This window comes from Microchirus variegatus, assembly GCF_963457635.1.
Source record: "Microchirus variegatus genome assembly, chromosome: 9".
In the NCBI taxonomy this organism is placed as follows: domain Eukaryota; kingdom Metazoa; phylum Chordata; class Actinopteri; order Pleuronectiformes; family Soleidae; genus Microchirus; species Microchirus variegatus.
The window spans coordinates 7,412,256-7,484,344 of NC_139810.1; the positions used below are offsets into that span (position 1 = coordinate 7,412,256).

Consider the following 72,089-nt stretch of genomic DNA (forward strand, 5'->3'; position numbering starts at 1 on the left):
CTATTCTCATACAAAGCTTGACATCTCGTCAAGACAAACAGCCAAAAGAAACAAGCTGCTGGATGTCCTTTGTTGTGTTGTTGTCTGTTTTGTTGTTGTCTGTTGTGTTGTTGTCCGTTGTGTTGTTGTCTGTTGTGTCGCGTTGGATGTCATTGTTTGTTGTTGGCGCACGGTACATTGCATACTATGTATCTTTCTGACCCAGCCATTGGGCACAGATTATACCGCCTATAAAACCGAACTGTGCCATGATGGAAGCATGGCTAAAGTACAACATCCTTTCTGGTATAAAAGGCCACTCTAGTTCCCTAATACGCTTGAGAAATCAAAGAAGTCCTGTTTCTCCAATCTCTGATGACACATTCTTGCCTTCTCTGAGTTCTGTAACAGTATGATACAGCAGTTGAGATGGAATAGCCTTTATTGCCAGTCGAACACTTTGCCTGTACTGGAATGAGGCTACAGGATATGAAAAAGTCACATCATATCATCAAAAAAAGAAATATCTGAATGAAATTAAGACAGACAGATTAATTCAAAATAAAATATACAATATTGTATGTCACACAATAGAAATAGAAAGACAAGAGAAAATAAAGAGTCACCACAGAGGAAAATGTAATAGTAACATTTGAGGTGAATAACAAGAAACATAATACTATACTACATTCATTTGCAGCAATCCTTTGGGGAGCTATAATTATCTCTCCACAGGCTTCCAGCACTTTCAAAATGATTTTAGCAGGAGATGTTGATCCATGTCCTCAGGCACAAAAAAAATCTTCACACAACCTAAAATTGTTTGGGCAGATGATAAAATGGCTACGCAAGATGTAGGGATTATTCTGTTAGCAGGGGCACATTTTCTTGGGTTATGTCTTTCAGAAAGAAAGAAAGGAAGATTTCCACTCAATTTCACCTTTTGGATACAGTGGGAAATGCTGCGATGGTAATATACGCGACAGTATGAAGAGGAACAAATAATAACAGCAGCATTTTTACACAAAATCCACATGAGACAAGTATATGAAATGCCATTTGTTTTTCAACCTTTATGTTATTAAAACTAAAAGAGCACCTTTGCTGTAATCCATCAATCAATTACGTACGATGTCCTGGTCGTTTGCCAAAAATGTCCCTTGGTCAACTCATGTCGTTCATTTAATAACTGGTTCCTGGAAAATTAATATTTCAATCGATGCATTCAAAGTACAAGAAAAAAACATAGCGTAATTTTAATTTGAAATGATAGCTACAAATGTTGATTTGACAGATATTGATTGTCTAATGAAATTATGCACACAGGGCCAGTCAATGAGAAAAGTGTCCATGGATAATTTATGTGTTCCACTGGGAGGAGCGCACTTAGAGAAATCAGTTATATGTTTGCATTTCCCCTTGAATTCTGCCTGAAATGGTGACACAGTTGAGAAGATGAGAGGAAAGAGGACATATTAGACTGCATATCAGTGCATCACTAATCCTGTCAAAAGGATTAATAGCCAAGAAGCTGATCTGTTTCATGTTTGAGCACAGCCACCAACTGTTTTCCTCTGCTGCTGCTGCGTAATGTGGGCGCACAACGTAGCAATCTCCGTATTTGTGGGCGTTCACACTGCAAACATTTGTTATTCGCTTTTAAATGATGGTTTGGTGTTTAATGTGTATATGCACAATGGTGTAATTAAGAGACAATAGTAAAAGGATGTTATTAATCTTTTGGTAAATCACTTGGTGGCCATCGATAGAAATGCATTCAGGAGTAGCCCTATAGCAATGGTTTCAACTCACTTCTTGGAATATGACAGGATTTTCAGCCAGTTTCAGTGACCATAAAAACTACAGAGTGAGTATTGATTGTAATAATCCTGGTCCTCGTATTAGATTGTTCATAAGTGTATGGTTTTCCAGCTTTCGACCTTCATCTAAAAGCATCACTTCTGACATTTATTTCCATCTCTGTGACTTAAAGGTCGAAGGATGGAGGACATGCCCTCATTCGCCATTTTATTAGGTACACCTGACTACTTCCATCTATCCATCTTCTACCAATTTATCCTCCACATGAGGGTTAGGGGTAGGGGTAGGCGAATCCCAGCTGACATGGTCTGAAAGGCACATCCTGGACAGTCCATCACAGGGCCACAAAGAGACAAACAGTAAATTTAGAGTGTCGAATCTGCCTAATCCCCAAATCTGCATGTTCTTGGAGAACCTGGAGAAAACCCACGCACACACGGGGCGGACATGCAAACTCCATGCAGAAAGGCACTTGTTCCGACCGGGTCTTCTTTTTGAAGTAAATATCTAATCCCCAATCACATGGCATCAACTCAATTTAGGCATGTACAGTAGACGTGGTCAAGACGACCTGCTCAATTTCAAACCTGCTCATGTGCTGGGATTTTGACACACGAGTTCACAGAGAATGGTCCAAACAAGAGAGAATATTCTGTGAGCAGCACTTCTCTGGGAGAAAATGCCTGTGGTCAAAGAAGAATTACCAGATTGGTTCAGAATGATAAAAAAAACAACAGTAAATAACGTCAAATAGCCACTCATAACAACCAACACTACTAGAAGTGATTGGTGAACTACATTTCTACACATTTCTACACTAGTTTGGCAGTCAAGATCAAGAGGCCCGTGAACCCTGAAAGATCCCACGTTTTGACCTTTTATGGACAAAAATCTCCAGCTCAGCTTGTTCTCAAATGGTCAAAGGCTGAACTCTAAGAATCAAATCAAAGCAGCAAAATTGTCTTTATTTGTTATTTTATTTTGGCTATAGTTATGTTTTTCAGTATCAGCTGTTCATCACAACTGAATTAAACCAAACCACCCTCTCTCTGCTACCACACGGACATATACTGCCATCTAGTGGCTACATTTTTCATACCACTCTGCTTGACTTCTTCAAAAATCTGCCCTGAGCGTTTTCCACTGCAGAGGGCCCCCTTGTCAAAGTTATTGTAATATTACTTCACCTCCCTTTTTTTCCTCTGCCACACTATCTTTTATATTAGAAAGTATCAAACCCAACACATTGTGTAATCTGATTTGATTCAAACACTAAAGGTTTCTAATAAGTGGATGTGATTTGACTGTTTAAAAAAAAAAAAAAGAGTAATCATCTTAGTTTCTAGCCCCAAGCAACCAGAACAGATGGCATTTCATGACCAATCACCATTTCAGAATCTATTGCCCAATCAGTTTTACATTTATATGAGAAGTAGTCTGCTTTTGCAGCAGTTCAACAGATGGCTTCAAACGTTTGCTCGGGGACACTTACTGTATGTTAAGACTCCGTGGTTCCTGTTCCTCACTCGAGACTGAGAATAGATTTAAAAAAAATAAATAAATAGAACAGGAGATGCTGTGCAGACGTTAGGACACGTGATGTGATTGATGACAGCAAAGGTGTGGTGTTTAATGACGTATATTAGCTAAGAGGTACAGTCCTTCTTTTTGATGGTTATGGATTTTGTGGATTTACCGGATATATGTACGCGCTTGTGTGTGTGTGTATACATGAGTTTAATTACAAATAAAACGTGAATTTTTAAGATAAGTATGTTGCTCTATGATGAGGGGTTTGTTTATTTGCTGTTGATGATTGATTGATTGATTGATTGATTGATAGCCCACAAGCTAACTAGCAAGATAGATAGATAGATAGATAGATAGATAGATAGATAGATAGATAGATAGATAGATAGATAGATAGATAGATAGATAGATAGATAGATAGATAGATAGATAGATAGATAGATAGATAGATAGATAGATGCAGAGATAGCAGTTTAATCAGTTTTGTATAATAAATGTCTGCAGAAACAATGAAAAGTAGAAGTATGAAGTTGCATGAAATTGTAACTATAAAGCCTAAGAACAATATTTGAGTATTTCTCCTCTATCTTACGCCTTAGCCTAAACGCTGATTTGTTTGAAATGCATAAAACATTTGGTTCAAACTTTGTTGGATTTTGTTCATATTCACACATAACGCATGTTAAATGAATGTCACATGACGAACATCACTTCCTCTTTGACAAATGTTTTGCAAATCAAAAAGCCAGAAACTCATTTGAAATGATTAACCAATATTTACTGGGTTTATTATGCATCGTTATTAGACAGACATTCACCATTATTCCTGTTTAAAGTACAATGTCGTGTTATTTGTCCCATTCCTATCCCACCCAGTTTCCTCTGTACCACGCGGTGATGCGTTCAGCATAAAAGGGAAGGAAGTTTGAGTCAAAGCCCCCCCGAGTCCTGTTTATTCAGAAATAAAGGAGTCGTTTGTGTATTGAAATAGAAATAAAGGAAGACGACGGACAACAACAGAAACACTTAACGACCTCATTCGAATGTGGCTTGATTTCATTAAATGGTCCTTTCCCTTTGGTTTCATAGAACATCTAATCTGACATCAAACCAGGTCTGTGAGGACACAACACCTCCCCCCATCTGGAAAATTACAACTTTTTTCCAGGAGTGTGGAAGTATACAGTCGTAACCTGCTACATATCAGTTGTGTGCTACATCCATTAAACTTTAATCTGTCATGAAACAAGCATAATCTCTTTATAGCGCACAAGTGCTGAGCGATGCACCGTGAAGTCCCTCTGTCCCCCAATGATAAGTAATAAAAGGATTTATTAAATTCACTGAGCTAATAAGCCACATCTTCTGTGGCTTTTTTTTCAAAGTTCTTTAAGGCTTTTCATACAAAAGTATAATGACATCTTTTAGCTGTGGCATTAGAGGACTACTGCAGGAGCGGAGATCATTCACATGCCTTCACGGAGAACAGATTATTAAGCACAAAAATACTGTTGGTAAAAATCGCAGATTAAAAGCCCAACTTCGTCTATCCTTGACATAGCACTCGTGCATTCACATTGTGTGCTATGCATTCATTTTAGCATGCATTGCACTTTGGCTTACATGCAAAGAAAAAGAAAAAAAAACAGAAGTACCTGACATAAAAAAAAGACATGGTAAAGAAAAGCTCAATCTCAACTTAGCTTTACAAATAAATATCGCAACAACAACTTATCCCGTTAACAGAGTCGCTAACGAAAAAATACAGTGCTGTTTAAAGCTGCAGTGCGTAACTTGTGATGCTATTACTCTGCCTCTTTTTGGTCTTTGTGAACAGAAACTATGATTTGAATGCTGCGTCAAGCAAAACTATCAGACCTGCCGGAGAGTTTGTGTGTATACAGGGTCAAAAAGAGCGAGAGACTGTTTCGTTAAGAGAGTCTTAACGAAACAGTTTGACCGATCAATTGTGTGAAGTTTTTTTTTGATGGTTTAAATCTAAGGGACTTTTTTTCCGTTTAAAAGTTACGCACTACAGTCAAATATGATTCACAGGTCAGTGCAAACACTTTACACCGACTTTCTCCTCAAACGAGGAAAGTCCCGGAAGCTGTGCCCCGGAGAGAGTGTGCTTCCTGGGGAAGAGAGTCCGGTGTTGTTCCTTGAACCCGGCGAGCAGCCCTGGATGCTATAAGAGACTGAGTTGTAGTAAACAGAATTGATATGACAGCTGTGGTGTTCACTGTGCGACATGAGAGGACTGTCACAGATCCCTAAGCGGTAGCAGACGCAGGAGCAGAGGGAGCTGAGGCTCGACACTGGCCGGCCCCTTCCCGCCTTGATCTGAAAATGCAGCCTGTGTCTGCAGGGGCTTCTTCTTCTCCTTCTTTGCTCCTGATCGTCCGCTGGGGAAGCGATGAGATTTGTGCGGCTGGTGCCTTCCTCCATCGGGAGGAAGAGTGTGCTGTGGCTGCGACTGTGCACCACGTTGCCCCTGTTCCTCTGCCTGTGGCCGCCTCTGCTTTGGTCGCCCACGACACGAAGAGTCGCCGCCTCCTCCAAAAGGCCCCTGTCCCTCTTCAGCGACGCCCTCTCTTGAGCGTCCCTCCGCTCGTCTTCAGTGTTCATGGTGAGGAAGCGAAGCACCACCAAATTCAGGAAGGCCCCGATGACGGTGAGCCCCACCAGGATGTACATGAAACTGAACACCACGTAGGGCGTCTTCTCCTGGAGGTCCTCCTTCTTCTGCAGGGCCACAAAGTCCCCAAAGCCGATGGTGGTGAGCGTGATGAAGCAGTAGTAGTACGCGTGGAAGAAGCTCCAGCCCTCGAAGTGGGCGAAAGCTGCAGCTCCCACGCACAGCGTTCCAATGCAGGACAGGAAGCCCACCAGGACCATGTTCTCCATGGACACTTCAGTGCATCGAAAGCCGACGCACTGCTTGGTCTTGTGGAGAAGGTAGCGGACGAATGTGTTCATCCTTTCTCCCAGGCTCTGGAACATGACCAAAGTGAGGGGGATGCCCAGCACTGCATAGAACATGCAGAAGACCTTTCCTGCATCTGTGCCTGGTGCTGCGTGTCCATAACCTCAATGCAGAGACATGGGCATTAGAGACATACTGTGGCTTTATATTATATGGTAAAACAAGGTTTTTTTTGTTTAGCTTTAATAAAAACATTTAAAAAAGACATATACATGTTGCAATCATGATGTAAATAAAGAAAACTGAGTAAAAAGAGATAAGAAAAACAAAGATGGGTGATTTAAATGAACTTACCAATGGTCGTGATGACTGTTATGGCAAAGTAAAACGAGCCAGCGAATTTCCACTGCCTCCCGGCGCGATGGGGCTCCGCTTGCAGCACCACTCGCTCGATTTCGCGGTAGTCGTCCTCGGAGAAGCGGTACTTCTTCTTCATCTCGTTGCGCTTCTGCTCCAGGACGCGCCTGCGGGAGCTCTCCGTCTCCGACTCCAGCGCGTCAAACACCGCGGCGCCGACCAGCAGGTAGGAGAACATGCAGAGGATGAGCGACAGCGTCCGCACGTTTTGCTTCTTCATCGTCGGCGGCGGCACGAAAGTCGCGGATGAAGCAGGTTATTACTGGCACAGTTACAGGTGGCAATGTTCTTCAGCGGCGCGCCGACTCCACATCCTATCGCTGCAGCCTGTTGCTTGACACGCAGGAGAGTGGAGTGCGGGAGAATGGCACCTCCTGCGTGGAGATCTATCTCGTCAGCTTGAAAAGTGTTGTTAATGTGAAAACGCACATATTTGTTGTTGTGCGGTGCGCAGTGAGAGCGACAGATGCTCTGGACGCGGTCATCTGTTAAATGAAGTGGCCTCAGCGTGTCCGATGCCTCCTCGCATGCGCAAAACAGTCGCCAGTGTAAAAAAGAGAAAATGCGCCTAATGTAATTTATGAAGCCAATATGACACTGATAGTGATCCGTCTTCTCACATCTGTTAACTACAAGTGGAGTCCAGATTGGACCTGGTGGACGATAATCTGTGCGGAGGGGGGATTAACCAGGGAACTGGTAACTGCGCATCCAAGGTGAGCTAAAGCCTGGGTTTTATAGGCGCAATGTAAGAGTGCAGTTATTAATATTTCATCAAGTTTTTCCTTCATACAGACTCACCATTACAAGGCTTTCTCATCTCCCAAAAGTCTACGTTTTTTCTTTTATGTGGGCGTTTTTACCCAAGGCACAAACATGTAGCACATTGAAATATTGGATAGACATAAAAGTAAAATCTTCTTTAAAAAAAAATAAAAAATAAAAAATCAATAAAACCACATAATATCAACCTGATGTCAAAAACATTAACATTTACTCAACATTTCCAAGTTTATTCCTTAAAATACGGATCACATGCAAATGAGGTAAAGACAAATGTAGCTGATTTATTTTGAATATTAATGTTATTCCATATTAACGCAGAAATGTCAAAATGTCAGTGATTTACAAAAAGTATGAGGAAAAAAATATTATGTAAACACTGAAAACTTCACAAAAACAGACAAATATACAGTAGACTAGGTCTTCAACTAACAATTTTTTTGTTTGCTTGTTGTACGGAGCAAAGCAACCAGAAAATAGTCACATTTAAGAAGCTGTTGATGAATAATCATTGTATGTATATATAAATATATATATATATATATATATGTATATATATATATATATATAATTATAAGCACAAGCAATGAAGACTACAACTAAGAATAAGACTATACAGTATATGACTATAATACTATGAATAAGGCTATTAATTATAGGATGACTACTTAATTACCAATTAACCGACAACGAAAATAGTTGATGAATAATCGTATGTGTATATATATGTATATATATATATATACATATATATATATATATGTTTATATATTTCTTTAAATTGTAAGCACAAGCAATGAAGACTACATCTAAGAAGAAGACTATACAGTATATGACAATAATACTATGAATAAGGCTATTAATTACAGGAAGACCATTATAATAAGAGTATCTAGGGTTAGGATAAGTGTATATATGCAATAGAAGAATAAGAGTAAGACATATTTATTAACAGCAACATAAATGCACATTTAAACACTGATCTGCCTCTGTGCTCATGTATAACTTCAGTGTCAGTCAGTTTGAAAACATGCCAACAATCATGGATCTTCAGTGCATACATTTCACATTAGGGAGCTGAAAGCCTGCGTCTACGCCGGCTAAATAAAATGGCATTACGACACTATGCTTCTGGAAAACTACTGTAGGTGATGCCGGTTGCCATGGTTACTTATACCAGACTGTCAGTGAGGTTGAAGCTAATATGTTAAGCGTAATGATGCAGTGGATCATGTTGTCACCGCATGGAAGCATGTGAGCAGGTATCATTATTTAGGCTGGGATTTATTTTCTTCTGTGTTTTGTTTTTGTTTCCCCTTTCGTCCCACATGTAAAGGAAGAAGAAGACGGCACTTCCCACAGTTGTGTCAGATACAGTGTGTTTGGCATCCAGCCTGTGTCACAGTGGGTATTAGCTGCACCAGCAGGCCAGGTGGACTACACTGCATGTGTGTGTGTGTGTGTTGTCACAGTCACCTCAGTAAAAACAGAGCAACCTATTCTTGGTAGTCCTGCTTTGTGTGTGTGTGTGTGTGTGTGTGTGTGTGTGTGTGTGTGTGTGTGTGTGTGTGTGTGTGTGTGTGTGTGTGTGTGTGTGTGTGTGTGTGTGTGTGTGTGTGTGTGTGTGTGTGTGTGTGTGTGTGTGTCAAGTGGCTAAAATCGGCACACACACACACATATTCCATGTTGTGATTCGAACCAGCTCTCCGTAAATCAAATTACATCACAGCTGATAAGAGAGAGGAACCTGGAGTCTTAATAGCCGCCCATCAATCCGCACAGCTTGTGCTCCTCGCGTCCTTTTCAAAGCCCGAGGAACAAAATGAGTGGGCTCATCAGTCGCATCAGGGTCTGGGCTCGCGATTAACTATTTTAACTCAAAGAGACGCCTCGCTGATTCTGTTTTGATCTCCTTCTTCTCTCTGCAGGTATATTTCATTAACACACACACACACAATCAATCTCTCTTTCACACACACACACCTGAAAAGAAGAAAATAAATACAGCTGATTCTCACATGCTCTTTAACCAACTTCATTATTATCTTTGCGAGGGTTGCTGAGCGTTAGCTGGGCGGTTAGTAATCATTCCCTTGGAGGATTATCTTTGGCAATACAGTACAATTAAAATAATTTCCAAAACAAAAATCCTCAGTGGCAATGCTGAGAATGATGCAGATGGCCAGAGAACCATTTTGAAGATCACGCAGAGAAAAGAGGACCCTGTGCCTGAAGACGCCTGATGTCTCCACTAAATAAAACACACCTGCCAATGTTCAGAAAAAAGAAAAGAAAAATAGAAATGTGGCGAAATCCTACAGGGGTGGAATAAAAAAAATCAAGCTCCTCTGGAAAAAGCCAAAGTTTTAGAAAGGGGGGTCTTTATCGAGGCACAGCAGCTGTGCTTTGACAAGGATAGGAGAAAATTACAGACGGGGACAATACAGGAATGCAAGATTAGGAAGCAGCTTGATATAGAGGATTTGTGCACAGACACAATAACGTGTCGTGAAAAGAAGTCGGCGGAAAAAAAGAGGGCCGGCACTGTCAAGACACCAGTACGTGGACAGTTGTGAATTTAACTGCTTTAGTGGAGATTAATGATGTGCTGGATTCATTTGAATGCACAGATTCAATTATTTATGTCGTTTAATGTGTCAGATTTTACTCTTTTTTTGGCTGTGGAGTTATTCACGTCGCATTTCTTTGTGTAGCCTCTCTTATAAATGTGTGGATTGGAGTGTAAGAGTGGACCAATTATGGGACGCAGCCGTGAATTTAAATTGCAGCCGTACAGTGATACTCCACAAAAACCTAAGCCGCAGTTCAGCCTCCGCTGAGCAGATGTACGAGAGGAATATGATCGGAATAATACTGAGCTCCTGCTACAGTACAGTACATGACGATATTAATAATAGAAAAATATGAAATGGGAGGAGAATAGGGATGAAAAAAAAGGTAAGAAAATAAGCCCTTTCTAAATATGATTAACTGTAATAATATAATCATTTTTCTTCTTATACATGTTCTAATAAAGGCATTTTGTGGTGTTTCCAGTGTCATTAATAGATTAAAATCTTCATCTCAATTACAGATTGGACCAAATCTTGAAACTGGAAGACTTGGGGCAAAATTCCAATTCCTATTTTAACTCTCAAGCTCAACCCTTAATCTTAACTGGCCCTCAAAACCAAGTGTTGAGGGTTATTTTGTCACTGTGGGGGGCAGAATCACGCGAAAGCTGCGTCCAGTCTGTCAACTCCAAAAAAGTAGAAGAACACATTTACGTCACGATTATTTATTACAATCCGTTTGTCGGTCAAGTTATTAGGTTGTCAGTTAGTTATAAGATGATACTCATACAAATACCACAACCACGGACATATTCAGCTGACAGTTACCGCACACCACGGCTTATTGAAAAACAAACGATCGCACGGTGTGCGCATCGGCCGGCTATTGACAAAAGATCGTAAAATTTAAATAAATGTTATGCGACAATGACGTCAGTAATCCATAATATGGGACTAAACTAAGATAATACAATGGTTTTCATCATTTTTATATCTCTATTAACAAAGAAAATACTGAATTTGTAGTGTACTCGTTTCGCTGCTTTCCACGCCATCTTTGTTATGTGAAAACACGCAATGCATTCTGGGTAGCCCTTGCTCCTTGAGATTGAGGGTTAAGCAAGGAATTGGAATTCACCCTTGAACAACAACAAGCTGGGCCTTCATGTGGAAAACAGACAATAGGATGTGATCTAAAGCTCATTTGAAACCTAACTTTGATACGACTGCACATTCAAATCTACAAAAACCTGTTGCAGAGTAAACTGTTGAGCAGAATTCCCCTCGGACGACCCTGAACTCCACCCGCCCTCGCCCCCTAAAGTCACTAAATTCCTGCCCCGAGCCTCACAGTCAGTCCGGCTTCATGTAAATATTATTGTATCTGTCGCGAATATTCCCATGTGTATCAATTTCACTGAGAATAAAGCGCTAGTGAATCCATTTTATGGAGCCGTGGCACTAAATAGCAACAGCAAATACTGGATGCCTGCAGAGCCCTCTGGTTTCCACAGTAACCAGGACCAAAAATAGAATTCCACACCAGCGGCCATTCAACGCCGAATCCCCTGTGATAACACACAGTTCTATTTATACATTCTAATGGTGAAATACTCTCATGTATAAATGCATTTGTCTGGCTGCTGTCAAAAGGAGGACATCACGGTCCAATTATATGTTCGCACCTCTGAACTCGTCTTCTTTGTGCTGCCGCTTCTTACAGCGAGGAAAACCAAATCAAACTTATGATCCCGGAGATATGAAATGTAACAAACTAATGAGACTTGGATAAATTGGAGTGTGTGTGTGTGTGTGTGCGTGCGTGCGTGCGTGCGTGTGCGTGTGTGTGTGGAGGCTCAATGAATCAGAAAATGAAAGCATGTAAGTTGGTGTCTGAATGGAAAACACTTTGTTATTTGATGAAAATGTACAAAGTGTGTTGTGTTCACAGTCGACACTGCACCAAATACAACTCAGTTTGATATTAATCAGCAGCCAAATACAGACAGGCAGGCATTCGGCCGTCTATAATTAGATGACATGAATACCAACTTTTACCAAAGTGTCAATCAACTCCACTTCATGTGCAACTATTTTAAATAGAGTCATCGCTCAATTATAAGTCAGTTAATACTCATCAGTTAGATGATCAGTAATCATAATCTGTGATGATGTCAATCGTGGTTGTGAAAGCAAAAAGTAAAGGGGGAAAAAAAACAATTTAAATCCATCAAAAGCGTTGACAACTTTAAGACAATTATTAAATTGTATAAGATTTGTTCATTAAGGGAAATTTTAGTTACTTCATTTAGTTTGTTCTCGAAAACAAGGTAATACAATGTTAAAAAGAACAGTTACAGGTAAGGATGAACATTAATAAAAACAATAAAAGATAAGATAAAAAAGGTCAAATGACACATAGACAACAAAAACAGTAAGTTAAAAACAATGCACAGAAACGTGTGTATATCTGTGATAAGTTTGTAAGATAAAACGTAATTATACATACAATAATACATAATAATGTATGACAATAAAATCATCTATGTGACATCTCAATGTTTCCAACAATGGGAATTGTGAGTATTTGCATTTGACCTGAAGAGAATCTGCAGTGATAAAATCCATACACAGGAATTAGTCCAAGGAAGATTGTCATGGTGAATATCTAAAATGTTAATTTTGACGAGGAAGAATTAAATTACAGATATCTGTATTACATACCCAGATTAAATCTTAAAATGAACATTTCTCAGTTTCAATATAATTGTCTAAAAGCCACCTCAAATGATATGGGGTATGGAAGCCTGTTTGCACCACTTGAAAAATAAAAATATATATAATCTCATAATTATGAGACTCTTAAGTTATAATTCTGACTTACTATGTTATAAAATTACAAATATGAGATATAAAGTCATTATTATGCCTCATAACAATGACTTAGCATCTCATAAGTATGACTTAGCATCTCACAATTATGACTTAGTATCTCATAATGACTTAGTATCTCATAACAACGACTTAGCATCTCATAACAATGACTTAGCATCTCACAATTATGACTTAGTATCTCATAACAATGACTTAGCATCTCATAACAATGATTTAGCATCTCACAATTATGACTTAGTATCTCATAATAATTACTTGGTATCTCATAACAATGACTTAGCATCTCATAATTATGACTTAGTATATCATAACAATGACTTAGCATCTCACAATTATGACAGTATCTCATAACAATGACTTAGCATCTCATAACAATGACTTAGCATCTCACAATTATGACTTAGTATCTCATAATAATTACTTGGTATCTCATAACAATGACTTAGCATCTCATAATTATGACTTAGTATATCATAACAATGACTTAGCATCTCACAATTATGACAGTATCTCATAACAACGACTTAGCATCTCATAACAATGACTTAGCATCTCACAATTATGACTTAGTATCTCATAACAATGACTTAGCATCTCATAACAATGATTTAGCATCTCACAATTATGACTTAGTATCTCATAATAATTACTTGGTATCTCATAACAATGACTTAGCATCTCATAATTATGACTTAGTATATCATAACAATGACTTAGCATCTCACAATTATGACAGTATCTCATAACAACGACTTAGCATCTCATAACAATGACTTAGCATCTCACAATTATGACTTAGTATCTCATAACAATGACTTAGCATCTCATAACAATGATTTAGCATCTCACAATTATGACTTAGTATCTCATAATAATTACTTGGTATCTCATAACAATGACTTAGCATCTCATAATTATGACTTAGTATCTCATAACAATGACTAAGCATCTCACAATTATGACAGTATCTCATAACAATGACTTAGCATCTCACAATTATGACTTAGTGTCTCATAATAATGACTTATCTCATAACAAAGACTTAGCATCTCATAATTATGACTTAGTATATCATAACAATGACTTAGCATCTCACAATTATGACTTAGTATCTCATAATAATGACTTAGTATATCATAACAATGACTTAGCATCTCACAATTATGACTTAGTATCTCATAACAATGACTTAGCATCTCATTATAATGACTTAGCATCTCATAATAATGACTGAGCATCTCACAATTATGACTTAGTGTCTCATAATAATAACTTGTTATCTCATAACAATGGCTTAGCACCTCATAATTATGACTTAGTATATCATAAAAATGACTTAGCATCTCACAATTATGACTTAGTATCTCATAATAATGACTTAGCAAGTGGTGGTGGAAATGGGCTTTCATGGTGAGGCTATTTTGGCTGCTATCAGTCGTCTAAACGGGTCGATTTTGATCCGTATTTTATTCTAAGTGTTAAAGACAATTTTCCATTTTGAGTAAAGGCCTATGGTAAAGGCAAGCGTATCAAGTGGGGTGATCTTAGAAAAATACTACACTTAGTGAGATACCTGAAGGCAGCATGAGCCACTCAGAGGGAGGAACCTGAAAGCAGCATCGGCACTGCAGCCGCCGCTGTCTGACGATGGTAGACTGGGAGAGACGGATGGTCAGGGCCGCCCCCGTCTAACCTGAACATGCCTGTGTGACCTGCTTCATGTCCGTTTCTAGTCCGGGACCGGGTGAAACGCGTGTTTGGCTTCAGCTCGTCACGTCACGGTGACTTTATTCAAAGAATGGAGGACGACTGGGTTTGTGAGTACGACTCGACTTGGGACACGGAGAGTGATGGAGACGACCCGGCTGGAGAGAGCCAAACCCGGCGGTCTAGTCAAGACAAAAACAAATCTGGGTGGACTTTGGTACGTGCTTTTCAATGTCACTCGGCGAAACTGTGGCTTGTTTAACATGGTACACAGACGTCGAACGTGTGTCTCGCAGCTTTTGCACCACTATGGTCGGTTGTATTCGTGCCATGACTGGGAAGCTAACGCTAGCTTTACCTATTTCAGGCTTGCTAACTACCCTAGCTAGCCGCTGACATTAGCTTACTTTTTAGGGACTATAAGTCGCTGGTTATGTGTATATCTATAACCGCTATACAGCGACAAAAACTAACAATTCCAACAATTCAAGTTGGAATATAAAAATGGTAAAAAAAAAATGTTACCTACGTAATTTTCCTGTAGAATGTAATTGGTTAGCTTGGCCTTATATGTCAACTATGTTATGTTTTTTTTTACTGTCACCTGAGTCATTGCATGCTGTGACATTAATGATGGTACGACTCGTTATATTTGCTGTTAAACAGGATTCTTTGATTTGGCATTCATATGTTGTGTAACGGTAAATTAATCATTGATGCATTCTACTTTCACTTTTACATGACAGTGGCATCACACACCCAGAAACATGAGGGCAGCAAAGGACATGCAGAACTACAGAAGAGGATACCCAGTAAGTACAAGCTAGATGAAATACAAACGTGTTGTTTTTATGTGCATTTAAAAAATAATATAAACAGCATTTAAAAAAATAATAATAATCTTAAAATATTGCACTAAGAATCGTGCTTGAAGTAGGTGAAAATCTTAGAAAAATTAAATGCAAATACTTTCTGTGGAAACTGATAGAGTGAACTGATGCCTTATCCACATAGAAATAATCTTTGTTTTGTTCTTAAAACGTTTACTATAAGCATGGCATCGTTGTAAGGAATGTATTCATACACAGAAATCCTGCAAAATGACTCTTTGTGCTGTAGTATCTATGTCAAACCTATATGTGGCGCTGTAATGCTGCCACAGAAATGCACCAAAATCAGAGAAGACTATGTGCGTACAGCTTGTATGCTGTGTACAAACTTAAAATTAAAAAATAAGATTGGGGCAAATAGAGCAAGAAAGAGGTGGGAGAGAGTGTGACGTCATCCAGATATTGCGTATTGGTTGTACCGTATACATTTCCACTTTGGTACCCACTTCCTGAAAGTAGGGTTTTAGGGCTCTCACATCACCAGTTCCATGTGGGTAAAAAGCCAATATGATAAAAAGCTTTTGGGCCCTGTAGCGTCACTCACACGTTCACATTTCACTGCATCTAAATATGTTGGAAATTGTGGACTGATAAGGAAACCTCAACAGTCCCTGACTTGGTGCTTGACGCAGATATTGCTTTAAAAATAGATGGTAAGCAACTATGAAACCCTATGGCACACTTTCTGATCCTCCTTCATGTTCTTCTATTTATGTCACTGTGTTGCGCCATCTTATTCTTCCAAGGTGACCCACTTTGTGCCACCTTCTGCTTATCTCAGTGAACTAAGTCCAATGTTTGCTTAACAGCTGTGGGTGGAAACGCACAGAGATCACTTTTCATTTGACTTTACTGAATTTTTTTGAACATTCAGCGAAAAATCTGTAAGTCATTTTAATGTAAACCTAGTTATAGTTTGTTGAAATGAAGTGCTGTAATTCTCTTTCCGTTTGTTTTTGTGACAGAATCTTACAGATGAAGAGTGCTCGGAAGACAAAATGAACAATTTGCAGTTTTATCTCAATAAATTTCCCTCTGCTCCTGATGGTAACACATTTCTATTGGCAACATCTCTCAATATACTTTCAGAGTTTTTTTGAATGTTGTGGATGTAATGTTCCTTGTTCTTCCTCGTTTGTGGCACAGACATCTACATCGAGTCGTTTCTGAAGGATTGGAAGAGCGACTACAAACGACTAGAAAGAGTTCACTCCTATATTCAGTGGTACGTCGTGTTTACCCCTTCAATCTTACAATCTAAAGCAGAAACGTTGGTGTCTTCATATGTGTGTCATCCAGGTGACCTTGCAGTCTGAGTACTTATAATAAATACATTACACAAACTCTGTCATAAGTCTATACTGAATAAACAAACAGCTCCAGCGATACCACAAAGACAAATATTGAATTTTTCTTTATGAAGTTTAATTTTCAGTGTCTTACTCTCAGGCTGAATCCCAATTCCACTCCTTCCCCCTTCCCCCTACCCCTTGGTCGGAGATCCCCATGGCCCTCAAAACAGAGATGAGGGTGCTAGGGGTACGAACGTTCCCCTAAGAAATGAAACACACCTCCTTTACGTCATCACGTCATCTGGATTTGACGCTCGCGTACTGCTACATCAACAAGCCGATGCGATAGACTTGTTGATGTTACAATGTAATGTCTGTTGCCTGGGCTATTTTTCTGTTTTTACGACTGTCAGCTGCTAACCAATGACATCGGAGGTGACGCTGACGTGAGGAGTGTTCCCAAACACAGTTACAGCAACTGCAGACCCGCTGCATTACCATAGCCACACACACACGGTGCAGAGGGAGAAAGCCGCTCGCAGACAGAGCCGAGTAGAGTGGGGACGGAATCTCCTGTTCTGTCCTGAAGACGTAACTGTGCACTCCGGCGCAATTTGTTAATGTTAAAAAAAAATAGCGATAGCAGCTAGCTAACCACTTATGAAAGGAACACCGGGATATTAGCATCGGCTACGACTAGCTAGTAATTCAAAACAAACTTGACTAGTGATTCAGAAACACCGTTGACAATTGAATAAGACCGCAATAGTATCATTACACCTGACTGTCGTAATTAAAATGCTGAAAATACATTTGTGCAAGTCTTTACAGGCCGGCTTTCAAACTTCGCTGACAGGGGACGCACGGAAGCTGGGAAATTCCTCAAAGCCCTCCGTTTCAAGGGCTACGTAGCCCTACGGCTTGGCCCTAGCCCTTAACCCTAATGAGAAATGAGACAGCCCTACCCCTCACATGAACGCGCAAAAACAAGGGGTAGGGGGAAGGCGGAGGGGGAAGGGGTGGATTTTGGGATTCAGCCTCAGTGTCTTTCCCTCTCATTGTCTATTGGTGTAAAAATGACAGCTGAACAGATAGTCCACCTCTGTATTCCAACCTTGTTCCGATTGCAGTGATTATAGTTCTGGTGTTTTTTCCAAATATGTTGAAATTAAGCTTCGACAACACTGCTGTTTCCTTCTAATTTTCCATTCTTACACATCACTGAACTTTCCAAATGAGAAAGTGTGATGAAGTGAACTTGTAATTTCAGTGATGTCCTGAGGGATGGCGTACCGTTGTACTGTTTTGTGTGTTGCATCTAATCCGTTCACTGTAAAGATGGAAAGATGTTGTGCGTGTCTGTGATTAGTCTCGGATGAAGGTCCTAGAAATTATGTTTATGTTGGAATCATGAATAGTTAAAGCCACCTTGATTTGATTTGATTAAGGGTGCAGTTTCATTAGATGTTGGTTGATTTTTTTTTTTTTGTTGTGTTTCTCTCTCTCTCTTCAATCCTCTGCCACTTGAAGGCTGTTTCCACTGCGAGAACCGGGGGTTAATTACATGGCTTCAGAACTCACCAAGAAGGAAATTGAGGTAAGGCTATATTAGGAAACGGCGGGTCTCAAAGGAATGTCTGGGCAGGATTTCACCGTCAGTGATAACTTGGAATAATGTTGGCTCAACATAAAACAACACATCAAATTAATTTGACTATTTGATGATCAAGAATTAAACCAGTTAACCGACGACATCTAATTTCCCGTGACCTCGCATACAGTGTAGTTATGATTCATACCAGCAGAGGGTGGACAATCCACCAAATGACTAATTCATTTAGCAGTGTAAGAAGTCAAAATGCCAGAGGAGTGAAACAAGTTGGAAGTGGCTTCTGAGCTGCGAAATTGCTGCGACTCAGGGAGAGTGCGTCTACAACCTCGATGCTACTGCATCTGGTATCTGTGTTATCAGACGGTGTAGAAGGTGACACAAGCGGCTTTTTCAAACTAGACCAGGGGTCACCAACCTTTTTGAGACAGAGAGCTACCTTAAGGGTAAAAAATAATATGGAGGGCTACCACGTTAACATTTTATGCACCATTTTTTTTTGTTTACCATTTAAAGGGACACTGTGTAGTATTTATGGGTTTATATTTATCGCCCTCTCCCTCGCCTCACGAAACCTCATCAGCTGACGCAGAGAAAGACGACGAGGACGACATTTGACCGGCTGAGGATACCGTAGCACTCAGGGAAGGGAGGGGGTGAGCAGAGGAGCAGTTCTTTGTTGTAAATTTCAGCCTCTCCTCTAGATGGCACTATAAACTACTTACTTCACCTTTAAATGATTAATATTATGCATTCAACTGCATACACATTCATTCCAGTGCTTACTCCTAATGATTACCAGTTTTTATAAACAATATCAAAGATATTTTACTGAGCGATCATACGGATACATGCAAGTGAGGTGAAGTGAAGTGAGCCCGCGGGCACCACGTTGGTGACCCCTGAACTAGACCCTCATTGTCTTACAGGCTCAACTAACTTATGTGCAATGTTATGTTTTCAAACAAAGATAAAAGACGTGGATTTCTGTAGGGCTGTAATCAACCAAAGAAACTCTTGGTCGACTAAAGCCCTGAAATTACGACCAAAAATCGACTAATCGACGGGGGGTTCTTTGCGGGTGCGGCTCTTTTATTTTGAAAAGAGCCGCACCCGCAAAGTACCTGTGCGGCTGTGGCTCCTAATTTGAAAAAACCCGCAGCCACGGCTGGAGTTCAACAGAGTCTGACGGCTCTGACAGCAGTTTGCATTACGTTCATCTGCGCAATACCATAGCCTGTGATATCAGAAAATAACTAGTAATATCAGCACAATAAGTGTTGAGGAATACAGAGCGAGATTGAACAGCGCAGCTTCACGGCAGAGACACAAATAGATCACTGGACGCTGCCACTGTTGCGGGCAGGTGCGCCTGCAGTTATAAAACCAATCAACCATTATTGGACTAAAACATTGAAATATGCTAATAATTCTGATATGTTCACACTCGAAATGGACGGAGCAACCTTAGCTTGGTGTTTTTAAATGATATGTCATGTTTGTAGTATAGAATAGAATAGAATAGAATAGAATAGAAATACTTTATTCATCCCCAAGGGGAAATTGTTGTGGCACAGCAGCAAAATACAATACAAGAAAAGAATTCAACATAAATAAGTGTACAAAAGTATGTAAAGAAAATAGTGCAAAAAGTGAAGAATGAATGACCCATAGGATCAGGTGCTATGACATAAAGGATAGACTAATGTAGTCTGTCTGATATATTAATATTAATTATAGAGACGCTGTGCTGTTGTGCAATTGAGCAGAGTCAGTTTTAAATTGGAGTTGTAAATCCTGATGGCTGATGACAGGAATGACTTCCTGAATCTGTCCTTGTGACAGCGGAGCTGTCTGAATCTCCTGGAGAATGTGCTCTCCTGACCCTGGAGGATGTGGTGGAGAGGATGATCAGAGTTATCCATGATGGATAGCAGTTTGTTCAGCATCCTCTTCTCCACCACCGTTTCCACGGTGTCTTGCTTGCAGCCAATGATGGGGCCGGCCTTCTTAATCAGTTTGTTGATTTTGCTGGTTTCACCGGCTCCCATGCTGCTCCCCCAGCACACCACAGCAAAGAACAGTGCGCTGGCCACAACAGACTGGTAAAATAACTCCAGCATCTTGCTGCATACATCAAAGGATCGCAGCCTCCTCAGAAAGAAGAGCCTGCTCATCCCCTTCCTGTACACAGCACTGGTGTTAGCCTTCCAGTCCAGTCTGTTGTTCAACCTCACACCGAGGAATTTGTATTCCTCCACCATCTCTATGTGCTCCCCCAGCACCGTCAGCGGTTGTGGAGCTGTCTTCTTCCTCCTGAAGTTCACCACCATCTCCTTGGTCTTGGTCACATTCAGAAGCAGGTGGTTCTCACTGGCCCACTTCACAAAGTCAGCTAGCACTGTCCTGTACTCCCCCTCATGTCCATCCTTTATACACCCTACCACTGCAGAGTCATCTGAGAACTTCTGCAGGTGGCATGACACAGAGTCATACTGAAAGTCTGAGGTGTATATGGTGAACAGGAAGGGGGACAGCACAGTTCCTTGTGGGGCTCCCACATCGCTAACCACCACATCAGACAAACCACGACCAAGTCGGACAAACTGTGGTCTGCCTGTCAGGTAATCAGTGATTCAGGAGATGGCGGGCATGTCCACCCCCACCTTTCGCAACTTCTCCCCCAGTAACAGTGGCTGAATGGTGTTGAAAGCACTGGAGAAATCAAAGAAAGTGATTCTCACAGTGCCTCCAGCACCATCCAGGTGAGACTGAGCTCGATGCAGCAGATAGGTGATGGCGTCGTCCACCCCCAGATTGGGGGTGGATGACTTAACCTGCGGTCTGAGGTGAGACAAGACCAGCCTCTCCAGCACTTTCATCAAATGGGTACGACGGTAATCCTTGGGTTCACATGATGATGACTTTGTCTTGGGGACAGGAACCAGGCATGATGTCTTCCACAGTGCTGGGACCATCCCCTGTTGGAGGCTCAGGTTGAAGAGGTGCTGCAGGATTGCAGCCAGCTGGGTGGCACAAGCCCTCAGTAGCCTGGGGCTGAGACCGTCCGGGCCTGCAGCCTTGTTCTGCTGCAGTCTCTCAAGCTGTCTTCTGACCTGGTTGGTTGTCACTGAGAGGGGTGGGGGGGAAGAGGGGAGGGGGGAGATGAGACTGTGTCCTAGCAGCTCTCCAGGGGGGGCAGAGGGTGGAGCAGCAGAGGCAGGGGGGGAGGGAGGGAGGTGTGACATGTGGAGGAGGCAGCAGGGGGCTGTGTTGAAGTCTGTGTGCTGAACCTGTTAAAGAAGAGGTTCATCTGGTTAGCCCTCTCGACGGTGCCCTCTGTCGGTTTCTCCTTCATGTTGAATCCGGTGATGGTCTTCATTCCGGACCACACCTCCCTCATGTCGTTCTGCTGGAGTTTGGACTCCAGCTTCCTCCTGTAGGTGTCTTTGCTCTGCCTCAGCATCTCCTTCAGGTCACGTTGTACCTTCTTCATTTCCTCCCGGTCCCCATGTCTGAAGGCCTCTTTCTTTTTGTTGAGGAGGGTCTTCAGATCCCTGGTGATCCAAGGTTTGTTGTTGGGGTAGCAGTTGACAGTCTGGGCAGGGAGAACCGTGGTTCACAGAACCTGATATATTCTGTGACGCAGTCTGTCATGGAGTTGATGTCCTCCCCATGTGGCATGCAGAGCGCATCCCAATCTGTAGACTCAAAGCAGTCCTGCAGAGCCATGTCAGCCTCCTGTGTACTCCTTCTCACTGAGCGGGTGGCAACAGGAAGCCTCTTCACTACAGGAACATACCTGGGAGTCAGCTGGACCAGGTTGTGATCAGACATGCCAAGAGGGGGAAGGGCAGTAGCTGTGTATGCATCCCTAGCATTAGCATACAAAAGGTCTATTGTTTTATTGTCTCTGGTGGGGCTGTCAACATATTGGTGGAAGGTTGGTAAAACAGTCCAGGTTGGTGTGGTTAAAATCCCCAGTAATTGTAATAAATGCAGTGGGATGCTGTGTCTGTAATCTGGACACAGTAGAGTGGACACTGTCTACTGCTGCCACTGCATCAGCTGAGGGAGGGATGTAAACAGCCACAACAATCACAGAGGTATATTCCCTGGGGAGGTAGTATGGGCGCATTCCCACAGCCAAAAGTTTTATGTCCGGGCTACACAGACGCTCCTTCTCACAAACATGTCTGGGGTGACACCACTTCTCATTCACGTACACAGCAACGCCGCCCCCTTTCTTCTTACCGCTCAGCACAGCGTCTCTGTCCGTCCGCACAGTCTTTAAGCCCGGTACTGCCACGCTGTGATTGGTGAAGTGTGAGTGCAGCCATGTCTCGGTGAAACACATGAGGCTGCTCTCCCTGAACACCCAGCTGTTCCTCACAAGCGCGCAGAGTTCGTCCGTTTTATTTCCCAGGGATTACATTCCCCGTGATTATTGCAGGTACTGCTGGTTTGTACCTCCTCGCTTTGGCTCTCCCTTTGGCTCCGGCTCTGCAGCCCCGCCGCTTCCACTGCAGTTCCTTCGAAATGTCGGGCCGTGCTGTGATCAGGAGAGCCGGCTCCCTCAGCGCGATCAGCTGGTCGCGCATGTAAACAATGCCCTTGCTCCGCTGTGCGTCTGCTTCACCACCAAAAAGCAGGAAAAAGTAACAGACGAGCCACATAAACCGTGCAAAATTAGCGGAGTACATGGCGTAAGTGTTCGAGAAGTGTCACTGCTAATGCGAAAAATAATAAATTAAGAAAAAGTTGCTTAAATTAAGGAAGAACTAACACAAACAGAGAGCTGCTGTATCAAGCTGCCGCTAGCACGGCACCATCTTGGAAGAAAAACTGAAAAGAAAACTGTTGCTTGCAAAGTTTTTATTCCACTTTTTTACCATCATCTACTTTTGAAATATTCTGCCACACTGATGATGTCTTTGACATTGATGTGACAGGAGGACAGACCGTAGCCTAAAATGAAAAGCTCAAAATTCACGTCTAATTAATGGCAACGCTAATCTGTCTGACGCTCATGAGCCACGGAGCGACAACAACCCACTGGGCTGACTAAACCAAAATAGTGGAAAACAAGGGGGGTGTTCTCTGAAGACAGGCTGTTACCTGTGAAGCACGGGTGCTGTAAAACACCCCTATTAGCATGTGGTACTTTCCTCCTAATGAAATTCACCATAAAAAAAAAAATTGCCATTTTGGGTCGACTTTACAGCCCTAGATTTCTGTCATTTATTGTTAAAAATGAACCGATTTGCTGACTGGTTTTTTATAACTCTTTCAACCAATGGTGAAGGAAGACGTAAACATACAAGCATCAGTGTATCCCTGATGCCATTTCCAGAGATTATTCTGAAGAATAATTAAAATAATTATAAAGTAAGATGCTTTTAAAAGTATTTATCAATAAACAAGTATGTTTTTGTTCATTTTCAAGTCTGTATTTAAGTTTAAGACTTTAAGAATGAAAACTATCTTAGAGTCTATTTGTGCGTTAAAGAGTAAAACTCACTTTTTTCTTCCGCCTATTGACATGAATCATAGAGGCCTAAAAGGTATCGACTCCTTACTGGTTGCACACACTTCTCTTTTTCACACAGGGAGTGTGTGTCTGTTGTGTTGGCTTTGCCTTTGACTCCTTACTGGGGGAAACAAATGAAAGGCTTCAGGGATTTGTAACACCAGGTTGCTTTGACTTTGAAAAGAAAAACAGGACATGTAGTGTTTTGAAAAACAAAACTGTGGTGAAGGATCATCAGATTTTCTCTATCTGTTTTGCTGTGAAATGCTGCTCTAATCTGATAATCTGTGTACCTAAATGAAAAGCAAGATATTCCTCGACAAAGACATGCTGCTCATGCATCCAGTGTCAGACTGAGGCCTGAGCTTCTTTTCACACCTGAATAAAATGAAAATAAACATTATTTGTTGTGGTGTTTACCACACTTTGGGTTTAAGATATAGTGTTGTTGATTTTAGTGACTCCTAAAATTGTAAATAATCTGGTAACTGTAGCCAGGTCTTTTCTTTCTATTTCATACACATTTTCCTTTATACTGTTTGTAGAACCATGACTCTACTTCTACTTGGCTAGTAAGGATGCAACTTATTCTTAACACATTACATTTTATGTACTTCTTTAAGTGTTTTCTTTTATTACTGTTGTGTGATCATAAAAGCTGGATCACCGTTCTTGCTTTGAAGTATGTTGTTTTCCGAGATCCCCCGACATACAGACTATCCTTCTTACACACCCGAGCAGCCACTTATCTCTCGCTTTTCCTCATAAAAGCTGTTGAACTATCAAGCGTTGTTTTCCTAATTTTACATTTTATCAACTCTCAGGCCTTTAAAAAGAACGAGGACGCCAAAAAGAGACTCGTCGAATCCTATGAACTCATGCTGGGCTTCTATGGCATCCGTTTGGTCAACAAAGAGACTGGCGAAGTGAAACGAGCTGAAAATTGGAAGGAGCGTTTTGGAAATCTTGAGCGGTAAAAATGCAGCATTTCCACGCAAGTGTCTTCTTAAATATGTTCTTCTGCCACTTAACGCTGTCTGTTCTGTTTTGCAGGAATATGCACAATAATCTACGCATCACTCGCATCCTGAAGAGTCTGGGCGAGCTGGGATTCGAGCATTATCAGGCCCCGCTAGTGCATTTCTTTCTGGAGGAGACGCTGGTCAAGAAAACTCTCAGCAGTGTTAAACGCAGTGTGCTCGACTACTTCCTGTTCGCCGTGCTGGACAAGCAGAAACGCCAGGAACTTGTGCGATTTGCCTACCTTCAGTTTGAGCCCAAGGACAAGTTTGTGTGGTGTCCCAGAAAGATGCAGAAACAGTTCAGGAAGGCGGAGAAAAGGCTGGACGCCATTGGCAATGGAGACGGAAAGGACGATGTGTATTTGAAGGGCAAAAGCAAAGATGGAGAGGCAGTCGTGCAACCGAAGGAGGACGGATTGACGGATGGTACGGTGAAGGCTCAGAAAGGAACCGATAAAACGAGTAAAGACAAAAACAAACTCTCTGAGACGTCTGAGGAGTGGAAACCAGAATCTGAGACTGTCACAAATGGAAGCGCAGAGGCTGAGTGTGATCATGAAATTATGGCGAATGGAAATGACTCAACAGTTGATGATGATGATGACGACGACGACGATGATGATGATGAAATGGACCAGTCGCCCACTCCTGACACTGTGCCGGCAAACACCAGTGCTGCGGAGAGCGAGCACAAATTGACCCACAGCTCAGACGATGGCGTCCAGGACCCAGACAACAGAATGCAAACGGACGTAGACGCAGACACTGAAAAACCACCGAAGAAGAAGAGGGAGGAAGACGACGAGGTGCCGCCAAGCAACGGCTCGGCCGAAGACTCTGAAGCCAACGGGCACACGGACGAGAAAAGCAGCGCTGCGACGAAAGCCGCTGTTCAAACAAGCCCGTCAGTGCAAACCCCTCCAAAGACTTCAAAACACTCGCCTGCTCTTTCTTCTGGAAGAGAGGAAAAAATCCCAAGGACCGATTTCAATCAAGTGCCAGATACGAAGGACGAAGATGAGGACATGTCGCAGGAAAGTGTGTCCACAACAAATGGGTCGCTGACAAAAAACGGCAGAGCGGTGGATGAATAGACTTAAGAGGATGTCAAAAACCTCTCAAGCTCTCAGACCAAAATGGGTCTTGATATTAAGTTAAAGAGTATGACTTAAAAAGAAAAAATAGACTTTCTGAGCCTTATTTCTACTGTATTTGATGTATTTTAGATATTTTCAATTTGAAGGAGTTTATGGACTGATTCATTCGTCAGACTTGATGTGACGCACGAGGCCGTCGGATATTAAAGTTTAAGCCTGGTGATATTTAATCAGCAAATCCCATGAAAAGACAAAAGCAAAGTTACTTTTTAACCCCCATAATAATACTGTCTGTGGCATTTTGCTCAAAGTTGATCTTTAAAAAAACAAAAACAGGGCAGATGTATATATTTTTTTAAATATTCTCTATGTTGTAGTTTTACACGTGTTATTTCAATATGAATTGTTTTCTTTGCAGACTGATTTGGGAGCATGTGCAGCAGTATTGATTTAAAATAGACTCAAGTGCCCTTTTTTTTCCTTTATTTTGCATAATATTTAATGGACAACACTAAAAAAAAAAAAGGGCACAGAGGAATAAGCTGACCACAAAGATTGTTCTCTGTAAATTGCATAATTGCTTTCATGGGATTTGTTGACCGTAAGTTAAAAAAAAAAAATGTAAAAAGTATTACCAGACTTTTCCTTTAAGGTAGAAATTACCAATATTGTCGGCAACTGATATTTATTATCTCCATAGAATACATAGAGCACTATTATTGATCTGTGTCGGTGAAATTATGATTTAAGAGTTTTTAAAAGCTTAATACTTTCAAAATTGAAGATTTTTTTTTTTTTTTGCACTGAGAAATAATTGGAAAAATTTATTTTCCTTTTTTATTTCCTTTTTTTCTTTCTTTTCCTGTAAGTAAGAATGACATGAACTGGACCCATGTGTTCAAAAGGATGTAAAACTGAATGTCATTCACTTTAAATGTTGCACATCTGTGTGAACGCACAGATTTGGGAAGTAGACTTATGAACAACTGCCAAAAAAGAGAGAAAAGACTGGTTGATTGTACGATGTGTGTGTGCGTGTGTGTGTTATCGGCAGAACTGATAAAAGCTTTGTCTATGATTTAATATTGGCCGTTTGTTCCGTTGAGATGGCTGCAGACGGTGAATATTTACAAGCCAGGGTGGTTACAGTGATGCATCTTTTTATATTTGCACTTAATTTTGAATAACAATGTTGAAGTTAATGGTATTTACATATTGAAATGGTAATAACTTTACAAAAAAAAAAACCTGAATCCTTTATAAATTTAAATTTTCTCCCCCACCCTCCTCCTAAGTATAAATACCTGGCTGTTGACAAAGCAGAATAAAGTTATACTATTTTCTCATGCTGCCACGACTTTAATCTGTTTTAAAGTCCGGGTGTTGGGCGAACGTCGTCTGCTGCTTTTGCCGTTAATCCCGAGATTTTTCTCTGACTCGCCACAGACAGAAATATTGGTACAAGTTAAACATGTTTTGAATCTGACGTATACGAAGGCCACCGTACTTTCCTGACACGAGCGAAAGAAAGGGGGTAAGTGTAGGAGTCCACTGTTTGTTGCAATCTACAGTCTCACCATTAGATGTCACTAATTATTACACACTGGTCATACTTAAAGAGCAGTTTGCGTTTCCACACGGTTTGGAAGAATCGTGAGTAAAATACACAAACGTTTTGTTGAGTTATTTTAAGATCACAGTGTTCATAATCCACGATATAAGCAGTTGTATTTTACATGTTATATTGAATCTGATGCTTAAAGGGAAAATTGAACTATTTGAACCCTAACAACAACAAAACGGGTAAGACCAATTTTGTAATGTCATTTAAAATATGTTTAACCTTTTAAATCATTCTCTACAGTCAGCCCCAACTTTAAAACCAGTCATTTTTTGCAGGAGGTCACGGCATCTGAAGTCGATGTGTCGGTTTCCGCTGAATCCCTACGCCTCGTGCGCCGGCTACGTGATTCCGTCAGTCTAAACTGCACAAGGGTCGTATTTTTGTTGGATGACGGAACACAGCGCTTCAATTCAGCAGTGTGGAAGACTGGACTAGATGATGCCAGTATGGACACGAGTAGATCGGATCTGATCTCCGGTTTGGTCCAGAAGATCGAATTCTGATCGTGTATATGCTTACAAATCGGATTTTGGCTGCAGTCGGTTGATGTCTCTGTCTTGTGAATAATCCAGCATTTGGCAATAAAAACCAAACATGTTCTTTAATCTAAAAGTGAGCATACGCTCATGCAAACAGAGTTTCTCTGTTACACTTTTCTACCTTACAGACATGGTGGACCTGATCTGAGGTCAGCTTGTAGTTACACTGACCCTCTGCATATTTTTGAACATTTTTTATTTAGCTCAGCCCACTTTTTTTTTTTTCTTTTTTCCAACAGTCTTCTCTCTCCTCTTCTCGCTGCTGCTGCTGCCTCCTCCTCACCCCCCTCACCCCTGTGTACAGTGCGCTCTTCAGGTTGAGTTCAGCCCCTTCGGCTGGAGGCTCGGGTTTATCTGGAAGCAAAAGAGAAGACCATTCAGGAGCTTTGCGCCGTCAGGTGAAGGAATTGAGGCTCCGCGGCGAACGCTTGGGGGGGAGTGAGAGGAGAGAGAGACCGGGAACCGGGGATTTGACCTTTTCCACAGAAACTCGGGGGTTTGTGAGGAGTGAGCAGGACGCAGCCATGACGGTGTTCTCTGCTCTTTGGGTGCTCTTACTGTGCCAGCTTTTGACATCATCCTCAGCGCAGGTAAGGGTGAACATCAGGGGCCGCGTCCGGGTTTGTCCTCATGCAGTTTCTCTGCTGTTGCAGTTTTTTTCATTTATTTAGATTCGAAGTTGCAGTGAGTTTGTGTGACCTTTGGAACTTCTTGTGATGATGATCGTCATCTTCCAGCTGTTTTATGCCTGACCTGCTTCTGCTACTCACTCACAAAATCATAATTTGCGTAAAAGTGGTTGGTGTTTTTTCCTCTCTCTCTCTCTTTGCGTGGTCCGTGGGCCTCATCCTGTCTCCACGCTCTGTCGCGTAATTGTCTGCAGGTGGCTGTGTCTGTCTTTCGCACACGCTGATGAAGTCGCGGGGTTATGTTTTCCCTGAACCTGTGGAATGCGCGGATTGGAGAGATCAGTGCCAGAGCGCACAATGGCATCTCTGTTCAGCCGGCATCTCCAGACTCGGCCAAACGCAGGAATTTTATTTATCCAAAAAAGAAAGAAAACTCCCACTAAATATAATAAGTTTAATTGGGTCAAAGGAAACGTGAAAAGCGACTTTATTTGTGTTTGTATAAATCTGGCGCAGCCTTCCGTTTGTGCGTAAAACAGGAGCCACAGCGTCTTTACGCGCTTATTATTTGCCGTATATTTGAGTGTTTTCCCACTTGTATTGATTAATATGTGTACTTACATCTTACGAATTAAACAGAATTATTTTTATGTTGTCAATATTTTCGACCCGGTTCCATTTTCACGTTTTGGTTTTATCCACTTGTCATCATGTCACATTTGCACATTTTCTTCTTGGTGGTGGTGGTGGTGACTGTAGGAAAGGGATTGTGGGTAAAATAACAGACATTCATGGAGAGCCACGTGACACAGGTACACTTTGTGTTACAGAGGCCGGGACCCAGAGGAGCTCCTGGGCTACCAGGGTCCCCTGGACCACTGGGGAAGGATGGCACTGATGTGAGTTGACCAGTCCCCAAAAGTGTCTTTACTTTAAGCTCGTGTCCTTTTTTTCTGCCCAATCAACCAACTACAATAATTCAAGTATTACTTCCTTAATTATGTGATTAAATGCAGTTTTATCTTAAGTACAAATTATAGATCAAGATGACAAAAAATTCAGATTTATTTTTTATTTTTCTCTCAATAAAACAGTCATAGCACATTTGAGGCTTTGCAAACTCCTTTAGTAAGAATGGGTTTTGTTTGTGTGTTAAATGTGGCTGAAAATGTGTCTTGATGTTAGCTTTTATCACTCTGGCTCCGCCCACTACCCCACCCATAAGTATCAAGTCATAATAATGGATGTCAGGTAGGTTGGGTTTAGGTGTGCGTTTACTGAATGGAGCAATATGATTGAAAAAGCATGGATTATAGTCATACATGGAAAAAAACATCCACTTAAGTTGAACAATCAGGATGACTTTTGGTCGTCTAAAGGATGAAATTGTTATGGTAAAGTGAAATGGATGCAATGAGACTGAATTTGCATATGTTTTAAGAGGAAATTGGATTATGGGAAAGTTAAGTTAAGAAAGAAAAACGTGATTTTTGCTCAGCTTTTTCTGGTTTTAATGTAAAAGAAAAACACTGTTTATGTTGTATGTCAAAATGTCTCAGTGTGTCACTGTTTTTTTATATATTTCTGTGACTCCAGTCACAGAGAGCTCATTCATACATTCCCCAACCCAGTGAGACCATCTAGAGTTTCACCTCACACCTCCTCCTCCTCCCTGCACCTTCAGCCCCCCTGTCCAAAAACAAACTGGGGCTTTCATCATGTGACCAGTCGGCACAGGGTCGGTTTAGCGGTGTTTGTTCTTCCCCCAGTCGCTGCAGAAGCTAAATGTTATGTCCTGAAGCAGTCCAAAAAGACTGAATCGCACACACACAGAAGTTATAGATCTAACACAACAAGTTAAATATGAAAACAATTAACAGTGTGATAATGTCACTCATTTATTACAATTCTTTTTCTTGTGATTAACAGGGCAAAGATGGACCTGCTGGACTTCCAGGGAAAGCAGTAAGAATTCCAACTGTTTAATGTCCTGTAGTCATGAGACAAATCGTTCTCAGTTTGTATTTTTTTGAATTGTGACACAAAGAAAAGTATTTTTTTTATGTAACTGTAAACTATACTGCAGTGTAAAAATGTATAATTTGGACAAAAACATATGGTATAATACAGTTTCCATGCTTTTTTTAAAAATGCTATTAGGATAAAATTGCTTTTTTTATTCAGGTATCTTTACCTCCACTTTGATTGTAGTACACTTTTTTGTTGTAACTTGAGTTTTAATTGAAGATGTACATAGGAATAAACATTTACAGAACATAAAATAATACTCTATGAATCATATTTATAAATAAAAGTCAAGTCATAATAAAGGTTGTAGTCCTTATTAATTCTAAAGTATGTACTATTAGTTATTTATGCTAATTTCATTGTTTTGTGTAAAGAGAGATTGGCAAAGTAGAAATGTCACTGTATGATTGAAACTGCTGTTAGTTTATTATTATTATTATTATTATTATTATTATTATATTATCCATACTTCTATTTACTGTCATAAGAGAAAACAAATTGAATAAAATAGAATGTACAGGTCACTTCCTTGTGCTTTTCTTCACGATTCCGCATCTTTGTAGGGTCCAAAAGGGAAAGCAGGAATACCAGGATCTGCAGGGAAACCAGGTCTGCCAGGACTTCCAGGGGTGGATGTGAGTGTCCAGTAGTTTTTTTTGATTTGTTTTTTTTAAGACCAATATCACAGTTGCCTGTGTGAAGGAATGTGAGGAATTCCTGCCTAAAATCCACTAATTATTCTGCTGTGAAACCATTAAATGTAAAAAAAAATAACAGCAGGGCAGTGAGCTAACAGTGATGTCTGATTTGTGTCCAGGGTTTGACGGGTCCTGATGGTCCTTCTGGGAAGGACGGGCCTTCAGGAGAAGCAGTGAGTGTGTCTCAGTCTTGTGATCTGTCTGTGTGACGCTGAAACGATGGCCCCAATTTAGTTTTTCTATGACCCCATGGACTTCACACTGAGTCCTCTTTAATCTGCATTTGCAAAGTCACGCACGCTGATGAAGAACTTTATTATGTACAACATTTTAAATCCTTTGCAAAAATGTACATTTTCATTCACCCTGTGTCCACTACATGTATCTTAAGAAGGGGGAAAAGGTATAAAAAACATACAGGGTATCCGTGGGGTCTTAAAAAGTCTTAAATCCAATCATTTTGAATTTAAGGCCTTAAAATGTCTTAAATTCTCCTAAAATCTCATAAAGGGTCTTAACTACAGTTTTGAAAGGTCTTAAAAATCTTTTAACGTTACCTTTATTTAAAACATGCACTAACTTCAGTCTCGCTTTGAAATGTTTCTATTTTTGAGGATGCGATAACAGAACTACAACACGGAACTAAAGTAGGTCACCTGTGCTGCCCGGTGAGAATTTATCGAGCACCGCTAGCTGGTGCGCTGTGCGCGCGCCGCGGCGTGTTGCAGCTTAGCATAGCAGCGGAGAAAACTTGATGAAATCCCACAGCTAAGCCAAATTGCTAGTTCAACGATTTGTGGCTCCAATTTTCCATGTCTTTTTTGCCAGTATGCATTTGAAATGAGTCTTAAATTTTATTCATTACGGTCTTAAAAAAGTCTTAAAAAGTCTTAAATTTGACTTGTTGAAACCTGCAGAGACCCTGATATAAATAGAGAGAGTAAAAGAAACCATAAAAAGATGAAATGAATACATACAAATGAAAGACAATGCAACTAAAGTATTACATCGACACATCGTTAGATACATGTCGAAGTGCCTGGCAGAGACCAGGCCCGTGTTTTCCTTTGTCTGACTGCAGTTTGTCAAACTGGCTCAGCGTCTTGTTAGACATATTGCTAATGAGGCATCAGAACTGGATTAATTTCTGCCGCTTTCCTCCTAATCCGGCCCGGAATGCACCCATTGGTTTCTCACTGGCCTGTGAGACTCTAGAGGAGGACGATCTGTTGTCCTGATGCAGAGGACAAAACAGGTGTTGTCCTCTGAAAAGATACAAGAGGGAAAACAACGAAGAATAACGACATTAACCTTGCGCCGTGAGTCCCGACTGAACAGCAATATTATGTATAATTCCCACATGAACTATAACCAACATGTAAGACATATTGAAAGACCTCTACTGCAAAAGCTGCAAAGTCACTGTCGGGACAGATAAACGCTCGCAGCAGTTCAGCTAATTAGGCGACCTAATGAGGAAGCTTGTGTCAACCAGTGTCCCTAATTACTCCGATTACTACACTGTTGTGGCTGTGGAGTCGTGCAGAGGCAAACGGGATCAGACGGGTGGGGATTGAGACAAAGACGGAAGTCATTTACAGCAGGGGAAAAACAATTTTATACTTTTTTTTCTCAGTATTATACAATCAGTACTTTTGTTTGTGAATTGTATGCCATAAGAAGCGCGTTGTCTCGTTTGCGTGTTGGGGAATGTGGTAAATAGTCCTCGCGTCCCCGTGTTATAGCGTGTTTATTTGCCCTCTCACCTCAGAGGCAAAAACACACAAATGCAGCTGTGAGAGGTAAATAAAGAGCAAGATGAGGAGGAGGAGGAAGAGGGTGGTGGTATGGTGGTACAGAGGAAAGAGCATTAACGCTTGTAGAGCCATTTTCTTACTGACAGCGATTCAATGACATGGAAAAACAAAAGATTTACAAAACAACAGAGTGCGTTAAAGCAGCCGTCAGTGACAATGAAGTGTGTGACCTTGAAAATGTAAACAAACGTCTGCTACATTCAAACCATTGTCAAAAATGAGTTCACACACAATACTGATTAAGTCTAACTGTCACTCAGTGCATTTGCATGCGGCTTAATCAGACTACAGCCGTAGTCCGACTAAGGCAACACCTTGAGACAACATCAACATTGTATTAGTATTGGACAACCTGCCGAGTCTACACAAGTATACGCGTGGAGGAGAAAATCGTTCTAATGGCCGTTTACAGCACATCTTACTCCGCCTTCATAAGTGGCTCTGTATCTCTCGAGTGTGTAGCGTGATTTCCGGCAACAGTGCTGCAATTTATACATCATCTCCTTCTATTTCCGAATCAAAGACCGGGAAGGACATTTTGGTCCATGCGCAGAATCACAAAGTCTGACTCCAGTCTGACTAAGCCTATACATGCAGCAGTAATCGGACTATGAATCGCATCATCCAGGTTACTTAGTCCGACTAAGACTAGCTCGATTTTAGTCAGACTGACTTGTATATGTGTCGTTAAGAAAACCAAATTATTGTCTTAGTCCCGACTAAAATCTCCTGCTCAAAAACCTGGTATTAGAGCAGTTTGACTGGATACTGGACGCTTCATGTTCTCACCCGCCCCTGAGCTGCCGCTGTATCCACACAAATGCTCCCTCAGTGAGGTCTGATAGTATTGCTTTAAATAGACATAACTTAGGTGCATCCAATAAGTCAAATTTCCTCAGGAAGTTCCGTTAAGTATCACAGTTATGGTGGTGTCGTGGAAGTGCAGCTGAATTCTTTTAAAGGTGCATTATGTAATAAATCTAAAGCAACTGGCCATAACATCCTCCTAATATGTCACAGAGACTCAGGAATAATGTTCATATAACAAACTGAACTCACCAACAACAACAGTACGGCCAAAATATTTGCATTTAAAAAGTTTTTTTGCAGACTGCAAATCATGTTTATGTTTTGAAATCATGTTTTGCCATGTGGCGCCACCTACCGCCGTCTACCAATCATTGCAGTCAGTAGAGTCCCAGCTGCCGAGCAACCACGGGTTACCAGTTACGTCAGAAAACGAAACCTAAAAGACCTTGGTATTTTGAATTTGAATGTAGTAACCGTTTTTGGCCACATTCTTACATATGGCACCTTTAACTTAGTCATAATTGGATTGAGCTTCAGTCTCGGAAGTCTGACTCAACTACATTGAGCTCATTTTAAAACATTAACTGTAGTTAAAGCATGAAGATTTGCATCCGGACATTCTCCGCATTTTGCTGTTCATATTATGACAAATGCATGAGATGATGACAGCAGGAGAATCTCTGGGATCCAGGCGAGGATTAAGAATGCAGGAAGACTCCGTTCTGTGGATTCTCTATGGAGTTTCTCCTGCTGCATTCGCACCAGAGTCTGTGGAGATCACAGGAGAATCTCTCAACATAATATTTGCTTTTCGCACAATCTCTGGATGAAAGCAGCTTTTGAAAGAAAATATTATATTTTATATATATATATATATTATATTATATTATATTTACTTTTCATTTGAATCTTATGACGTCATTTTGAGTCTTTTTGTTCACTTTAGGGTGAAGCTGGACCTCCTGGACCTGCCGGACCTCCTGTAAGTACTCCATATAAAGTAAAAACACCACGTGTGACATACCTTTGTTTTATTCCTCTAATTTGGACTAAAACATTTCAACTTGTGTCAACTCTGTCGAGGAATAACTGACTCTGATCACATAAATAATAAAACATCATATTCTGTTGTGCTGATACTCTTTTATTATATTTTTTTTTTTTGTGTCCCAAATCAGCCGCAGAAGTGCACATTCACTTGTTTGTTACTTAATTTGCCTTCCTGTGTCTTCCGTAGGGCAGAGGGCGATCAGGAGCTCCAGTGAGTAAACGACACGCTGCCATTTTCTTTAGAAAAGAGTGATTTGGTTGTATTTTTTTGCTGATTCACTTTGACAATGATGTGTGCTACGTACTCAAACAGTCTTTTTATTTCCAGGGACTCCCTGGAACCAATGGGTTGCCAGGTGGCGTTGGACCCCAGGGTCCAGTGGTGAGTGTCTGTGTTTTATCCACTCATTCATAAGTCAATATGTTCCTGTTATCAACTCATTATGTGTCTCTCCTTGATTCATCACATAATCTAGCTGCAGGGAAAAACTTCACAAAACTTTTATTTATTTATTTATTTATTCATCAGATAAAGAACAGTGAATAGCAGGGAAGTGTGTGTGTGTGTGTGTGTGTGTGTGTGTGTGTGTGTGTGTGTGTGTGTGTGTGTGTGTGTGTGTGTGTGTGTGTGTGTGTGTGTGTGTGTGTGTGTGTGTGTGTGTGTGTGTGTGTGTGTGTGAGCTGCTGCAGCAAAAATGGCAAAGTTGATGCTTTTTTGGAATAAAATAAAACAACTGTGCTGAAATGAGCTGACACAGCGTTGTTCTAAATTTCCATACAGCGTCGTCGCAGGATGGATTTAAGGGAAGACACCAGACATCACATCAGTGTTTCTCTAATGGGTCACACTTGGATTGTCTAATGCTCACACTCTGTTGATGCTTTCAGGAAAAGCTTTACATTACAGCAGCAGAGTGGAGACATTTGTTACTGTGCTTATGCTAGATTTATGGGTGAATTTGCACCTGCAGAAATGCAAAAATATCAACACTTTTATTCCAAATGCACTGGATTATTTACTTACTTTTTCAAACCATTCACAGTGTTGGGGTTTATCACTTATTTTGTTGAGCTGTTATCAAACACTGGAATAATCCAAAACCTTAAAAAACAGGGACTTTAAACCAAGGTGTTGAAGATCTCCCTGCTCTTTTTCTCTTAGGGTGGTGAAGGTGCTTCAGGACTTCCTGGACCTCCTGGTCCTGATGGACCCCCAGTAAGTGTCGCCCATCGTTGTGTGTATACACTCTTAGGAATAAGGGTTCTAAAAGGGTCCTTCTACAAGGGCTGAGGTTCTACCTGGAACTATTTGCTTCTGAAGAACCCTTTCCTGAAGAAAGGGTTCTTGGTAACACTGATGGTTCCAGTAAGAACCATTTTGATCCAGAGAACCCTTTAAAAAACCCTTTCCTCAATAAAGGGGTTTAAAAGGGTTCTTGGTGGAACTTTTATAAAAAGGTTCTACCTGGAGCCAAAAAGGGTTCTCCTACACTCTTAGAAATAAAAGTGCTAAGCAGAACCATATACGGTTCTTCGGCTTGTCCTCATAGGAAAACCCTTTTTGGCTCCAGGTAGAACCTTTTATAAAGGTTCCACCTGGAACCCTTTTTGAGGGTTCCACCAAGAACCCTTTTAAAACCCTTTATTCAGTAAAGGGGGTTTAAAAGGGTTCTCTGGGTCAAAATGGTTCTTACTGGAACCATTAGTGTTACCAAGAACTCTTGAAAAATCCTTTCTTCGGGAAATGACCCTTTGGAACCCTTATTTCTAAGAGCGTATGAGGACAAACCGACTACTGAGCACTTCAAAATGTAGTCTTTATATTTCTCTTATTCTGTAGTATCACATCGTCTTATTGCAGTGTTTCCTAATCCTGGTCCTCTGGGACCCACTGACACTTTTCCCTGCTCCATCACATCTGAATCAAATGAGTGGCTCGTTACGAGACTTCTGCAGAGCTCCATAATGAGCTGATTATTTCAGACAGGTGTGTTGGAGCAGGGAAAAAGTAAGTGATGGCATTATATTGTTACATAGAGGCATGGATTGATTGTGTTGTATTCTTTATTCTGTTAAATGTGGACCCCGGGAAGTGTAAACTAAAGTATCTTAAATGTGCAATGATCTGATTTCACTCTCAGGGTCTTCCTGGTACTCTTCACGACCTCAGCGGTGACCTTCTGGTAAGATTTTGAATCATTCAAAAACCGTTGAAAGCAGCGCCGAAGTGAAGCAATGTCCTCAGTGTTTTTTGTTTTTGTCCCTGTCCTCTGTAGTGTCCTTCAATCTGTCCCCCCGGCCCCCCTGGTCCTCCTGGGATGCCAGGATTCAAAGTAAATACAGTGTCTCTCTATCCTGAGTCTTTATTTTTGAATGATAAGCTGCTCGTACTGAACGTCCTTGAGAATATGTTTATGAACCTGTGTGTTTGTGCTCTTCTAGGGTCACACGGGACACAAAGGAAACAAAGGAGAGCCCGGAAAAGATGGAGAGAAGGTGACGTATGCATATCCCAACCTCTATCACAGTCTCTTTAAGTAATGACACAAACCTATAAACAAACTATGTGTAAATCAAGCCACAAATCCAGTTTTTACGGTAAACTTGGTTATATTTATTCATTCATATGTACAATTTTAGTCATACCAACCTATTTCAAAGTTGTTATGTATGTAATAACGATGGTTGTCAGTAGATTATATACATTATTATATATTATATATGTTTTTGTCTAGAGTAACATAGATGTGGTAGATTATGATCAGTGTTATACCTATACGTGATTGTCCCACACACATTTCCCAATGTTGTGACCAAGCTATTGCTTAGTGTATCATAGTAGTATTATAGACAGGAGGAAAACATGTGTCTACAAACCATTTAGATTGGTCATTAGGTTCATTTGACGCTCTGAACTGACCATAGGTGTGCGTGATTGTGCGTGTCTGTACGTCGATCCTTTGCAGAGACGATTCTAGAGTCTGTAGGGGCCCTAAGCAAAAATTCCCAGGGGGCCCTTCCTTCCAACCACTGTTCATCACCATTATGTTATAAATAATCTGACACCAACAAAAAATGTATGAGTTCCACATATTTTTTTTTTCAAAATTAATGAAATAACATGGAAAACCTTGTAATTAAAAAGTATGTGAAAATATAAATTTAAAGAACAATAAAATACTGTAAATAGCTTTTAAAAAACTATATAAACTTAGTAAAAAAAAATACATTACACTGTAAAGAACCCACATTATAAAACAAAATAAATATAAAGAACAATAAAATACTGTAAATAACTGAAAAATCCTCTTCATTTTCCAACTTGCATAACGATAACTTCACACAGGTTAACGTGAGGTGGGGCCCCTTTAGGGAGGTTTCCTACTGAGATGTCATTGCAAATTGCCCATTGTTTTTTAAGGGGGACTGGGATGCAGCTGGTCACTGCACATTTCAGTAAAAACAGCCCTCAGGCTCCGAGTGTCGGGGGCCCCCTATCAGCTCGGGGCCTCAATTAGTTGCCTGCCTTGCCTGTTCACAAACTGCGCCTCTGGTCCTTTGATGGTTTGGCTCCAACTCCCCTGTGACCTTTAACAGAATAAAGCAGTAGTATAGACGCTATACATGTGTGTATATATATATAAATAGGTCTGTTCTGTTTTCTAGGGTGACGGTGGTCCACCTGGTCCACCAGGTATTACCGGCACTGTGGGTCTGCAGGTGAGATCATGACGCTGGGATCTTTAATAAGTAAATCCGGTTTATTGTGATTGATTCATGACTTGACTGTGATTGTCGTTGTGTTTTCAGGGCCCACGTGGTCTGAGAGGTTTGCAGGGCCCTATGGGAGCTGTAGGAGACAGAGTGAGTGAACTTTTTTTATCACATACAAAAACGTTTTAATAACTTCATTTTGACGTCACACACCGACTCTCGTTTTGTTTTTTTTGTCTCCAGGGTCTTCCTGGTTTCAGAGGCAAGCCTGGCATTGCCGGCATCATCGGAAAGACAGTGAGTGTCTCCTCGTTTTTGTAACTTCAAAATTGAAGGAAAGTGTTTGACGGTAGCTGACGGTCAGAAGAGATGGCCGATCCCATTAATGAATAGCTGTGTGTGTTTCATCTGATGTCTCCAGGGAGATGGTGGTGAGAATGGACCACAGGGATTTAAAGGACCCAAAGGAGAAATTGTAAGTAAGAACTTTGAGGTTGTGACGATTGACTTAAACTACCGCTCAAAAGGTTTAAGGTCACCTATACTATTTTTGTGTGTTTTCCATTAAAAGTCACACTTTTATTCAACAAAAGAGTTGCAAAATGAATAGAAAATATAGTCAAGACATTGACAAGATTAGAAATAATGAATTTTATTAAAAATAATCATTTTGGCCTTCAAACAAAACTGTTTTCAGCTGTGCTAACATCATTGCAAAAGGGTTTTCTTCTCATCCAATAGCCTTCTAACGCGATTAGCAAACGCAATGTACCATTAGAACACTGGAATTGGGCCTCTATACACCTATGTACATATTCCATTAAAAACCAGACGTTTGCAGCTAGAATAGTCGTTTACCACATTAACAATGTAGAGAGTGCATTTATGATTCATTTAATGTTATATTCATTGAAAGAATAGTGATTTTCCTTAAAAAATAAGGACATTTCTAAGTGACCCTAAACTTTTGAACGGTAGTGTAGCTGCCAATAGAAGAAAAGGAAATATACAACACATTTGAAGTCTTTCCAGCTGAAAGCCAACATTAATACATTGCTTGATAGGGAAAAATATATATATATTTTTAGCTTGCAGGTTCATGTGAGCTGCTCTAAGTTTAAGTCACTTGGGTAAATCTGGACAAAGGATGTAAATAACACACATTTGAACTCACTCGTTGAGGCAGCAGAGGATCAGCAACTCCTGTGTGCCGTTGATTTTGTCAATGGAGTTTGATGCAGTTTAGAGGAAAACTTCTAACAACTTTTAAAACTCATCTTAAAACTCATTTTTACTCTTTACTCTATTTTTACTGTTTTATTGTTTATTCTTAGGTCTATTATTTCACACACGTTTGTATGTTGTATTTATTTATCTCTGATGTACAGCGCTTTGTTTCAGCTGTTGTTGTTTTTAAAGTGCTTTGTAAATAAAGTTGGATTGGATCTATTGGCACTGATCATGTACTCATGATATTGAAAACTTGAGCGGGCTTTTAGGGAGGGACTGGTTAACAGAAACATTAGCATCCTCCGCAGAGTCAGCATTGATTACCACACTTCCTTTAACATATATATATATATAATGATGAATATTGTGTCTTTTACCAGGGTAAAATTGGTCCCAAAGGAGGTCCAGGAGGATCAGGACCCAAAGGAGAGCCTGTAAGTTCATTCCTCCATTAATTATATGTATGTTTGTTCAGGCGTGGAGATCATATATGATGATATTCTCCTGCAGGGAATGCCTGGCAGAGACGGCAAAGACGGTACACCGGGGTTAGACGGCGAGAAGGTACTTCTATGTTTTTTTTGTTTTTTTTCGAACAGTATGATGGTTGTTTTGTAAATGTAGCTGTGATCACAGTCACAGTTGTTATTGTTGTTTGTGTTGACAGGGCGATGCCGGACGCCATGGTATAGTTGGAGAGAAAGGACCAAACGGACTTCCCGTAAGTTTTTCATTTTTTTTTTACTCGCCTTCAGTGCCACTGATTTCCCTTCAGGTTTAATCTCCACAAAAAGTTTAATCAGGATAAATCTAAGAATAATAAAAAGTAAACAGACCTACTCATGTGAAGAAAACGCAGTTTAATTTATGAAGAAAACACAGAAGCAACTATTTAAAGAAAGTTTAAAAAGAAAAAATCAATTCAACACAATCCAAAAAACATAACCCAAGCGAAAAAAAAAGGAGATTAAATCAACAAAACAAATACAAGAAAATAATGCTAGGACTTTTAATCTGCACTGCTTAAGATGACTCAAGGTGATAAGGTTTACCTGGTCGAGGGTCTAAGGACAGAGGATGTTACCAACCCTGTGAGACAAACTGTGTTTTGTAATTGTAGGTTATATAAATAGATGTGATTTGATTTGAAGGTCAGAGAGTAACAAAGCTTATGAGCACGTGTTTGTCTGTTCCAGGGTCTACAAGGAAAAGCTGGTGCAAAGGGGTCTAAAGGAGAATTTGTGAGTATTCAAACCAAACAGAAAAATTAGGCTTCTCCTGGTCTGAGAAGAATAAAACTGAGGAAAACTCATCGTCTATGACATTAACATTGGACGACTGAGTCTCTTTCTCTGTCTTTTTTTTTTTTTTTTTAAACACCAGGGCGATGCAGGCAAATTTGGGGAGACGGGACCCTCTGGAGAGCCAGGTATTCCTGTATGTATCTGATGGGTTTATGGAGGGGGGGTGGGTGATGGGGTATCACTGTGTTACAGCCTTTTTCATACACGTTTAAAACGTCCCTGACTTTAACTTTTTCCCCCTCCTCCTCTCTCCACTCTCTTCAGGGTGATATCGGCGTCCCAGGAGAGCGGGGGATCGCAGGACCCAGAGGAGTGGCCGTGAGTTCACTCTCACTCTTATGCATCTGCTGCGTCACATGTAGAAAAACTCCAAAATGACAGAAACTCCCTGCTTCACAGAGTTTTGTCTGTGCTCCACAGGGACACAGATGTGTTTTCCAGTCTTTTATGTAGAATTAATTAAAAAAAAAAATATGCATAAAATGACGTTTTGATCTCTTTGAATAGAAAAACAAGTGGTTAAAGGTGCCATGTAAGAAAAAACGGGCCAAAAACGGTTACTACATTCAAATTCAAAGTACAGAGGTCTTTTAGGTTTCGTTTTCTGACATAACTGGCAACCCGTGGTTGCTCGGCAGCTGAGACTCTACTGACTGCAATGATTGGTACACCACGGTAGGTGGCGCCACATGCCAAAACATGATTTCAAAACATAAACATGATTTGCAGTCTGCAAAATATTTTTTTTAATGCAAATATTTTGGCTGTACTGTTGTTGTTGGTGAGTTCAGTTTGTTATATGAACATTATTCCTGAGTCTCTGTGACATATTAGGAGGATTTTATGGCCAGTTGCTTTAGATTTATTACATAATGCACCTTTAAACTATTCAAATTAATATAAAAAATTAAGTCATGTTTATTGCTCTCGTCATGATTGATAGTGTAATAGTCATAGAGTCTTAAATGATGCAGTCCTAATCACAAGAGTGGATGTTTTAAGAAGCAGCCATGTTAATGAAATTAAATTTCAAATGTGATGATATTCTGCTTCATCTCCTCCTGCAGCGTTAGATTATATTATATTATAGTACTGCAGTACTGCGTTGTGTCTCGTACATCATTAACATCCAGGTGTCCGTCTCTAACAGGGAGGCATCGGACCAGCAGGGAACGCTGGGCCTCAGGGAGGCAAAGGATATCAGGTCAGTGATATGGAATCGCTAATTATTCACACTTTTATTTGTTCAGCCTCATGACTCAATATGCTGTGTGTGTGTGTGTGTGTCTTGCTCGGAAGGGCGGAAAAGGAGCTTTGGGGGATCCAGGTCTCCCAGGTCCAACAGGAATCCGTGGAGAGTTTGGTGAAAGGGTGAGTGTGACGCACGTATGAGGATTGTGAAAAGTTGCCCCCCGAGGTTTTTTTTTGTTTACGTCACCGTGTCTGTCATTTATCGCAGATTATTCTAACCGCACAGGTTTCTCTGTCTATTAAGTGTTTGGGGCAGAATACTGTTTCAGGTTTTAGTACAAACTCCACAACACAACTTAACATAACCTTCACATTTGAACCCCGTCACTGTCCTGTACGTGGAGTGGCGTAAAGGTGAATTGCAGCCGAGTGTAGAGACACAAAGCGGCCTCCTGTTCAGAGGCTGAGGTCAGAACAAAGCCTGTCTTTATACCAGACCCTGGTCCCCCTGAAAACAGCAGCCCACCTCTCTCTCTCTCCTTCATCCCCCGCTTCCTTCTCCCACCGCTGGCCTTCACTAAATAATGTCTCTCCATGGCTCTCATTTACTCTCTCTCGCTCTGCTTCTTCTGCAGGGGCCGGTCGGAGCTTCAGGAGCTAAAGGAGAAATGGTAAAATGTTCATAAATCATAAACCTCCATTGTGACTTCTCCCACCATTGTCATTAAAAGATTGGGTAAAAATAATAAAGATATTGTATTGAGACGTAAGTGGATCATTCCTGTCCTGTGTTGTGTGTTTAGGGTGTAGCAGGAAGTGACGGTTTACCGGGAGAGAACGGAGAACCTGTAAGTATTGTTGTTTATATTATGTCCTCAGTATAATCACAGACATTAGGGCGACACTGTGTGACTGAAGACGACAGGAATACAGGAACAGATGGACGCCATTTACTTCTCTATCTATACATTTAAGTCTTTAAGTCAGTCTGAAAAACAGGAAGCTTTTCTGTTTGTTTGTTTGTGGCCTGCAGACCAAACCTTATTCCATCATTATCTTATTGTATTTGTATTTCTGTGAGTTATCAGTTTGACATTATATTGATTCTCGACTATAATGATCCGTTCTGTGTCATATCAGTAAAATATCTTTCTTTTTTTAGGGTTACTTTGGACCAGTTGGACAAAAAGGAGAGGTGAGTGACATCATTTACACTTTATTTCTGATTCGTTCCTTAAAATCATATTCTACTCCTGGGTGTGACCCTGTTCCAATTGAATTAATCAGAAGATCATTTTTGCATTGTTGTTAATTCAAGCAAACAGTCAATTGACTATGCTTTAATCTGACTATAGTTCTCACTCAATTAATCACTTTCAGAGATTGTTCAGATTACAACGTTTACATGTGTTGCTCATTGAATCTTCCACTCGTTTACCTTTTGATATGTTACAGAAGATAATCTGATTAAGATGTATACTATACATGTCTACATATTGCTACTGAAATCAGAATATTTCTACTAAATCTGATTATCTGAAGGTCCTGGGTATGACCCTGTTCCACGTACACGAGAGAATTCAGTTTATTCTTTACACATAACTCTTTGATCACTTGTTTTCTGCAGACCCAGTAAAATTTTTATATGTTCTTCAGAAAAGGGTCTTTCTTTCTTTCTTTGTTGCCGCCATCAAATCAGCCAGAGCCTGCGTTCTTGTTTTAAAGCAGAAGGTCATTCTTACAGACTGCACCTTTAAGCTGAACATTTTTTAACCGTGTAATCGTCCATTTAATAAATCACAGTTTTCATCTCTCATTATTTGTTCATCTTTTTTTAAACAAACCGTCTTCATGACCTCAGTGTGAGCGTCTCTTCTGAGCCTCGCTGTCCGTCTATCTGCACAAAACACAATTAGTGTGTGTGTGTGTGTGTGTGTGTGTGTGTGTGTGTGTGTGTGTGTGTGTGTGTGTGTGTGTGTGTGTGTGTGTGTGTGTGTGTGTGTGTGTGTGTGTGTGTGTGTGTGTGTGTGTGTGTGTGTGTGTGTGTGTGTGATTAGCAGCAGAAGTTCCTCTCCCTCACCAAACATTAAAAACTCAGAGCTGTGGTTCTCCCTCTCCTCAGAGCCGCAGCCTCCTCACACTCGCAGGTTTTAATCGGATTAATTAGAGATAGGTTGTTGCTGCTCAGGCTTGATTGGTCTGTTTTGCTGCTGTTGTCGCTGGGGTGGAGGAGCGGAGAAGTGGGGGGGGGGGGGTGGAGAGAGGGAGAGAAGAGCCACATTATTAGGCCGCAGCACACTTTATGGCAGTAAAGTTGCAGCACTGATGAGCCTCACTCTCTCTTAGTCTCATTTACTGTTTGCCGTGTTTGTCGGAGTAATTATCCAGCAGCAGCGAGCGAGCGAGCTGCCGCATGACTCTGCCCACGCTCGGTCTCAGCAGACACAGGCTGCTTGCTGCTCTATATTAGAGAGGTTTTGTTTTGTAATCTTCAGGGTTATTTAAAGCAACACTATGTAACATGCTGTCGTGGTGATGACAACAGATTTGAGATTTCAGTTCAACACGGGGCCTGATTCTGGCAGTTTTGAGTCACTGATTTATTTCGGTTTGTTGGCAGAAATTGAATATTCTACCCACATTTATGTCTGTGCCTGAGTTTATATTTGCTTTTAATGTAGAAATAGTTTGGTCAGACATAGACTGTCCAAAGCCTCTTGTTCAGCAGGTTCTTAAGAGAAGGGCCTTGCGTTATGATGGCAGCCATCTTGAATGACTGTGTTTCTGTCACAAATACTTTCTCCTTAGACCCTTAAGAGTGAGAATTAAAGAGGCTCAATTTTCTCTTTTACAGGTTTTTTATTATTATTATTATAATTATTATTATTAGAGTTTTGGATTTTTCATTAGTTTCAGTTTTTATTTAGTTTTGACTTTTTGTTTTTAAAAAGAATTTGTTTTATTTCATTTTTATAGCTGACTTGCTAATTTTTTGCACCTAGTTTTAGTTTAGTTTTTATTACTTTCAGAGTTAGTTTTTTTGTAATATGGAGTATTTGCCAGGTGCAAGATTCAAAAAAGTATTGTGTCTCAAATAAAGACGAAAACTAAGCACATTTTCACAACAATTCAGTTAGTTGTCATTATTTTTCCTCTATTTTTGAATTTTTACGAATTTTAGTTCTCGTCATTTCGTTAGTTTTCATGAACTATAATATAATAATCTTGGAGGGTGACGCATCCACATGATTTTTGAAGCTGAAAAAAAAAGCTAAATTATCTCAATCTAATCCCAATTCTTGTCGATAACAGTCAGGAAAACATGGAGAACTGGGCCCAAAGGGCGTGACGGGTCCACAGGGAGAGCTCGGAGCACGAGGGCCTCCGGGAAAACAAGGGCTAATGGGATTCCAGGGAGAACAGGGAGTGCCAGGATTGGCGGGAAAGACAGGTGTACCTGTGAGTATTTTTCTTTCCTAATCTATAACGAAACTCTAAATAGAGTCAGAGCAATAAGAAGCCTTTTGTAATGAACTGCATTAACGAGGTCTTCACATCAGGGTAAACTGGCGAGTGAGCAGCACATCAGAGAGCTGTGTGGCTCCATGATCGATGGTGAGTGATCAAGATCAATAATTCATCCTCGCGTTGAATCAGAATCGAACAGGAAATTCACCTTCTGCTGTTTTTCTGTGTTGCAGATCAGATCGCACAGCTGGCCGCGAACCTTCGCAGACCTCTGGCCCCCGGTATGGTCGGCCGCCCGGGCCCCTCTGGCTCTCCAGGACAACCGGGAGTCGTTGGCTCTATTGGGCATCCAGGTTCTCGTGGACCGCCAGGGTACAGAGGCCTGCCAGGAGAACTTGGAGACCCTGGTCCCAGAGGTATGAGAACAATGATGTCTTATTTCTAGGAGCACGAGTGTTTAAAAAAACTAACAATGACTTTCGTTACCTACTTGTTTAGACAGTATAATGTCAGAAAAGTATGAAAAATGTCAATCGCTTCAAAATGATGACGTTCTTCAATGTCCTTAACTTACTTTCATAACGTGAGCTAAGAAACCTGAAAAATATTCACATTTAAGAAGTCGGAGATCGAAGCTCACACTGAATTGTGATGTTAAATTGTATCTGTATTGATCAGTTATTTCTTATGTGATTGTTTTTTTTTTAACGTCAGTGTTTGAAATCCATTGGGATTTACCTACACTCTGAGAAATAAGGGTTCCAAAAGGGTTCTTCTACAAGGGCTGAAGTTCTCCCTGGAACCATTTGCTTCTGAAAAACCCTTTCCCGAAGAAAGGGTTTTTCAAGTGTTCTTGGTAACACTAATGGTTCCAGTAAGAACCATTTTGATCCAGAGAACCCTTTAAAACCCCTTTCCTGAATAAAGGGTTTTAAAAGGTTCTACCCAGAGCCACAAAGGGTTCTCCTATGAGGACAGGCTGTAAAACCGTATATGGTTCGATTTAGCACCTTTATTTCAAAGAGTGTATGTGACACAAATAAAGCACCAGTAAACCTTTAAATCAGCATCAGTAAAGTAAACCATACCATTAGAAAACTTTAGAAAAGTCTTTCAAAAGGTGAGATAATGTGTCAACCACTGACACAACCACCCTTAAAAGAGAAAAATGTCCCTTTTTAAATAATTGTTAGCTTGAATTAGTATTATATATCATAATAAATGTACTTTAAGGATGAAAATAAAGTACTTGAGCAATATAATACCGAGTATAATGCGGATACGTTGATGTAAAATGCCCTCAACAAAAATAATATTATTTTTCCACCAGGTGACGTCGGTGAACAAGGTGACAAGGGATCCGTCGGCAAAGCCATCGACGGGCCATCAGGAGACCAGGGACAACAAGGTTTGTGACTCTAATATGAGCAACAACATGGTTTCCTACCAAAGAGAGAGAGGTAATGTAGACTGGGTTTCCTTTTATATGGGGACCCACTTTTTAGAGATTAAAAAACAAGGTAAAATATTGTACACCAAGCAAATTTGGGCCTGATATTAGTTTGAACAGGTAAGCCATGCGATTTCCAAGATATATGTTTGATAAATGAGTCACAACTTAAAGGTGAATTATGTAATAAATCTAAAGCAACTGGCAACTAAAATCCTCCTGATATGTCACGGAGAATCAGGAATAATGTTCATATAACAAACTGAACTCACCAACAACAACAGTACAGACAAAATATTTGCATAAAAAAAATATTGTTTCATCACGTTTATGATTTGAAATCATGTTTTGGCATGTGGCGCCACCTACTGCCGTCTACCAGTCATTGCAGTCAGTAGAATCTCATCCACCCAGCAACCACAGGTTGCCAGTTACGTCAGAAAACAAAACCTAAAAGACCTCGGTATTTTGAATTTGAATGTAGTAACCGTTTTTGGCCACATTCTTACATATGGCACCTTTAGTTGTATGCATTTTGTGTGTTATTTAATTCAATTTTAGCAAAAGATTTGGTCACGATTTAGTTCCAACCCAGTCTCTGGGAATGACTGCTGTAGTGGACATAACAGACTTTATTTGTGGCAGACATTTTGGCTCATCAAGTGTTACAAGATGAATATTATTTTTAAGTGTGTCACTTCCAGAGAAGGGGAGAAGTTGTTGGTTGTAAAAAATAAACATCACACAAGAAACTTGACTGACTTTCTAACTGTGCAAACAACTGCTAAATGATTCGATTAACAGAACTAAAACCAAGGTAAAAATCTCACCCACAGGTCTTCCAGGAGTACCTGGAATTGTCAAGGATGGCCGTGATGGATCTGCAGGAGATCCAGGAGAGCCCGGTGAGGCGGGCAGAGTGGGCAGGACCGGGCACCAGGGACCTCCTGGAATCTGTGACACGTCAGCCTGTCAGGGAGCATCAGTCGCCGGGAAATCCTCCAACCCCAAAAACCATTAGAACACGACGACGACGACTTCCTGCAACCTGACGCCATTCCAACCACAGGGAGGAAGAGTACAAACGAAAAAAGAAAAGAAAAAGCGAGGCAAGGAAGCAATGAAAGAAGAGAGCGATCACAAACAAAAACGTCCTCCTCCTTTATTCGAATTCATGTATCACAAGTTGGGAAGAGTAACATCATCAGATGTGATGTTTTCAGAGGAAGTAACACAAAAACAAAACCATCCAGAGAGAACGTGGACAGAGACACGTAAGACTTGACTTACAAACAACTGGAAAATGAATAATGATCCCCGCTCTGTTGTGTATAAAAACTGTGTACATGTTGTTTCCATGCCCCTGTTACTTTGGTTAACATCCTCCTGGCAGACACAACAACAATGTGCATGTTCTCACAGCCCAATAGTGTGAATCACAGGTGTTACCTCAACGTACAAGCTTTACAGTGTAAGATATGAAACAGGAGCTCTGTATGTGTTGATTGATTAATGATTAAAAACAACAACAACCCATTATGTAGATTGATGCACAAATGTTTTATAGCTTTTGATAGTTTTTTTTTTTTTTACATCTTTTTTTTTATTTTATTCCATGTGAAGCTGATTCTCCACATCTGAGAATCCAAAGTGAAATAAACCGTGTGGATGAAAAAATTAGACATGTAAAGTAAGTCAACCAGCAATGACCACATCCACTTTGTAATACCAGTGCTGTAACGATTAAATATCCATGACTTTAAATACTATTTATTATTTGTGGGTGACTGTTGTATGTACAGTAAGATGCTACAGCGACATGTTGTAAGAAAGAACAAATAAAGCCACTTTTCAGTCAAAACATCACTCTACATTCTCTACATATCAAATGAACACTTTTTACCATCAGAATAAAAAATGTTCCAAGGCACGAGACAGTAACTGATGTCCAGGCAATGTAGCGATGTAATGTAAGAACAAAGTTAACTATTATGAACAATATTCCAGCTTAAATATTTAGATTTATGTCAGTTTGAAATGCTAATGGCGCCATCTTTCCTAATTTTCTAAGGGGAATACTGCCACCTGTTGATGACTCAGTGAAAAGCCCCTAAATATTGGTTCTAAAGCAGGGTTTCCCAATTCTGTTCCTGAGGTCCTCGATGTTTCCCTGCTCCAGCACACCTGATTCAAATCACAGCTGATCAACAGTGCTTGTTGATCAGCTGTGATTTGAATCAGGTGCAGAAGCCTGAAGACGACTTATTGGAATTGGGTGAGTTGGAGCAGGGATAACGCTGAGAAAGCCTGTTTCTCTAAAGAGACGAAGCAACACCAGTAGTGGATGAAATGACGCAACAATTCAAACATCAACATGCATTAACCATGTAAACTCACGGCATCGACCCCCAAATATAATTTTTACCCCCAATGTAGGCTAAAGTGGAGTTCCACACTAAAGAAAACCTTTTGTCATTTAAAAACATACAACCAGGGATAGCGACAGCTAATCTGCTCCCAATATCTGGGTGAATATAAATAGAATAAATATAGAGAATAAATTAAGTGAGGGGGTGAGATCATTGTTCCGCCGCAAGATCAACACTGAGAGGGTTCTGACCTACAGGCGATCTGGACTTCAGAAAGAGTTCCATGTCATCACGGCAGGCCTCCTGATACTCCTGTAAAGGAGGAGAATACTCAATCAATAATCAATCAATTATATTTACAAATAAACAAACAAATACATAATAAAATAAAATCTGAATCAAAATAAAGATGATGGAAATAATAAGTGAATATAACAAAATAAAAATGACTTCAAGCCACACTATAATATAGTAATATTTTCAAGTATACTGAATAAATAGTGCTGATGTCAGTTGGAATCTGTCTGAGCTGCTACTCCCCTTTTAGTCCAGGAGGTGGCGGTGTTGCACAAACTTTTTTTTATAACCAATTTTCATAGACTAAATAACTGCAATAGTATGTAATCAATTACAATAAAACAACCATGATAATTTGAATTTATTCTGCTAATTTAATAGAAATTTGAGCTTGAGGTGAAGACGGGGACCATGTGTGCAGAGACAGTCTACTCAATGACATGTAATGTAAGGTATGTAAAATCTGCTTCAGGACTATAATTTGATTAAACTTTAATTTTCCTGTCGCTTGCAGGGTCTATGCAGGAATCCTGAATTAATTGAAATATCGTTTTAAGACTTTCAAAAACTTCTCAAAATATTTTAAGAACTTATCGCCACTTCAAGCTGTAATCAGCTTTAGTTTGCAATTAAATCTACAGAGCACAACCATACAAAGGAACTCATAAGATGGAAAGTATAAACTTAATAAAGGCTTATTAAAATAAACAAGTTACAATTTTACTCACATATTCATGACTTTAGAGTTTATTTCGTGCAATTTCAACAACAAAAAAGTAACAGGTTACTTTGTTGTCCAAAATTTGACAAAAAAGTAAAATCAAAAATGTGTCAAAATGTTTTGACTAAAACGTCATACTATACTATGTTGTCCAAGATTTGAATTTTTTGGGGAAAAAAAATGTTTGGTCAAAAATTTGACAAAAACGTCACTAGAGTATGTCGTCCAGAATGTGACAATTTTTTTGAAAAAAATTTGGTTCAAAATTTGACAAAAACTATCCTATATCATCCAAAATTGAAAAAAAAAAAACTGTCATACTATACTAGGTTGCCCAAAATGTGTCCATTTTCTGGGAAAAATGTTTTTGGTCCAAAATTTGACAAAAAACTTTTTGGGTCCAAATTTTAACAAAAACGTCATACTATGTAGTCCAAAATTTGAAAAAAAAAATTGAAAAGGATTTTTTGGTCCAAAATTTGAAAAAAAACGTCATTATTATACTTTGTAGTCCAAAATCGTTGTTTGGCAAACTGTCAAGGGTGTACCCCGCCAATCGCCCAATGTCAGCTGAGATAGGCACAGCACCCCCCCATCAGAGGTGAATGAGGCGAGGGAGAGGAGGATAAACCAAATTTGACTGTTTGAAAAAATGTATATATATGATAATTCAAGCTATCCTATGTTGTCCAGTCATTCTGTGTTGTACAAAGTTTTACACATTTTTTTGAAAAAATGAATTTTGGTCCAATATTTGACCAAAACGTCATACTATACTATGTCGTCCAAATTTGGACAATTAAAAAAAAAAAAAATTAAATTTGCCAAAAACTTGACCAAAATGTCATACTATACTATGTCATCGACCAAAACATCATACCATACTATGTTGTCCAAAATCTGACCAATTTAAAAAAAAAAAAAAATTTGGTCTGAAATATGTCCAAAACATCATACTATACCATGTCGTCCAAAATCAGAATTTTTTTTTTTATTATTTAAAATATGACAATTTTTTGAAAAAAAAATGTGGACCAAAATTTGACAAAAACGTCATACTATACTATGTGGTCCAAAATCTGAAAAAAAAAATTAGAAACTTTTTTTAGCCCAATATATGACAAAAACATCATACTGTACTATGTAGTACGACCTATTACACTATGTTTTCCAAAATGTGACCATTTTTTGAAAAAAAAATTTGGTCCAAAATCTGAAAAAAAAATTGAAAACATTTTTTTGGTCCAAAACTTGACAAAACGTCATACTATACTATGTAGTACGTCCTATTACACTATGTCTTCCAAAATGTGACCATTTTTTGAAAAAAAAATTTGGTCCAAAACTTAACAAAAACGTCATACTATACTATGTAGTACGTCATACTACACTATGTCGTCCACAATGTGACCATTTTTTGAAAAAAAAGATGTGGTCCAAAATTTGACAAAAACGACAAATACCATGTAACGTCCAAAATCTGACCATTTTTTTGAAAAAAAATGTTTTGGTCCAAAACTTGACAAAAACGTCATACTATACTATGTAATACGTCGTACCACTCTAAGTGGTCCAAAATGTGACAATTTTTTGAAAAAAAAAATTGGTCCAAAATTTGACAAAAACTACATACTATATGCTATGTAGTCCAAAATCGGACAATTTTTTGAAAAACTTTTTTTTGGTCCAAATGAGACAAAAACGTCACACTATACTATGTAGTACGTCCTATTACACTATGTCTTCCAATGTGACCATTTTTTGAAAAAAAAATTTGGTCCAAAATTTGACAAAAACGTCATACTATACTATGTAGTACGTCATACTACACGATGTCGTCCAAAATGTGAACATTTTTTGAAAAAAACATTTGGTCCAAAATTTGACAAAAACGGCATACTATACTATGTAGTACGTCATACGATACTATGTCGTCCAAAATCTGACAATTTTTTTGAAATACTTTTTTTTGGTCCAAATGAGACAAAAACGTCATACTATACTATGTAGTACGTCCTATTACACTATGTCTTCCAAAATGTGACCATTTTTTGAAAAAAAAATTTGGTCCAAAATTTGACAAAAACGACATACTATATACTATGTAGTCCAAAGTCTGACCATTTTTTTGAAAACCATTTTTTTGGTCCAAAACTTGACAAAAACGTTACACTATACTATGTAGTACGTCATACTACATGATGTCGTCCAAAATGTGACAATTTTTTGAAAAAAACATTTGGTCCAAAATTTGACAAAAACGACATACTATATATACTGTTGTCCAAAAACTGACAATTTTTTTGAAAAAAAATTTTTTGGTCCAAAACTTGACAAAACCGGCATACTATACTATGAAGTACGTCATACTATATACCAGGGGTCACCAACCTTTTTGAGACCGAGAGCTACCTGAAGGGTAAAGAATAATATGGAGGGCTACCAAATTGCCATTTTTTACCATTTAAATGATTAATATTATGCATTCAACTGCATACACATTCATTCCAGTGCTTACTCCTAACGATAATCAGTTTTTATAAACAATATCAATGATATTTTACTGAGTGATCATACGGATACATGCAAGTGAAGTGAGCCCGCGGGCACCTTATGGGCTGCCTGCGGGCTACCAGGTGCCCGCGGGCATCACGTTGGTGACCCCTGCTATATACTATGTCGTCCAAAATGTGACAATTTTTTGAACAAAAATTTGGTCCAAAATTTGACAAAAACGTCATACTATACTATGTAGTACGTCATACTACATGATGTTGTCCAAAATGGGGAAAACATTTTGAAACTTTTTTTTAGCCCAAAATGTGACCAAAACATCATACTATACTATGTTGTTCGACCTCAATGTCATACTACACTATTTCGTCCAAAATCTGACAATTTTATAAAAAAAAAATTTGAGTGCAAAATTTGACAAAAACGTCATACGTTTGTCGTCCAAAATTGGGTAATATTTTTTTGGGGCGTTCTTGCCTTTTAAATAGATAGTATAGTGGAGAGAGACCAGAGGCAGAGAGGTGGGGAATGACATGCAGGAAACACCGCTTGGTGTCGGATATGAACCAGGGTCACCTGCGGCGAGGACTTCATCCTCAACACATGGGGCAGGTTGGGTGCTCTACCATCTGAGCTAAGAAAAAAAAATGTTGGTCCAAAGTTAGACAAAAACGTCATACTATACTATCTCATCCAAAATCGGAAAAGTAAAAAAAAAAATTTTTTTAGTCCAATATGTGACCAAAATGTCATACTATACTATGTCGTCGACCTCAATGTCATACTACACTATTTAGTCCAAAATCGGACAATTTTTTTGAAAAAGAAATGTTGGTCCAAAGTTTGACAAAAACGACATACTATATACTATGTTGTCAAAAGTTTGACAAAAAACAACATACTATACTAAGTCGTCCAAAATTTTTAGAAAAACACTTTTTGGTCCAAAATTTAACAAAAACGTCATACTAAATACTATGTCGTCCAAATTTTTTAATACATTTTCAAAATTTGGGGGGAAAAACTTTTTCTTTTTTTATCCAAAATTTGACAAAAACGTCATAGTATGTCGTCCAAAATGTAACCATTTAAAAAAAAATATATATTTTTTTATAAATATAACATCATACTATATAGTAACATAGTAGTATAGCATACGTACCTGTCTGAAGGTGTCTCCATACATTTTAGTGATGTAGCTGAAGAAAGCAGTGGTCCTCTGCAGAGTGGTGAGTGTGTCTGTGCGGCAGTCACAGAATGGCACCATCACGTTCAGCTCGTCGCAACACAAACGTATCTTCTTCCTGTACAGAGAGGCAAAGCTTTTAACGTGTGCAGCTCAATACTTTATGTCCCCTCCCTGACCTTGTAGTGTCGTGTCCAAACAGCTCATGGGAGACAAAATGGTAACTGTAAGTACATTTGGACATTTTAAAAATGTTTTATTAGTTAAAGGAGGTGGAAAAGTTCCCACATCAAAGAAAGGTAAATATGAATAAATGCAACAGAAACAGATTTAGCCAATAAAGGATGATAATGATGGATGACATCGGGAAAACAGATGAAAATATGAAAATAGGAGAAATATGAGGATGGATGACGAAAACAAATGACTCAACATTACTCAATTTTGTGCAAGAAATATACACATTTTACAACAATATTTGGGACAACTCCAATATGTATGTAACACAAGTAGATGGACACACACAAATAAGCATTTGTGTAACATAAATAGCATAAATTTGATGAAAATATTTATTTAATTGAATTTTCATATATTTGGTGAAAATATGCAATAAATTTTCACAGAAGCTACTTTACTGACATAATATATGATCTAATCTGCCATTCTGACAGTATGGTGTAACATATACTTCACTTAAAAGTAAGGATATAGCTCATTTGAACACTGGGGAATTTTAAATAAGTTGATATATTGATATGTGTACATATACATGCATATATACATATGTGTATATATATTAAAGCGGAACTAGACCGGAAGTTCCTATTATCGCTGTTTTTTTTTGTGTGTATCTGCGTCATTACCTTGTTTATGAAGCCTGACGGGTCGAAACAAACAGTTCAGCCATTGCTGAGAACGTTGTGTTTTATTGTAATCTCGGGGCTCAACGAGATCACTGAAAATCCCGTTATAGTTACTTAAGCAGCGGTTCTCCTGAACAACCGATCATCCTGCTCCGGGCGTAGTCCGGGCACATCCGGTTGCGTACATTGAACCGCAGAAGAAGAATAACGTCCGTTGTGGAGGTGTTTCACGAGCAACAGTGTCTTCTGACTCTGGGTCTGACTCCGGTTTAAAGTCATAAAGGGACTGCGGCGGGGAGTCGTGAAGAAGCTATTTTTAAACACTGTTAAAACAATGTTTTGATAATGAGTAGCAATGCATCCACCGATTCAGAGAGGGAGCTGCGCTTCTGAGAGCTGACGTGATAGATTACGTCACTTCCAGATACCTGGCCAATCACAACACAGGTGGGAAGGCTCTACGCTGGCTGGCCAATCACAACACACTCTGTCTTCTCGGGCGAGATTTATGGCTGAAATAGCGCGACTGACAAGCGCTTCGAAAAGGACAGATTTCAATCGGCTCGTTTACATCAACTAGGAGGATTTTGACCATAAAAACAACTTAATATATGTAAGTAGACCTCCATAACTCACATATATGTGCAACAGGACCACTCTATGTGACCTTTAACTGTACTGTATGTAACTAAGGAAATACACATTAGGTCATGAACTAAAAGATGAAGTTGGGCTTTTCTATTTCAAAGCATAGGCAATGAAAATAATATGTAATATTTCTGCATTAAATGTACACTCACACTGCTATAACAGCTTTTGATTGAGGGACCCCTAGTGGTGGGAATTGGAAATGACATACTGTGCATTTCAACTTCTGAGAGCTTTGATCACAGACCTAAGCTGCCACATACCTGAATATTTAATAGATTTAAATACAGTTATCATTTTCACCTTCCTCTTCCATGTCTAAGAAGTTCAGAACATTCTGCCTCAGCTTGTATGTATTAAATGTATTAAAAATGAATATAAATATTGTGGCATGCTTGAACTTGTCCTCAAGTCCACAAAGGTAGTGCAGCAACGATTTAGGGACTTAACTACTGAGGCTAATGTGCTCACATAACACAAAGTTATATCAAAATTGCATCTGCATGTTCAAGAGCTGTTCAAGGTTGGTCGCCAATAGCATATCATTTACTTATCTATATCAACTGTGGGATTAAATGCAATGTCAGGAATATAGGGTAGCTACACTTAATGTAAATGGCCTGCACAACCCGATTAAGAGGGGCAAGGTTATCTCAAAAATGAAGAGGGAGAAACTGCACATGAACATGAGAAGTTAAAAAAATACGGTTTTAGGAATACATTTTACTCGTGGTGCTCAAAGGGGAGAAAACGAGGGGTAGCAATATTGATTCCTAATAGAGTGAATTTCTAAATGGTTTCTCAAATCTGTGACAAAGAGGGTCGATATATATTTGTTAAAGGGTTCCTTGAACAGAAAGAAGTCACTCTAGTTAATGTATATATACCACCTGGCCAGGACAACTCTTGTATTAGAGAATTTTTTTATTTAATCGCCTCTAAAGCCACTGGGGTTTTGATATGTGGGGGAGACTGGAATATGCAGCTACAAAGCAAGCTGGACTCCTCTAATATAGTAAAGAGACCTGTTCCCAATGCCAGAGTAATCAAGAATATATTGACAGAGCTTGGGATGTTTGACGTATGGAGGGAGTTCCATCCAAAAGATAGACAGTACACATTTTACTCGGCAAGTCACAGAGTGCACTCTAGAATTGACTATTTCTTCACATTTAACTCAGATAGACACAGACTCAGGGAATGCATTATAGGGATCCAAGATGTCTCTGACCATTCACCTGTCTATTTAACCCTTCATCTAGACAATAAAAAGAAAAACACATTCTGGCGACTTAATACAAGTATCTTGAATGATAACAAATGTAAGAATTATATAAAAAAGGAATTTAAAGATTACATGGATAACAACAATAATGGAGAGGTATCGCCGAGTGTTTTGTGGGATGCTGCTAAATCGGTGTTGAGAGGAAAGGTTATTGCCTACACATCATATAAGAAAAAGGAAAGAGATAAATCGAAAGTTACGTATGTAACTACGGTTCTATGAATCCTGGATGACCGCCAGAGGCGGTGCTTTAGCACTGAATATCTCCATCTCGCGCATGCGCAGGTCGAGTGTTTATACCAACAAAGTCACCCATGACCCCTGATGACGCCGGCTAGCCTATATCTTCCGGTGACATCAGAGGATCTGTTCCTGCAGAATCTTCTCGCGAAACCACAAGGAATCTGAGTGACAGAACGCTCTGGCGGTCATCCAGGATTCATAGAACCGTAGTTACATACGTAACTTTCGTTCTATTTCATCCTTACTGACCGCCAGAGGCGGTGCTTTAGCACTGGATGACCCATAACAACAAAGTCACGAGGAATGCCAGTACGTACCTCAGTGAGAGTAAAGGGTAGAGGCGGCAACAGGGCCGCACCCAGTGGGTGGGGGTGGCCACATTCACCCTATAGAATCTGGAGAGGGTAGCTGGTGAGGGTAGCTGGGAAAGCCTCTGCAGGTATAGCAGAAGTACAGATGTCGGGAGAGGGAGCGAGTATGCTGGCTTCACCGACATATAAAGTACAACCGAAGGTGGGTACAACCGGCGGTGTAGCGATTAAAGCAGTGCTGACCGCTAGCTAGAGACGCCAATGTCAGGAGAGAGCGCACACGCTGTCTTCATAACATGGAAAAGTACAGATAAAAAACGGTACAAGCTGTACAATTACTCACATATATATAGTATAAGTACAGATGTCGGGAGAGGGAGCGAGTACGCTGGCTTCACCGACATATAAAGTACGCCGTGCAGAGCCGCCCATGATGTAGCGACAGCCCTAATAGAGTGGCACCTCCCCCGGATGGCAGGGGGAGGTTTGTACACCTGAGTGATGACGTCCATAATTCTGTGTGAGAGTCGCTGTTTGGAGGGAGCGCGGCCTTTATTAGGACGCCGTAGTAGAGAAACAGCTGTTCTGACCGTCTCAAGCTCGCGGTCGAAGTTATATAGACTCTTAAGGCCTGGACAGGGCACGGCTGTCCTGACCTTTCCTCCCCTGCTGGGAGGATAAACTGTGCCAGGTTTGACGATGACAGAACCTGAGGAAGAAAAGCCCGTATTCGGCCACAGAGTGACCCCTGAGCCATCAGTTTGACCTCAGACATGAGTCCCTCACAGAGAGAGCATGTAGCTCCTCAACACTCCTTACTAAAGTGATGGTGAGGAGAAAGGCAGTCTTCAACTCAGGGCCTCAAGGGGGGGGGGGGGGGGTTGCAGCACCGGGGGCAGACCCCAAGTCAGAATTCTCTGTACCCTTGGTAGTTGTAGCCTTGAGGCTTCCTTTTAAGGAAAGGGACACGAGTCTGTGGCACTCCACGGTGTTGTCATCGACTTGAGTGTGTCAAGAGGAAAAGACCGCCACATAAGCCCTCCCGTCCGCCATTCGGGAGTAGCTGTAGGAACTACAGAATTGTTGTAGTTGTATAGTAGACGGGGTCCTCGCCCCTGTCGGAACACCAGGCAGACGGTTTACACCTGTTCACCTACTGCATTTGGGTAGAAAGCTCCATAGTTTTCAGCGTGGTACATTGGGCTGTGTCTGAACACTCTGCCAAGAGGTCGTGCCCTGCAGTGGCCGACCCAGAGCTGGAGGCAATGAGGGTCAGGATGCCAGACCTGGCCCCCTAACTGAGACAGGAGATCCAACCTGTCGGGGAGACGCCGCAGTGAGCTGCAGCAGAGCCTGTGCAGCAGAGGAAAACATGTCATCCCTGGCCAGAAAAGGGGGGGGCCACCAGTAGCAGGTTGTGGCCCTGCTGGAGGACCCTCTGCAGTGTTTGAGGAATCAGCGGCTCTGTGTGAAGACATAGATAAGAGCTTCTGGGCGATCGTGGGCGAGAGCGTCCTCGCGGTTGAGAAGGGCTGGCCTTCTCTGTCAAGGAGAACCAGAGGGGGGCAATGGGTCGACTCCTTTGTGGCAAAGAGATCCACCTCTGCCCTGCCGAAAACATCCCAGATATTAAATACCACCTCTACATCAGAGTGTGTGCAATTATGTCAGAGAGACGGTTGAGACATTGTATGACCGTACTAGCACATGCCTCTACTGAAGGAACTGAAGAAAAAGCTGCAGTGCCATGTGCACTGCCCGTAGCTGTGAGGAATACATCCGTGTGACAGTCTCCTGAAGGGATGTAATGGAGCCCATGGGCGTGCCCTGAAGAAGAAACAATCTCACCCTCCGTGGGGCCAGAGCAGGCCGAGGAGGCAGGAGGCCAAGGAGGCAGCGTTGTGATGCCTTAAGCTTCCTGTGCTGGTGCAACTTGGCATACAAGTGGAAAACTGTTCGGCCACCTCTGAAGGGGGCGTAGTGACAGTGGACCTAAGGGAGCCACAAGCTGTTAGCTTGCCTAAGAGGTGCATATACTGGGCGTAGCGCAAGCAGCGGCCCTTCTGAAGAGGAGAAGGAGGCTGAGGATGTCGTCCACACGCCGAGGTGACGGACAGGACTTCATGGGAACGGCATCCAGAGTCAACCCCCTAGAAAAGTGTACTCTGAGAGGGTACCAAGCAGCTCATTGTGAAAATCACTCTGAGGATCTTCATGCCCTGCGACTGCAGGGGTGAGAGGGCTGCTGCCACACACCTGGCAAACACCAGTGGTGAAGGGAGAGGCCGAACGGGAGCAGTGAGCACCCCGGACTGATAATGGTGGCCCTGAGAGCAAGCTGCAGAAAATGCCTGGTGCTATGGGGACGTGAAAGTACGCGTCCTTCAGGTCCATTGAGGTAAACCATTCCCCTGTAAAAGCCAGTACGCAGAATCAATGCAGTACTGAGTATGTGGAACTTCGTGACCTTCAGGAACCGGTTGTCCCCTCAAGTTGAGTGATAGGGCGGAGTCCATCGTCTTTCTTTTCCACGAGAAAGTAAGTTGAGTAGAACCCCCTGGTGACAGGGGTTTTTTCTGGCTGATCGCGTATAATGGTCATCTTGACCAGGCTGTAGGTTGGGGGTGTCGGAACTGAAATTTGTACTCGTGGGGTTAAGGTGGAATCACCTAAGTGCCTGTGGTGAAAGCAGCCCAGTAGCTGAGCTGCTGCTGGAAAAAAGAAGCCGATAATCAGCCCCAGACTCTCCCCTGAGCTAGCCACTGGCGGCGAGTCTAAACAGTGGGGGAGCTGGGCTGGTTCACGCCTGAGAGGCACTGGCGGGAGCCGGCTGAGCCTGCGGGGCCATGCGAATGGTGGCACCCATGGAGTTATACCCGCCACTGCTGGCTGGGGAGCGGGAGCTCACCCCAGAGATGTGCGAGGCAGCATCTTGGGGAACCACATTGGCCCCATAGTTGGTGAACTCGGTGGCTGAAGCCGCCACGGAGAGCACATCTTCCTCCGGTTCGACCGTGGCAGCGGGGAAGCGGAAAAATCCGCGTCCACTGCACCGGTCCCAGAACTGGACGGCTATGAAGAGGGTCTTCTTCTAGTTTAACTCCTCAGTCAGCTGGTCCACCCTGGAGGCTAGTTTAGACTCCTGGCCTGGGGTCAACTGGTCCGGTTCCGGGACATGACCCAGCAGGAGTTTAACCTCAGCCAATCCGGCAACCCGTACTGCCCGGGGCATGAAGCTGCAGTTCATGCACGGAAAACCTCCGAAAAACCCCTCCCTCAAGTGTTCGAGGCCAAGGCATGGAGGACACCTATCATGACCATCCTCTGGCTGCAGAGAGGGCATACAGGTCGTGTAGGAGTGGTCACCAAGCATGGTGACAGTCGGCGTCTGTAGAGTGGAAAAAACAACAGATGCTGGGAGAGGGAGCGAGAGCACTGCCTTCGCCAGCAAAGGTCAGCTTGCTGCGCCAATACGGACTGTCACCACCGAGCAGACACAGCTCGATGTGGCTGTTACTGACGGTAAGTAGTATACACCTGTGATGGGAGAGGGAGCGAGCACACTGCCTTCACCAACAGGTGTCGCACAGCCGAATACAGTTAGGATTAGTGGTTCTTCACACTAACTATGAGGGCAACGGCATCCGCCTAAGCTGGGAGCGGGAGCGAGAGCACTGCGTTCACCGGCAAAGGGCAGCTTGCTGCGCCAAATACAGACTGTCGCCACCGAGCAGACGCAGCACGAGATGTGGCTGTTACTGACAGTAAGTAGCATACACCTGTGATGGGAGAGGGAGCGAGCGCACTGCCTTCACCAACAGGTGTCGCACAGACAAATACAGTTAGCCTTAGTGGGCACTTCACACTTCTGCTAACTGGAGGGCAATAGCACCCGCCTATGCTGGGAGTGGGAGCGAGAGCACTGCCCTCACCAGCAAAAGGTCGGCTTGCTGCGCCAAATACAAACCATCCCCGCCTAGCAACACAGCTCAAGATGTGGCTGTTACTAGAGGTAGTAGTATACACCTGCGATGGGAAAAGGAGTGAAACACACCGCCTTCACAAACAGGTATCTAATACAGTTAGCCTTAGTGGAACACGTCTGCTAACTACAGGGGACTAGAATGAAGAGTACAGCCAACAGTGTATCATCATCATCAACACAGTAAAACCCAAAGCAAAAGCGGTACTCACTGTACAGTTACTCCCAGATAACTGTAGTACAGATGTCAGGAGAGGGAGCGAATACACTGGCTTCACCGACATATGTATAACGTACCGATTACACATACGCAAGGTCAAGCAAGCAGTGCTGACACTAGCGCCTGTAACTAAGTGTCAGGGGAGAGAGAGCGCACACACTGTCTTCACCGACACAGGAGAGTAAAAAAGAGAGACAGTACACATCGTACAGTTACTCATAGAGGGTTAGCAGAAGTACAAAGTTGGAAGAGGGAGCGAGTACACTGGCTTCACAAACATACAACCACAACGAGAGGTGGGCCGGGTACAACCAGCTGTGTACCGATTACACAGACTCTAGGTCAAGCTTCTACGGATATAGCAGAAATACAGATGTCAGGAGAGGGAGCGAGTACGCTGGCTTCACTGACATTTGAGGCTACAACTGGAGGTGGGTACAAACAGCGGTGTAGATATTACGCAGACACTAGGTCAAGCAAGCAATGTTGACCGCCAGCACAACAACCAAAATGTCGGGAGAGAGAGCGCACAAGCTGTCTTTACCAACACATGAAGAGAAAAAAACAAAGCGCAAAACGGTACTCACTGTACAGTTACTCACAGATAACAGTAGTACAGATGTCAGGAGAGGGAGCGAGTACACTGGCTTCACTGACATGTATAATGTACAGATTACGCAGACGCTAAGTTAAGCAGCAGTGCTGACACTAGTGCCTGTAATTAAAAACACAAATGTCGAAGAGAGAGCGCACACGCTGTCTGCACCGACACATGACAGTAAAAAGGAGAGAGGCAGTACACGTTGTACTGTTACTCATAGATACAGCATAAGTACGGATGTCGGTTGAGGGAGCGAGTACACTGGCTTCACCAACATACAACTGCAACGAAAGGTGGATACAACCAATTGTGTAGCGATTACACAAACTCTGTGTCAAGCCTCTGCAGGTATAGCAGAAGTACAGATGTCGGGAGAGGGAGCGAGTACGCTGGCTTCACCGACATATAAAGTACAACCGAAGGTGGGTACAACCGAAGGTGGGTACAACCTGCGGTGTAGCGATTAAAGCAGTGCTGACCGCTAGCTAGAGACGCCAATGTCGGGAGAGAGCGCACACGCTGTCCTCATAACATGGAAAAGTACAGATAAAAAACGGTACAAGCTGTACAATTACTCACATATATATAGTATAAGTACAGATGTCGGGAGAGGGAGCGAGTACGCTGGCTTCATCGACATATAAAGTACAACCGAAGGTGGGTACAACCAGCGGTGTAGCGATTAAAGCAATGCTGACCGCTAGCTAGAGACGCCAATGTCGCTGTCTTCATAACATGCGAAAAGTACAGATAAAAAAACGGTACAAGTTGTACAATTACTCACATATATAGCATAAGTACAGATGTCGGGAGAGGAAGCAAGTACACTTTCTTCACCGACATAAGATTACAACTGTAGGTGGGTACAACCGGCGGGTGTAGCGATTACACAGACGCTTGGTCAAGCAGGCAACGCTGACCACTAACGCCCTTAAAAAGAGACGCAAATGTCGAGAGAGCGCACACGCTGTCTTCATAACATGGGAAAGTACAGATAAAAAAGCGGTACACGTTGTAAAATTACTCACAGATATAGGATTAGTACAGATGTGGGGAGAGGTAGCGAGTACACTTTCTTCACCCAACATATGACCGCAACAAAGCGGGTACGATCAGCTGTGTACCGATTATACAGACGCTAGGTCGAGCAGGCAATGCTAACCGCTAGCGCCCGTAACTAACACACAGAAATGTCGGGAGAGAGCGAGCACAACGCCTTCACCGACTTAATTTTACAGAGAAGACATATTCTCAAAGGAGGCGAAAGACGCCTGGTATACTCAGCCAGTTGTAGCGTTGGCTGATCCAACTTCTATTTCGGGGTGTTCGCGGCGAACCGCGACGAACCTCCCGTCTCCGCTCGTCGCAGCCCTTGGAGGGCGAGCAGCTCGCAGCTCCGACAGATTGTCACAAGGCTACCAGCGACGGAGCGGCAATGGACGCTTTAAGTTCAGCTAGAATTTCGCTGACATGCGTCTACCTGCGAAAGCGAGAAGAAAAAAGGAACAGATCCTCTGATGTCACCGGAAGACATAGGCTAGCCGGCGTCATCAGGGGTCACGGGTGACTTTGTTGGTATAAACACTCGACCTGCGCATGCACGAGATGGAGATATTCAGTGCTAAAGCACCGCCTCTGGCGGTCAGTAAGGATGAAATAGAACTTAAAGCGTTAGAAAGGGAACATGGTGGAGGCAAGGATCCCCGCATCCTGAATATAAAATCAACATAATTAAAAAGGAACTAAATGGACTATGAGGAGGAACTCGAGAAAAAAGCCAAGTTTGTTAAGCAGAGATACTATGAGAGCGGCCCCAGGGCCCTAAAACTCCTTGCATGGAGATTAAGGAAGCAACGGGCAGAAAGCTCTATATTTGAAATTAGAGACCCTAGAACTAAAAAAGTGTGCCACAAATTAGAGGATATACAACACATTTTTGAAAATTACTACAGAGAATTATATAAGGAATCAAATACAACTAGCCCTCAGGAAATTAATACATTTTTGGACTCATTAGATTTACCCTCCATAGGTGAAGTGCAGAATAAAGCTCTAACAGCAGATATCACTCAAGTGGAAATAGAAAAAGCTATTTCTAGGCTGAAGACCAGTAAAGCACCGGGAACGGACGGCTTTCCGGCCGAATGGTATAAGGCCTTTAAAGAGCAAATTGTGCCTATATTTTTGGACTGCTTCAACCACACACTTAAGGAAGGTGACCCACCAAGAACGTGGAGGGAAGCAATAATTTCAGTTATTCATAAGGAGGGCAAAGATAAAAAAGAGTGTAGCGCATATAGACCAATCTCTGTACTGAATATTGATTACAAGATATATGCATCAATACTGGCTAAAAGACTCGAAAATATAATACCAGAACTGGTGGATTCAGACCAAACAGGATTTGTAAGCGATAGACAGACACAAGACAATATTAGGCGGGCACTGCATGTACTTAACCATGTGTCTAAGGGAAATAACAGAGCTGTAGCTCTCAGTCTGGATGCCGAAAAGGTGTTTGACTCCGTTCGCTGGGAGTACCTATATCTGACGCTGAGAAGATTTGGATTTAAAGATGAATCAATTCAATGTTTTAAAACCCTATACATTTCCCCAGATGCCAGAATAAAAATCAACGGACATCACTCACAGCCAATTGAGCTAGAGCGAGGTTGTCGGCAAGGATGTCCTCTCAGCCCTGCCTTTTTCTCTCTATTTATTGAACCCTTAGCACAGTCAATTAGAGACGACACGTTAATAAAAGGAATAAGGGTGGGAACCCTGGAACAAAATATTTGTCTATATGCGGATGACGTGTTGCTACTCATAACAGCGCCAGAAGTTAGCATTCCTAGGTTGATGTCATCGCTTAAAGACTTTGGAACCTATTCTGGATATAAATTAAATGTGCAAAAAAGCCAAATTTTAAGCTGCAACTACACCCCTCATAAAGACATACTAAGTAAATTTGATTTTAAATGGAACGCAAAAGAAATGAAGTACCTGGGGGTTCGTATACCCAAAGATTTGTCCAAAATATATGAATGCAATTATGTCCCTATAAGTAAAAACATTAAATCCGATATTGACAGATGGTCTCAATTACCCATAGACATGCACAGTAGAATAGAAGCAATAAAAATGAACTTACTCTCCCGACTTTTGTATCTCTTTCAATCCCTGCCGGTAATGGTTACACCTATGCAATTTAACGAATGGGATAAGTGGATATCTAGATTTGTATGGGCAGGCAGAAGGCCAAGAATCCAATTCAAAACACTGCAATTGGCTAAAGAGAAAGGGGGCAGATCACTACCATGCTTGTCAGACTACTATAAGGCAACACAATTGGCTCCGCTGGCACGCTGCTGTAACCCAATTTCACAATTAGATATTCCGATACAATCTCTTCTTGGAAGCAAAACACTACATGAGCAGCATTCTAGTAGTCTGAATCAATGGTCCAAACTCTCCTTTCAAATATGGTTTAAGGAATGTAAATCACCATTGCTTGAAAGACAGTCTAAACTAGGGCTGAACGATATATCGCATTTGCGATAATATCGCGATATGATCAAGTGCAATTTTCTAACCGCAAAGGCTGCGATTATACGCTGTTCACGTGACATGCGCGTGTAAAACACGTGATATAAATATAATGAACGAGATCGTCTAACCACAGACGCTGCACTCTGGTCACATGCAGGCTCCCTGCGCTCTCACATGCGCGCGTTGCGGAGGACGAGTCACGGCCCGTTTTTGTGAATGGAATAGGTGAGGGCGGGTCGGTAAGGTGACTATGGAGCTTCGGCCGCTGTCCGAACAGCTGTTCAGTGACTGTGTGTGTCCAAGCGTGTGTGTGTGCGCGTGTGTAGTGCGAACGAGCTTGCGCTAATGTTAAGAACGGGGGTGGACACAACAATAAGCAGTCTACACGATTGAAGACGGCATCTCACCCAGTCAAGATCCTGCTCTCTGGTGGACACAACAAGCGCAGGTTCAAAAACCTGAGTCGTCTGGAGACACACCTGAGAGACACACCTGTGCCAGCGGAGAGTTTCTCTCTGCTCCGCTTTTTTTTTGACCCTCATTTTTATTATCGCTGTTTTGATGTTCAATAATGGACCGTTTTTGAGCCTAAAACGACGTAGTACACTGTAGAATAGTTAGTTTCCACCCTCGCATTGCTGCGGTTACTGCTGCTGTTAAAAATTAAAAAAAAAAAAATGTCTGAAATTCCCATCCCTAGTTACGCCATATGATCGCACTTCAAAACGGGTTGTGTGTATATTTTATGTATTTATTATTATTATTATTATATTTAATGACTGTCTAGCAGTTCACAGATGTCAAAAAACTGAGTGTGGTAAAGCCACATATTTTTATAAATATGTGTCTATATATATATATATATATATATATATATATATATATATACACATATATATGTATATACATATATATATATACATATACATATATATATACACATATACATATGCAATCTGCACTTTGTGTGACTTGTGATTGACTTTCATTTTAACACCAGGGTTCCTTCTCAGCACTTTATGTTCAGATGTTTGTAAGTTCCAAATATGCTATTGTGATTGAAGTAGTTAAATAAAAATCATCTATTCATGCATCACCTCTTGTCATCATTACAGAGGTCTGTCTTCCAGGAAAGAACAGTTTATTTTTAATGTTATATAGTATTAGCCATACTTGTGATGTATTTCTTGTCTTTGTTTAATAATACAGAAGATTAAGACCTTTAAAAAATAATCGCATCGCAATCGCAATATTGGCACGAAAAATCGCAATTAGATTATTTTCCATAATCGTTCAGCCCTAGTCTAAACTATTGAGGTGGGTTGCTTTTGACCCCGGATTCAAGCCTGCAGGGATTGATGGGAGGTTTAAACATTGGCATAGAAGAGGAATCACTTCCTACTGCTCAATTACGACAAGTGGAGAAATTGACAGTTTCCAGAAAATTTCAGCTACATATGGATTAGAAAAAACAGATTTTTTTTAGGTACCTTCAGATCAGGTCTTACTTTATTGACCAGATAAAACCAACAGAGGAATGTGAGACCAACTTAATTGACATATTTGTGGACATGTACAAAAAAAAGGATAATAAAAAACTGGTCTCAAGACTGTACTCTCATATTCAAACGAATAAGAAACACTCAACAGATAAGGTCAGACTGAAATGGGAGAAGGAGTCTGGAACTGTTATTACAGAAGAAGAGTGGCGGAATATATGCTCAGTGCAGTCAACCTCCACTAGCTCTGGCTCTTGGAGAGACTTTTGTTGGAGGAATTTGGTCAGATATTTCATAACTCCTAAGATAAAATCAATGCATACGGGTTAGATGATCAGGGGTCTGTGTTGGAGGAACTGTGGAGAACAGCGAGCAGGTCATTTCCATATATTTTGGAGCTGTTCAGTTATTCGGCCATACTGGCAAGAGATTACCCGGGTAATACAGAGTATTTTTGGGGAGGACATCTGTTGTTCATTCTCTACACTTTATTTGGGCAATATTGCACCATGTTTACCAGGGAGAGACAAATATCTTTTAAAAATATTATTACCAGCCAGCAAGAAAGCAGTAACCCAAAAATGGCTGCAGGCCACACCCCCAACAGAGACTGATTGGTTGGAGATTGTGTCTGATTTACAAAACATGGAAAGGATGACCTTCTCGCTGAATCTGCGAATGGATAAGAACTTGCAATATTGGGAAAAATGGATTGTGTTTATGGCCACAAAAGATGCCCACAGAACCATTAATGTATGAACGGACTTGTATTTCCATCTGTATAGTGTCTATGAATGTGTAGGTGACCAACTATCTGTGTGTTTTATTTATTATTATTATTATTTTTATTTTTTTGCTTGTCTGTCTGTTTTTTTCTTTCTTTCTTTTCTTTTTTTCTATGAATATATATTTCTTATATTCTGTGTGTTGTTAATGCTTTTGCTATAAAAATAAAGTAAAAAAAAAAAAAAAAATGGCATCTGCAGAATGTTTCATCAAACCATGTTTCATCGATATTGTGGCGTATTGCCGGACACTCTGGGTTAGTAATGGCTGCTCACCTGCGCTCTCTTTCCATAATGTTGTGTTTCTCCCTGCGCTGGTTACGAGACTGAGCCGTTTGCCTGGTGCTGCTTCCTGACGCTCCAGCAGAGCCTGGGATGTCCTCCACTGCCTTGGTGGGCTGAGGGCTGCGAGGTCTAGAACGCCTGCTGGAGGCAGCATGTGTCACCACATCTATGAAAAAAGGGGAGTCTTGTTGAAAATAACTTGCATGAATATTAAGGCAAAGAACTTCTTTTTTTTTTTTTTTTTTAAAGAAGGTTGGTTCAAAGTTTTATTACTCTCTATGTTTCCCAGCAGCGTCTCTTCTGTTGAGTTGCTGCTGCTGGTGCAGGGAGCTTTTGTCATGACCGGGTCCAGGCAGGAATTGGGGATGGATGAATCTTGGTGCTTGTTCTGTTCAACCGTATAAGGAATATGGCCGAGCACCTAAGATAAAAAGAAAAAAAAAGTTAAACAATGAGTTCAGCTTATAAGCCAAAGACTAAAAATATGTTTTGATTTTGGTTTTCAACCCACCTGGCCACACATGCTGGGGGCAGGGTTAACCACACCCCCCACGTATGGGCTGGAGACAAAAGAAGTCGCTCCCTCTGTTTTTAACCAGTTCTGCATTTTTGGATGTACAGCTGCTTCTTGTGCCTCAGCAGACTGCTGCAATAATGTAAAAACACTAAATAAAAAACAACAGAGATTGAAGGAATTACTTTAGAGCGGTACATCAAGTTACAATTGACTTAAAAAATTAAAATGTACATCAGTGAAGCCTACTTGCTGAGGACGACTGACTGAATATCCTTCGGGGCGTCAGCAGACATGCCGTTGAACCGCTTCTCCAAACAAACTCTCACTGCTGATCTGGGTCTGAGTGAGGATGTCCTTCTGTTGAAATGCAGTTTGGTCGGACTCCCTTTACCTGTGATTCTGGCCAGAACAAAACCCGGAACCTCTCCATAAGGGCCTGGCGTCTTGTCTGCTTGCATCACCAGATCATTTGAAGTTGACAGGTCAATAGCTTGAGTGGTTGTGGAAGCAGAAATCCCAGTGGATGCAGTGAGATCTTTAACCATCGCTGTAGCTGGGTTACCATGGACACCTGACTCAGCAGGAGGCCCAGCTTGTGCCTCCAGTTGCGCCTGGATCAGGTTTTGAAGGTGAGCATATTCAACCTCTGACATCTCCATCAGGCTGGGCTCAGTTCCCAACATCTGCCCCAGATCATGTGTCGCACATCCACCTTGGCTCAACATCTGGCCCACAGAATGGGTTAGGTGGTTTTGTGAGACAAGGAGGAGGCTGACATCTGACATACTCTAATGATGAGACAAAGGTTGTAAATAGAAGAATGAATATGTTTGCTTGTTTCACATTGCCACCACTAAAATATTACTGCAGTCCAGCCAGCCGTTTCTCAATTTTGTGTAGTCAAGTGTTAAAGGTCACATAGAGTGGTCCTGTTGCATATATATGTTAGTTATGGGGGTCTACTTACATATATTAACTTTTTTTATGGTCAAAAACCTCCTATTTGCTTTAAAAGAGCCGATTGAAATCCTCTTTTCTGACGCTGTTTGTCAGCCACGATGTTTCAGAGTGAACTTTCACTCCCAGAAGACAGAGTCTTGTGATTGGCCAGTACTATTCAGCACATCCGCTCTCACAAGCGCAGCTCCCCCTTCTGGAACGGTGGATGCACTGCTCCTCATTATCAAAACATTGTTTTAACAGTGTTTAAAAATAGCTTCGTCACGACTCCCCGCCGCAGTCCCTTTTATGACTTTGACCCAGAGTCAGATCCAGAGTCAGAAGACACTGTCGCTTGTGAAACACCTCCACAACGGACGTTATTCTTCTTCTGCGATTCAATGTACGCAACCGGATGTGCCCGGACGAGCAGCAGGAGGACCTGCTGTTCAGGAAAACCGCTGTTTACGTAACTATTACTGGATTTTCTGAGATCTCGCTGAGCCCCGAGATTACAATAAACACAGCGTTCTCAGCAATGGCTGAACTGTTTGTTTTCGAAACTTCAGGGCTTCTTAAACAAGGTAATGACGCAGATACACACTAAAAAAACAGCGTTAATAGGAACTTCCGGTCTAGGTCCGCTTTAAGATTTTATTTTTTATTTTTTTTAAAGAAAGAAAGAGGTGTGTCTCATTAAACAAGTGTGATCCTGCACTGGTTTTGAGTCAGCAGGAGAAATAAGCTGGAAGCTATTGAGCTATAATGCTCATATTTACAGTATGAAATGTATAAAACATTCATAAAAAGTATGAAAAGCATTATAATGTGGGGTAAAAAAAAAAAAATGTGCGTCTCATAGAGCACACGTAGCTCTACTTTCCTACACTGTCTTTGACTCAGTAAGTCACAATAACCTGGAAGCTATTGAACTATAATGCTCACATTTACTATATGAAATGTATTTAAAAATCATTAAAAATATGAAAAGCATTCAAATGTGAAAAAGGAGGTGTGTCTCATGCAGCACGTTAGCTCTACTGTCCTACACCGATTTTGACCCAGTAGGTCACATGACCTGGAAGCTATTGAACTATAATGCTCATATTTACTGTGTGAAATGTATTTTTTTTTATAAAATAATATACGAAAAGTTGGGCTTAAACAAGGAGTATTAAAGGCTGTGATAATATATTATCTACACAACTCAGCGACAAAAACTAGCTCGTGAACGGAAGTTAGCAAACAATTTAGCTAATAACCTGTTCAACCATACAGTCTTTTAATTAAACATTAGCGTTGCCAGGTGTGCGTCAATAAAACGTCAACACTGTAATATATATATTCCATATTCCTATCCCACCCTCTCTGTCGGCTCTAGACTCACCTTATATCCAGGTGATTCCTCCGCGTCTGCGTGGACAGTGAACTGCGGTCAAGTTAGCGGACACTCGTCGTCTCTCCGTGGTCAAACTATCTGGTGCTGAATGTTAACGCCCTCTCTACAACGGCTTTTACGGTAAACTGATTTGTAAGGACATCGACATCCGGTGTTCAAAACCGCATTAAAAAGTTATGCTCAGCATATTGATATCCACGTGTTTATTGGAAATCGGGTATTTTATTGTAATGTTTTTGAGAATGTTCAC

The 72,089-nt window shown here is 41.0% G+C and overlaps 3 protein-coding genes across 3 annotated transcripts; 2 read left to right on the forward strand and 1 right to left on the reverse strand.

The window, feature by feature from the left end:
* Nucleotides 1-5,400: 5,400 nt before the first annotated feature.
* kcnk15 (potassium channel, subfamily K, member 15) lies at nt 5,401-6,893 on the reverse strand (the record flags this gene model as incomplete). The annotated part of the gene is made up of 2 exons (XM_083895374.1): nt 5,401-6,419; nt 6,611-6,893. 2 exons carry the CDS (start codon nt 6,891-6,893, stop codon nt 5,401-5,403), a joined length of 1,302 nt encoding a protein of 433 aa, XP_083751500.1.
* A 7,670-nt stretch (nt 6,894-14,563) lies between these two features.
* Nucleotides 14,564-27,370, forward strand: ogfr (opioid growth factor receptor). The gene is made up of 7 exons (XM_083894894.1): nt 14,564-14,848; nt 15,378-15,443; nt 16,487-16,568; nt 16,668-16,746; nt 18,344-18,410; nt 24,777-24,925; nt 25,006-27,370. The coding sequence occupies exons 1-7, from the start codon at nt 14,723-14,725 to the stop codon at nt 26,066-26,068; spliced, it is 1,632 nt and encodes a 543-aa protein (XP_083751020.1). The 5' UTR covers nt 14,564-14,722; the 3' UTR covers nt 26,069-27,370.
* A 1,388-nt stretch (nt 27,371-28,758) lies between these two features.
* On the forward strand, nt 28,759-48,644 carry col9a3 (collagen, type IX, alpha 3; the record flags this gene model as incomplete). The annotated part of the gene is made up of 32 exons (XM_083894580.1): nt 28,759-28,824; nt 29,694-29,762; nt 30,793-30,828; nt 31,455-31,526; nt 31,709-31,762; nt 35,163-35,198; nt 35,454-35,477; nt 35,595-35,648; nt 36,429-36,482; nt 37,408-37,449; nt 37,543-37,599; nt 37,709-37,762; nt 38,933-38,986; nt 39,077-39,130; nt 39,224-39,277; nt 39,402-39,455; nt 40,591-40,644; nt 40,721-40,774; nt 40,878-40,931; nt 41,407-41,451; nt 41,594-41,647; nt 41,779-41,832; nt 42,665-42,718; nt 42,814-42,885; nt 43,341-43,376; nt 43,509-43,553; nt 43,868-43,900; nt 46,018-46,164; nt 46,266-46,320; nt 46,407-46,589; nt 47,504-47,581; nt 48,460-48,644. 32 exons carry the CDS (start codon nt 28,759-28,761, stop codon nt 48,642-48,644), a joined length of 2,037 nt encoding a protein of 678 aa, XP_083750706.1.
* Between the last annotated feature and the right edge of the window lie 23,445 nt (nt 48,645-72,089).

What these genes read in the sequence shown, in the direction of transcription:
- ogfr (XM_083894894.1), top strand. Translation starts at nt 14,723, where the DNA reads ATGGAGGACGACTGGGTTTGTGAGTACGACTCGACTTGGGACACGGAG. An exon ending in GTTCACTCCTATATTCAGTG is followed by an intron (nt 16,747 to 18,343) that starts GTACGTCGTGTT and finishes TGCCACTTGAAG; the next exon opens with GCTGTTTCCACTGCGAGAAC. An exon ending in TCACCAAGAAGGAAATTGAG is followed by an intron (nt 18,411 to 24,776) that starts GTAAGGCTATAT and finishes ATCAACTCTCAG; the next exon opens with GCCTTTAAAAAGAACGAGGA.